The 71277-nt window shown below is 37.5% G+C and overlaps 4 protein-coding genes and 1 pseudogene across 11 annotated transcripts; 3 read left to right on the top strand and 2 right to left on the bottom strand.

The window, feature by feature from the left end:
* Positions 1–1743: 1743 nt before the first annotated feature.
* QUL2 (QUASIMODO2 LIKE 2) lies at positions 1744–7788 on the top strand. 3 transcript variants are annotated; one of them, XM_068612401.1, is made up of 9 exons: positions 1744–2778; positions 3092–3227; positions 3450–3690; positions 4504–4726; positions 4905–5064; positions 5179–5480; positions 6455–6587; positions 7052–7259; positions 7468–7788. In XM_068612401.1, the coding sequence occupies exons 1-8, from the start codon at positions 2264–2266 to the stop codon at positions 7199–7201; spliced, it is 1860 nt and encodes a 619-aa protein (XP_068468502.1). In that variant the 5' UTR covers positions 1744–2263; the 3' UTR covers positions 7202–7259; positions 7468–7788. The 3 variants fall into 3 exon arrangements, with proteins under 3 accessions (XP_068468502.1, XP_068468503.1, XP_090154483.1); XM_068612402.1 differs by having other exon boundaries at positions 7386–7788; XM_090298357.1 differs by having other exon boundaries at positions 4874–5064.
* Positions 7789–14564: 6776 nt separating this feature from the next.
* On the top strand, positions 14565–18854 carry LOC137809647 (14-3-3-like protein GF14 iota). 2 transcript variants are annotated; one of them, XM_068610747.2, is made up of 7 exons: positions 14565–14719; positions 14914–15220; positions 16207–16294; positions 16378–16487; positions 16723–16871; positions 17901–17944; positions 18625–18854. In XM_068610747.2, the coding sequence occupies exons 1-7, from the start codon at positions 14647–14649 to the stop codon at positions 18625–18627; spliced, it is 774 nt and encodes a 257-aa protein (XP_068466848.1). In that variant the 5' UTR covers positions 14565–14646; the 3' UTR covers positions 18628–18854. The 2 variants fall into 2 exon arrangements, with proteins under 2 accessions (XP_068466848.1, XP_068466847.1); XM_068610746.2 differs by having other exon boundaries at positions 18622–18854.
* A 9587-nt stretch (positions 18855–28441) lies between these two features.
* LOC137810906 (Carbohydrate-binding X8 domain superfamily protein) lies at positions 28442–30682 on the top strand. The gene is made up of 4 exons (XM_068612400.1): positions 28442–28806; positions 29162–29401; positions 29500–29536; positions 30184–30682. The coding sequence occupies exons 1-4, from the start codon at positions 28755–28757 to the stop codon at positions 30401–30403; spliced, it is 549 nt and encodes a 182-aa protein (XP_068468501.1). The 5' UTR covers positions 28442–28754; the 3' UTR covers positions 30404–30682.
* Positions 30683–36064: 5382 nt separating this feature from the next.
* Positions 36065–61424, bottom strand: LOC137810905 (alpha/beta hydrolase domain-containing protein VTE7). 4 transcript variants are annotated; one of them, XM_068612398.2, is made up of 10 exons: positions 61048–61424; positions 59992–60086; positions 59807–59904; positions 59668–59717; positions 59308–59403; positions 59086–59175; positions 58283–58375; positions 57744–57839; positions 36601–36666; positions 36065–36505 (listed from the first exon to the last, which is right to left on the bottom strand). In XM_068612398.2, exons 1-10 carry the CDS (start codon positions 61228–61230, stop codon positions 36350–36352), a joined length of 1023 nt encoding a protein of 340 aa, XP_068468499.1. In that variant the 5' UTR covers positions 61231–61424; the 3' UTR covers positions 36065–36349. The 4 variants fall into 4 exon arrangements, with proteins under 4 accessions (XP_068468499.1, XP_090154482.1, XP_090154480.1 ...); XM_090298356.1 differs by having other exon boundaries at positions 61303–61422; XM_090298354.1 differs by having other exon boundaries at positions 59807–60086; positions 61048–61388.
* LOC137810904 (putative alpha,alpha-trehalose-phosphate synthase [UDP-forming] 8 pseudogene) lies at positions 54818–56294 on the bottom strand (annotated as a pseudogene). The gene has a single exon (XR_016518511.1). The product of XR_016518511.1 is annotated as a putative alpha,alpha-trehalose-phosphate synthase [UDP-forming] 8 pseudogene (transcript).
* Positions 61425–71277: the final 9853 nt, after the last annotated feature.

Below are 71277 nucleotides of genomic sequence, written 5' to 3'. Positions count from 1 at the left end.
AAATCGAGATGGAATACTGACTTTTAAAATAGACAATATCTCGAATGTGATGATTGTTTGACTTCCAAATTTGTGTATAATATATTTTAGACTAATATTTTTTTTTATAAAATTTTAATACATAAATCATATTTATTGTATTAAATTTAAATCTGAATGATATAAGAAATTTTTCGTTAACATAAGTGGGTTAAATCTAAGATCTCTTATCTTAAATAAAACCCAGCTTTTAATACTAAAATATTTATTTTTAATTTTAAGATATTATAATAAATTATTTTTTAAATTAATAAAATTAAAGTATAAATAAAAAACCATAAAAATATAAATTTTGCAAAAACTCTTACATTAGAGCAAATAAGAAGATATTTAAACTTAATAAGACATAATAATAAGACTTAGTTTAAGTAAAATAATAAATTACGTTAACACTAGGTTTCAACTGAAAATTACCATTAATAAAAAGAAATGATATTTATGTCATGTCACACGTGCATACTGCGTGGGGAATTTTGAAAGCTTTTTAATTAACTATCTTGGAAGCTATTAGTAACTGTAAGTCTAGAATGATTTTCATAATTAGTTAAAGGACAAAACTGTCTAACACACAAATACAGTATCTTCTGTATTATTAGTACTGGTAAAGGAGAAAATTTCTAAAAAAGAGTTTTCATTTTTCATTTAATTTTGTGAAATTAAAATTCTTTTTAGAAGAATGTCTTTTAATTAAATTTATATTTTAAATATTTTTTTAAAAATCCACAAGTATCTGTGAATATAAAAAAATTGCCTACACATGCCTGCTGCAGTAGTAGCTGGAAATGTATCCCATAATTACGATTTTGTCCTATACACAAGTACAGCTATAAATGTGAAATACCTGGAACATATCATATACTCCTAAACGGAAATGCATGATCTTTAATTTTAGATTACTTAATCCCACATCAAAATATTAGGGAAAATATTAAAAATTGGTCGTAAAAATAAATAAAAATAATTTATTTCCAAAAATTTTAAAAATAATAATCATGGAATCATTAATAATTTAAGTTAATAAAATAAAATCCTTAAAATATTAAGCATATGTAATTTAAAAAAGTTATTTAATATTTTTTTAAAATAGAACTGAGTCAAAAAAAAATTATTTGTAAGTATGAATTGTGTGTTTACAAAATCAATCTTCAAATAGAAAATAAGTTTACACTTAAAATAAGAACTTGGATTCATATTCTTGTCTTCAACATTTGTCCAAAAAAACTTGCATGATTGGCGACTACCAGATCTGCCTCCATACGGTAGCCGTTGGATTATTCCTTGTCAAGTTGTCACCATTGCTTTGGTCGTTTTCCCGTTGGTTTTATTTCTTGAAAATTAGTTAATGAGAATGCTAATCAGTATCTTAGTTAAGAAATTAAAAAAAATTAAAGAATGTTAATTGATTAAAAATGAAAAGCAAAAAAATTGAAAGCATTATTATACTAATATATATTAAAAAAATAAAAACTTATGTGTTAGCAATTATTTTAATTTTAATAATTATAACAAAAATGTGGAGACGGAGACACAGTAGAAATTGTTAACACAATAATTATGAACAAAATTTATATATTTATTGTTTCTTTAATGAATGCTAGATTAGGAAGACATCAATTTTATATATAGGAAAGTAATTTAATTTAATTTAATTTAATTCCAAAAGTAGCTAAATGTATAAAAGGTCATTAATTAATTAAGATGAATGATTATGTTGTTGTTTTGAATGTGATTAATAATGGATGCTTGGGAGGCATATAAAGTAAGAAAGAGATAATATGTTAGTTTTGAGAGGAAGGAAAGGTAGCAATCTAAAATAATCTGGACCCAACGTAAACAATGCTCTTTTTCTCACCATTTCAGAATCAATCGATCTCTAAATCAATCTCAAACTCTTCTTCTTCTTCATCTTCTCACAAACCCTAGTTCCCCTATTCGAAGCCAGGCGCAATCGGATCCGCGTTGCGTTTTCAAATTCCAATTTCAACGGCGATCCGATTGATCTTTCGCATGCTCCTTATATCCTCCGATTGGCATTGCTCCATCGTCTCCCAAAACTTTGGCAATTTCGCGTTCTAATCTGCGGTTCTGTTTCAATTGCGCGAGTTGTCGCTTCAGTGGTCGCAGCGACAGTGAGGATTTGCGGTGTCATGGTTGGAAGACTAGGGCTAAAGGAGTTTATAATTTAGCGTCGTTTTGAATCTGTGTGTGATTCACGACTTTGGACATGAGAAGCTCTTGGTTGAAGAAACAGTCCTTCATAATTGGCCTTAAGCCGCCACTAAACTGGTTAATCCTGTTCCTGGTAAGTATCCTCGCACTGATTGCAGTGTTGAGTTCATCTTCTTCTTCGGATACCGATGGTTCAGCGTCTCGCGCTGCGGAATCGCTAATCTACACGAGCTACAGAAGGATAAAGGAGCAGGCCGCGGTGGATTACTTGGAGTTAAGGAGTGTGTCGAGTGGTGGCGCGAGGCTGAAGGAGGTGGGGCTTTGCGGCAAGGAAAGGGAGAATTTCGTGCCGTGTCACAATGTGTCTGCGAATTTGATTTCGGGGTTTAAAGAGGGAGAGGAGTTTGATCGGCATTGCCAGGTGTATAAGGTATCGGAGAGGTGTTTGGTTCGGCCTCCCAAGGAATACAAGACTCCGTTACGGTGGCCGAATGGGAGGGATGTTATATGGAGCGCGAATGTAAAGATCACCAAAGATCAGTTTCTTTCCTCTGGAAGTATGACCAAAAGGTGCTTACTGTAATTAATTACTAGGCTGTGAAGTTGATCCTCTTTGGATAAAAATAAAACCATGGTTTAAAATTGGGGTTGTAGTTGCATTGCAATTTTTAAAATAGCAGAAAAGTATGAGTAAATGCGGTCGAAATGTGATTGCAGAAGCCTCTTACCAATTTAAGAACCTTATAACTGCGTGATCTTTTTTGGGGGAGGGGTAAGAGTAAAAGACTGCTTGAATGGCTTTTGTCTGTTCTGATTCATTATGATTGATTGCTTTTTAATCTTTCTTATTTTCATTTTCTTAAATTTATGGTGATTTGACTAGGTTGATGCTATTAGAAGAGAATCAAATCGCCTTTCACTCGGAGGATGGGTTCATCTTCAACGGTGTCAAAGATTATGCTCGCCAACTTGCAGAGATGATAGGGTTAGGAAGTGACATTGAGCTTCCTCAAGCTGGTGTAAGTCTTCTTTCCACCATTGTCTACTAACTTTTATTATTTTGGGAACTATTATGCTTTACACGGACTGGGTTTGTGCAAAATAGTTCCGTGTATAGTAACAGTAATGAAAGATTATGTTATTTAAGTGATTATGTACTCTTTAAGATTCTCATTAAGGATTATGTTGTTTTTGTTCCATTATATGTGTATGACTGATCTTCATTAATCACTTTATAACAGATTCGAAATATACTAGATATTAATTGTGGATTTGGTAGCTTTGGAGCTCATTTATTGTCATTGAAAATAATGGTGGTTTGTATTGCGGCGTATGAAGCTACTGGCAGTCAAGTTCAATTGTCTCTTGAGAGAGGTCTTCCAGCTATCATTGGCAACTTTATCTCCAGACAGCTTCCATATCCGTCATTATCATATGACATGGTTCACTGTGCTCAGTGTGGTATTATGTGGGATGAAAAAGGTAAATATACAGTTTAGGGGTATTCATCACTATTTCATTCTTAGCAGAGTGGATCTCCATGTTGACATTGTACTTAAAAATTCTATCTGTGTTTTGCCGTATTGTTAACTTACATGTTGATTAACAGAAAATTATATCCGTGTATGGCCGTATTGTTAACTTACATGTTGATTAACAGATTCATATTTTTGTGGATTTCTGAGTTTAAATTCTACGTATTTGTTCAAAAGTTGTATTTGATGACAAATGAGAGAAAAAGAAGACTGAGTATTGTGCACAATATTTGGTTCTGTAGATTTTGTGGCCAAATAGGTATGTTTAGGCTAGCTGTCAAATGTCAAATTAGTGAATCATCAACTCTTGAAATGACAGAGTGCAGTGCAGTAACCTTGTGTTGAAGATATAAAAAGCATTCTTGGCCTTCACCTAAAAAGCATTCTTTGGCAATTGATTCTTGAGATATAATGATCGATGTATCAAATGTTTAGATGTCAGATTATTGTTACATCTATTCTTTATGATTTAAATGAATTTCATCGCTAGTAAAAGTGGTCCTACATTCAGTCATAAAAGTTGCTTACTATTTCAATTTTGAGTAATTTGTTTGTCATCAATTGAATTGATGGCTGAAATAGTTGTCTGAAATGTTTGTACGAGAATGTGGCCATTTTTTTATCCTTCTCTCTCTCTCCATATCATTACCATTTCCTTGTACTCTTTCCATTATTCCATTGACTATTCCATAAATGAATATCATTTAGCTTCTGTATGAACTGCTGTTCCTTGCCTTCTAACATTGATTTCTTCCCACAGATGGATTGTTACTTCTAGAAGTTGATCGTGTTCTTAAACCTGGAGGATATTTTGTTTTAACCTCACCTACAAAGAGACCACAGGGTTCATCACGGGAGAAAAAGGGAATAATGTCCAACGCAATAGAAGGGCTAACCCAACAACTCTGCTGGACTCTTTTAGCTCAGCAAGATGAAACTTTTGTGTGGCAGAAGACTGCTGATGTTCATTGTTATGCATCTCGGTAAGATAACTCTATTAACATGGGTGATGTAAATGATAAATAATTACTTTAGCAACTAGATTGTTTATTTATATGAGATGACTACCATCAACTATCACTAGTTTTGCTACTGGGTCTTCATTGAACATTTTTCCCTTATAACTATAGGTTTTCAGCGACATTTGTTTCTTAATTGTAGTAAGCAGCGTACTATACAGCTATGTGAAGGAGAGGATACTCAGTCATACTATAGGCCTCTTGTGCCATGTATAAGTGGGACGTCTAGCAACCGCTGGATTGCAATACAGAACAGATCTTCTGAATCTGAATTGAGCTCAGCTGAACTTAAAATTCATGGAAAGTATTAACAGCTTTCTTCTGCATGCTTTTCTCCTTGTTTCTTCCCCACCAAATTTTGTTTCCTTTCTATAATGTGTTTCTTTTTTCATTAATTTTTCTTTATTATTTCAGGAGTTCATCCTGAAGAATTTTATGAAGATTTGCAACATTGGAGATCAGCTGTTAACAATTATTGGTCGTTACTTACACCACTAATTTTCTCTGACCATCCAAAGAGACTTGGAGATGAAGATCCATTCCCTCCATATAACATGGTCCGGAATGTTATGGACATGAGTTCTAATTATGGAGGGTTGAATGCTGCCCTTCTCGAGGAGAAAAAGTCAGTGTGGGTCATGAATGTGGTTTCTTCCAGAGCTTCTAATGCACTTCCTCTTATACTAGATAGAGGCTTTGTTGGTGTCATGCATGACTGGTAAGTTGCTTACTTGTTATACTGTTCATGATCTAGAAAAGTTGTTGTTTGTGAAACCATAATCTTAAAAAGGTTTCCATATACATGAAAAATTGATTCACGGTGTGAGGATAAGACTGTTGAGCTTGAGGATGATAAACTGATAATATCACTAAGCCTGATAAAGCTATTTCACTTACCTTATTATTGGCTCGTTCTTATAACAAATGACATAAGAATGGTGTATGCTAGTTGAGGAAGTAACAATAATTTTATTAGATAATTTACTTCAAGAAGCATGTTGTTTTTATTGCTTAATTTGAAAATATCAGCATTGAAAATGATTTAGTGATGTATCTACAAAAGTAGTTCTTTAGCAACTTCTTATTTTGTAAATTATTAAATGCCATCAGATAAGCTAATGTAGACCTATTAATTTAGAGTCCATTTATTTCAGCTATTTTTTCCATGAAAGATCTCTTATTTTGAAAATAGTATTAGCGTTTTTAAAAAAATTGTTTATTTAAAATCAGATTTCTGAAAAATAATAGATTTCTTATTTGTCATCAATTAAATTATTGTCTCTAAGTTTTCATAAAATCTTTAAAAAGTAAATAATTTTATATACATTCTTAAAATTAATTTTTTTTAAAACTTAGACTACATGCATAATATACCAATAATTTTATATCTAACATTCAATGTTGAGATTTCAATACTTCATATTCAATGTTCTTTATTTTGCTTTTCTTTTTGAGATTGAATATGAAGATGAAGGTAAGATACATACATGCACCTAATCTATTGGATTGGATGTAGACGTAGTTTTATTTTGAAACCCAATTCTAAAGAACATCATGCGCCTGTTCGGAGTTCACTTTGAAGTCTCTCTTCTTTGGATTTCATTGACACACCTCTTCGTAAAAGAGTGTTATTGCTTATGAACTTCCGAGTAACTCATTTTTGTATCTGACTACTGATACATTAATCTTCAGGTGTGAACCTTTCCCCACCTATCCCCGGACATATGATTTGCTTCATGCAGATGGACTTCTTTCACATCTCTCCTCAGAGAGGTGCAGCATGATAGACTTGTTCTTGGAGATGGATAGAATATTACGTCCAGAGGTATGTTGTGATGGTGGTCATATGAAATATTCCCTCTAATAATTTTTATAGGATTTTCTTCGAAAGTTTTCCATAGTTCTTATCATAAGACCCCTTTCAAATTGTGTCTAATTGTTTTTTATGGAACCCAAATCCTCTCATGAGGATAGACGAAGATTACTCACTAGTCAGAACTATCCCTTTCATTCACTTTATCTTTTCCTATAGAAAGAAAAATGTCATTACTTAAGTAGAAATACCTTTTAATTAATTGGGTGGAAAGAGATTTAAAAATGATATCCCAATAATTTTAAGGATAGTTCTGAAAAATTATAAAAAATGTTGACTAATTTTACACCACTAATTAAATTCACTAAATTCCCTATATATGAGACCAAAGGTAGTAATTTATTGGATTTGTCCTGTCCATCTGATTACAAGTAGTATAACCTTGTTTTTTTTATGACGTTTCATTGTTTTTGTAGGGATGGGTCATTCTGTCTGATACTATGGGAGCTATTGAGATGTCTCGCATGGTTGCAACACAAGTACGTTGGGAAGCAAGGGTAATTGATCTTCAGAATGGAAGTGACCAACGGCTACTTGTTTGCCAGAAACCTTTTGTGAAAAAATAATTGCTGATGGAGCACTAGTATATCTCACCATCATAAATGAACACAATTTTTTGCTCCGGTAATTCCTCTAAGCCTTCTTTCTTAACCGGGTAACATCTTACTTTGGGAAAAGTGGGTAGCATTTAATTTAGTATAAAATAAAACATTTTAGATACATTAACAAAACTTGTGTCTGTCATTCCAGTTTCTGGGCATTGACAAAGCAGTTTGTGAATAGGATTCCCCTGTAGCATGCAACTGAAATAATCTACGTTGTGCAATTTCAGAGAATGGATTGTTTAGTTGGCACATGTTTGTATATACAAAGCTCAGAGCCTTGACGTTTTCAATCGTGTCCACAACCTGGTTAGAGGATTGAGGAAGCTGTAGATTGTGAAGGTTCTTGTTGAATTTAGCTACACTTTTATTTTTTTGTCAAAGTTTGTAGTAATTCATTTTTCCAATATCTTGTTAGCATTCTTTATTTTTTTTACTTTAATATTTCTTTATCAATCATTGGACTTCTATCACTTCTGTTGAACAATCGCTAATTTTTTAGAAAGGATGTGAATGGCCATGAAATTGAAGAATGTGGAATAGTTACATAATCTTCCCCTCGTTTGTGTTCCACTCACATGTGGAATAGACGTTTCAATTTAGTTTTGATTGATCTGCTGCTGCAAGCATTTGAAAGAGTAGTATGTTCTTATAAACATTCTTTAAAAGCAAGAGTTTTTTTTTATAGTCAAGCACATAATAGATCTAAAATTATCACTAATAAATTAAAGAAACATTTAATTTATTTAAAAATAAAAATATATGTTTTGTATAAAAAACTGTTCTCATAATTATCTATATTAATATGTTAAGGGATTCTCACTTTTGGTATACACATTTTATATTCTTATTTTATCCTTAATTATATTTTTAAATTAGAAAAAAAAATTGATAACAAGGTATAAATACATATTTAATATTTTTATTTTTAGTTAGATTTTAAAATTCAAAATATGAAATAAACTATGTAAATATTAAAAGTGACTGCCATGTAATTACTTATTATTTTTTTAGTATATTTAAGTAGAAGATGTTTTAAAACTTTATATCAATATATTTGGTGGATCATGGTCTTTTATTTTAATTATTAAAATTTCCCTTCTAATTTAAGAACATTGAATTATAAAACTTTTTTGTGAAAACAATTTTTGTTTTGGAAATTTCTAGACTTAGGCTATGTTTGGATTAGGGAGGGGATGTGTGAGGATTTGAGGGAGTGGATGTGTGAGGATATGTGAGGAAAGTGTGAAGAAAGTGAGGGTATTTGGATTGGTGGATGTGTGAGGAAAGTTTATGGAAGTTTGTGAGTGATGTGATGGTTATGAGGAAATTTTAATTTTTTTTAAAGGTGTGAAATGTTACTTTACAGATTAACCCTTGCGTATTAAAAAAATTAATAATAGAATGAGTTGTTTTGTTTAAAAATGAAAAACTTTCACACATTTCGTAGATTTAAAAATTATAATTAAAAAAATATATGTTAAATGTAAATATGTATAATATAAAAACTATAATTAGAAAAAAAATATGTATTCAACAAATTAAATAAAAACAGAACTTCAAGTAATAAAATTAAAAAATAAATCAAATCTTATATAAATAAAAGATATTATTTTTTAATATTAAAAACCCTCTAGAAATGAAAAATAAAAAATACCACAACAACAAAAATATAACGTAATTAACAATAGAAAAAAATTTCATAAAAAATTATAATAAAATAAATTATAACTCATAAAAATAATAACTATATATAGAAATATATTAATATAAACATAACAAAAATAAAAACATAATTTCAAATAATTTCTTTAAATATTAAACATATACTATAAAATTAAAAAATAAATCACATCTTATATAAATAAAAAATTACTATTTTTTAATATTAAAAAACCTCACAATAAAGCAATCTAAAAAATACAATAGTAACAAAAATATAACTTAATTAACCATAGAAAAGGATTCCATAAAAAATTATAATAAAATATAAGGATAAAAACGTATTAGTAGTATAATCCGATATAGTTCAATAATTAATTTTTTTTTTATTAAATATTTGTCTTAGTTAAATTTATTTAATAACTAATATTTATAATATAGTGTAGTTTTTATTAATAAATTATGTAAAAATACATGAAAATATATTAATTATATTTTCAGTTTCTAATGAATAATTTATGTTAGAATAAAATTATTTTAAGTGATGGATTGTTTTTAGGGATTTTTTTGTATTAAATAAATTAAATATTTAGTATAAAAAATGAAAAATGTTTAGTATAATCTTTTGGTGATGATCATGATCCAACCTAGGTAATATTTTCAATTTTAATTAGATATAATATATTCTTTTCTTAAAAAAAACTAAATCCAACCACATTTAATAAAATATCTGATTAGAACTTGAAAAATAGGTATCACCTGATCTACTCTAATAACTAATATATAAATGGAAGATTTTATTTAACTATATTTTTTTTACACTGATTTATAATATTTTATAAAATAATAAACAAACTTAAAACTTCTTTAAAATTTATTATGATTTGTTTCTTCATTTTAAATATTATACATATATATATATATTAAACATTCTACAATAAATTTTTTAAAATACTAATACATTCAAATGAAGCATTGTGATACATTCAAATGAGGGTAAATTTGGAAATAAGGGATGCTGACATGGCTTTCCCTTTACATCTCTTCATTTTGAGGGGAGAGGATATTTACTGTTCACCGGTATATCCTCTCCTTCACTTCCCTGCACATCCCTTGATCCAAACCATGGATATCCACTCACATCCTTCCTCTTGAACAGTACATTCATGGAGGCAAACAGGGGTTAATGTTAGAGTGCAATTTGTCCTACACCACCTCATGTACTTCCATATTTTTTTTTTTTAATTTCAATAATACAGTTTTTAGTATGTTGGGGGTATATTGCCTTCCTCTTCATTTTCAAGTGCTCGTGGTGAAAGTTGATTGTTGAAGTAAGTTTTATGTTATTTTTCTAGTAGTGGTTGTGTTTTTTTTTTGCTTATTTTTTTTTCATATTTTGGAAACTACAAAATCTACAAAAATATATGAGCAAGGTGCAAAAATAAGTATAAAACTAAAAAAAATTATCTTCATATTGAGAAATGTGGAATATAATGAATCTTTTTGTCAATTTTATAACACTCAAATAATGTAGTTAGTGTCAAACGTGCGACTAGAAAGAATGAAAGTGATGTGGCTGAAAGGGAAGTATAAAGTGAGTACAACTGAGATTATTTAAAAATATGAGATTATATTTCATTTAAAATTATTTAAAAAAAATTAAAAGTTAAAACTATTTTTTACCATTAATATGGAGGGAGAAGGGAGGAGAAACTAGGGAGGGGGAAGGAGAATTTGCTTTCTCATATCAAACATGTCATTTAAGGATTAAACTCTCTATAAGCAAAGTCATTTTATAGGTAGATACAACAAATGCAATTCATAGATATTTAGGTTTCTTAAACATGTATATAAATACTTCTTTTAAAAGAAGACAAGGTTTATTTTAATGTTTTTTACACTTCAAAAGAAATTAGTCTTTTACTGTCAGTTAAAAAATATCCCCAGTGTGTAAAAAAATAACTAAATTGATATTTAAGTAGTTACATAACTAAGAGTGAAATTTAACTTGAGTTGATTCCTCAGGAAAAACTCTTCCACATCTACTACACTTTGTTTAAACACAATAGAGTTCCTATGCTCCCAAATACACCTCACTATAGTTACTCATATTCCTTTCCACGGGAGATTTTGTTTACTGCTCACTTGTGACAAGCAAAAGTTTTCAAAGTGCATCGATAAAACATTGTCTTGAACAAACAATATACCTATCCATTTAAAGCACAACGTCCACACACTCTGAGCAAAAGGACATTCTATGAAAATATGTTGACATGATTCCTCCTTCGTTTGGCATAAGATTGAGTTTAGCATCACCCCTCTCCTCCTAGTTGGGATTCTGCCTAGGAGGACCCTTCAAGTTGTGGTTATGAGATTGGGGAATACTTTGATTTTCCACAGGGACTTAAACACTTCCTGTTGTGGACTACTGACCTTCTTAGTTAAGAATTCATATGTTGCATTGACAGAGAAGGTCTTTGAATCTTCACACCCCCACGTTTGAACATCTTTCTGTTCCCTTGACAAACTTACCCAGGCTATGTGTTGGATAAAATTGGCTTCCAACAGAGTTTCCCACTCAAATCTATCCCTTATCCACCTTAGATTCCACCTCCATACTGCATCTACCCACTCCCCAATCTCACACACCTTTAGACCCTGGTTTAAGGACAGTGAGAACAACCTCGGGTAAAGAGTTTTGAGATTACTATTATCAATCCACACATCCTCCCAGAATTTCACTTTGTCTCCACTTCCTAACCTCCATGCTAGTTGTTGTTGGAACCAACCTACTCCTTCTCTCTCTTGTACATACTTTCTACAGATCTCTCCACCACCATGAATGTATTTTCACTGGAATTTGCGGACAGTCCAAATCCATTCCATACTTTGAGACCAACATTATTAATTATGTTCTCGCCGGTTGACTCACTTGCGTCGGTTGACTCGAACGGTAGTCCCTGACCCTCCTATCTCCGCCTGAGAATCGAACTTCCTTGATCGAAAAATCTCTCACCTACAAAGACAAAGGGCGCCTTGACGGCCGTTTGCACTCCGACGCTCAAGTCAGTATTAGGGCAAAGAAACACCAAGTGTATAAAGTAGTTCAATCTTAGAAACTATGTACCTTGTTAGGGCTCTTAGCACCCTTTATATAGGTTGAAACTAGGGTTTACCTTATGTGAGTTGGATTGACACAAGACAAGATACAACACATTAAGGAGGCTTAAGGACAATTCAATGGAGGACAATGCCATCCAAATGAAGAGCCAAACTCATAAGAATCATGAGTGTCATGTCCTTACACACAAATATAGGGTGGAATTGGGAAGGAAAGTAAGAACAACACATGAACACAAGTAAAAGCACAATTAAAGCATAAAATTAGCTAAAACCGAACAAAATTGAACAAGGAATGAGTTCTACCGAATGAAATCATCAATGGCACAAATTGGACCGATTAGAATAGAAGAACAAAGCATAGGAATAAGACTACTGATTGCAAATTCCTTAAACATGGAAAATGGAGATGAAAGGAGAATGACTTAATTGGATGAAGATCGGATGAGATGAAGTTGGAGAGGAACACACCACTTGGTGGTGAAAGTTCCGAGATGAGTGTGTGATTGCCGCCACTTATAGCCCTCCAAAAGCACACAAGATAAGACTAGGAAGGAGATCAAATCTCACAAAGCTCTCTCAATTTGAGTAGAGTTTCTTTTCATCAATTACCAAATCTAAATTTACAAGATCCTAGCCTCTCTATTTATAGTAGAAGAGGGTTGAAATGAAAAGCTAAACAAATTCAGAATTCCCCTCCAAATGCAATTCAAATTCGGCGCCTAGCTAGACATGAGGAAAGTGTGACTAATTTCCTATTTTCGGCACCTCCTAAAGTACTTTTACGCCATCCCCTAAGTCACATGGACAATGTGACTTTATTTTGTATATTCACACTCTTTATTTAATATTCACACCTCTTAAACTATACAAGAGAAATTACAATAAGAGTCATCAAATGATGCTCTCCACCCAATGCTCTAGCCATGCTCCTAGTGATCCTTTGGGTTTGGGTCCCCTCTTGGGCTTGGGCTACTTGGACTTGGGCTTGAGACGCCTCCTCTACTTGGTTTCCATTATTACATCTGTTTTGTTACCCGTGTCTAGGGTTCCTTGGAGAATGTCCCTGCGCCGCTATTACACAATCTTAGCATAATCTGACACATAAAACTTCCCTTAACTGGAGTGCAACGACTAACAGAATGGTCGTCTGGGTACCAACTTGTGCACCAAATCTCTAGGGCCATTTGTTCTGTGGGAGCCCTAAGTATTCACGTGACATGCATGCAACTTCCCTTTGAAACCCTAACCCTAACGGGCCTTAGCGCCTCCAAGGACTATTTACTCGTGTCGCGCCTGAATGCGCTATACACACCACCTGCATGGATCCTTCGTCTCTTAGGACTTCCTCCCATATCTGATGTTTTAACTGGTAACTAGTGTAATTTTGGGACCCACCTTACGTGGCCCACTACACCTGTTCAGATCACGAATGTCTGATCTCTCTTCTATTGACGAGGTTCAATGTTGATCCCTAACACCGATGTCTAATGTCGATGACCGAGTACTGATTGGTACAATTGATATATATGTCATATCATAATGCCATCATGATATAATATGACTAAAAACATGTTTAATAAAAAAAAAATAATAGAAAGACTAATAAAAGTAAAAATAAAACAGAGACCAAAATAAAACCAAAACCTGAGAACTAGAAAAATAATTAAGAAAAAAACTAAATTCCCAAGATTTTCTTAATTAATAAACTAAACTTACTACACTTTTCAAAGCATAATTAACGAAATTTTCCTAGAGAGAATTAAATTAATATTCTTTGATTAAAAGTTATTATTTTTTTGTGTTTATTTCATATTTTTTTTTATCTATTTATTTTTAAGTTTAATTTAACATATTTTTTTATTGTCTTTATGTTTACTTAATTTTTAAATACTATATGTAAAAAAATGCTTTATGTGCTTTTGAAAAAAATATCTATAGTTCCTATTAGCAATAAAAATATTTTTTATAAAATTAAAAAATTTATCCGCATTTTTTATGTGTATAAGACATTTAAGGTGGACAATAAAATATCACCAAGAAGAGCATGGGTTTAATTTAAAAAAAAAAACCTCATTTATAATAACATTTGTGTATGCAAATACCTAAGAGATGATATGGTATATTAATATTTTATTCTTCTAAACATAACATGCATATAATTTTTGTATTTCATCACAACTCAATTTGCTTAGATCTAGCAATTTTATTAGAACGTGAAAGAAGTGTGACAAAAATATAGTAATTAAATGCAATAATTGGGAATTTTAAAATGAAAAAAAAAATTGTATATAGAACATTGAAATGATATTAAGGAAGTCCTAGAAGTTAGGGTTGGGTGATTGGTTTTGATCTAAGAATAAGAAAGAGTGAAACTAGAATTACAGCTAAGCACGATCACAGTCCTATGGAATTGCGCCTTTCTTTCATCTTTCAAAATCGCTCATCCTAGGGCACAGATTCAGTCTTACCCTCTCTCCACAAGACTTGTTCCTTCTATATATACACTCCACCCTTCCTTCCCCTTCTCCCTCGCATTCCTCCTCCTCCTTTTCTTCTTCTTCTTCTTCTTCTTCTCCACAACCACTTACATTCTCAAACCCTTTTTCCTCTGATACAACACAACAATGTCCGCGGAGAAGGAGAGAGAGACCCAAGTTTACATCGCCAAGCTTTCTGAGCAAGCTGAGAGATATGAAGGTCGATCATCACTTTTTCTATGTTTTTATGCCACCTTGTTAATTATACGTGTTAATCCAGATTGTTTCTAACTGTTCACGTACCAAAATTAAAAAGATCCAAGATATATGAATTGAGTTAAGTGAGTTGATTGGATTGATTTTGTTTGATTATAATGATTGTTGGAAATGGTATTAACTTGGAAAATTCATCAGAAATGGTTGAATGCATGAAGGCAATTGCAAAACTTGATCTAGAACTGACCGTGGAAGAGAGGAACCTGCTCTCTGTGGGATATAAAAATGTGATTGGTGCACGAAGAGCTTCTTGGCGCATTATGTCTTCTATTGAACAGAAGGAAGAGTCTAAAGGAAATGAGAACAACGCAAAAATGATCAAGAATTATCGTCAAAAGGTGGAAGAGGAACTCTCCAAAATTTGCAGCGATATTCTCTCAATTATTGACAAGCATCTCGTTCCTTCTTCCACCTCAGGAGAAGCCACCGTTTTCTACTATAAGATGTGAGTCATCTTCATTATTATTTACTTTTCTACTCTTTTTCTTATTAAATGTTTACTTCTGTTCTCAAATCAAAATTTTCGTAATATTAGCTATTAAATATTATTAAAGTCAAACTTTTATTCTCATTCTCAGTACAAAACAACCTTAACAACACTCCGTATTAATAGCATCTAAATTTTGATTTTTTTACTTAGAAATTAAAACTGCTATATCATTCAAAATAAAAAATACAAATTTAAAAAGTTTTTACGATAAAAAATTTGGTTAATTTAATTGATAGCATTAAATATATCTTAAATTTACACATTTTGCACATAGTTATACTTAAGATTAATGAAACACTAATATATAATTTTTTTTTTCAGAAAAATATATATTTAAAATAAATATATTTTATTGAGAAATATAATTTTAATTAATGAGTATTTTCTTTTTAATTGAATTTATCACTTTATAAAGTCTGAAAAATATATACCTTAAAAGAAAGGATGAATTCGTATGAGTGAAATTAATTTACTTTGCGATAATATATGAGGGTTCAAATTTATTTTGGGAGAAGAAGGTTCAAATTCTTTACATTTGCTTAACTATTGATTTTATCTTGAATTTTAATACACGAATAACTTGTTTGAAAATTTTGGAATCTAAATGATTAACACATTAGGGATTTAATTTTTAGTTAAAATTTCTGTATTAGATAGAAATGAAAAAAAATTAATAATATATATAAAAAATACACATATTTATCTCTTGATTTTGTATGAGTTTATTCATGAATAATTATATAGTGAGTAATGAAGTGAATCCCTTTTATCTTAATTCATTGAAACTTCAAACTTTTTTAGTGTCTTTTTCTTATTGTAATATCTTCTAACAAGAAAGAAGAGTGTGTGTGTCATTATATATTTCTGTTGTTATAGAGCTTTAGCAGGGTTAGGTTGTGTGTTCCATTTTGTTGAGCTTAATCAATTGTTTTTTGATCCAGGAAAGGTGACTATTATCGATATCTAGCTGAGTTCAAGACCGACCAAGAAAGAAAGGAGGCAGCTGAACAATCACTTAAGGGATATGAGGTTTTCTCTCATCTCACCAATCAACTCCTTCATCTATACTTTTTTTCTGGTTATCTGTTTGATGTTGAAACTTCTACTGTTAGGCTGCTTTAGCAACTGCAAACACTGATCTTCCATCAACACATCCAATCCGTCTTGGCCTGGCACTCAACTTCTCAGTCTTCTATTATGAGATAATGAACTCTCCTGAAAGGTAACTTTCTTTCTTCTTCTTTTGTTGCAGCATAGTTGCTGAGATCAGAAAACAAAAACTTCAATTATTTTAATTCTCTGTTGCCATCTGTAGCAGCAAGTATTGGGTTTGGTGTGAATTAAAATCCATTGGACATGTTCATAAATGATCAGTCTTTCTGTAAAATCTGGGAGTTTTTCACTTATTACACATCCTTGTGCTTCCCAACACTCCTTGTTATTGATAAAACTTACAGGGCATGCCATTTGGCTAAGCAAGCTTTTGATGAAGCAATTGCTGAGTTAGACACCTTGAGTGAAGAGTCATACAAGGACAGCACTTTGATTATGCAGCTGTTGAGAGACAATCTCACTCTCTGGACCTCTGATTTACCCGAGGATGGAGGTATCATCATCATTCAAATTTTCTATATAAGATTAATGATATGGGTTCTTCCACCACTACTTACTCTTTAACGTCCCTACTCTTACTTACTAAGTTTTTCATAAGCTTTAAGAAAAAAGTTGAAAAAAGTGTGTTATTATATACTGGTTAAAACGAATCAACCTTACACATCTTCATCTATTTATAAATGAGTTTATTTGATTCAACTTTAAAATATAATTTGAATAGTTTGATCTTACTCACTACATGCATCGAGTTAAGCGACTTATTTAAATAACTAAAAATATTACATTATAATACTCTTCAATTATTGTTAACTTCCAAGTTTTCTTTTTACTATAATATACTAGTGTTATTTATCAATTTAAATTTTTTCTATATACTATATAATATATAAATAATAAAATAACTAAAATTTCAATTTAATATCATCTTTAGACTTAGAATTATTATTTTTAAAGATAGATTCATGGAAGAACCCAATTCACCACCAATTTAACGGAGTGAATAGAATAATAACTGGGTTAAATTAATATATATTTTTAACCCATTATGAATAGGATTTATTTCCAACTATAAACCATATTAATCCATAAATTTAAACCTGTTTTCACTAATTATTATAGTATGTCTTGTGGAAATGATTATGTCTAAGACATAGAAAGAGATTATAGTGTCACTATAACACTATCCTCCTACCTACTCACCCTTTCTCCAAACGTTTGAAGGAAAATCACATTTGAGTAAAGAGAAAGGAATCAGTTGCTTGTTTTTTAATTTCACACTTTTTCATATCTACTTGTTATTAGTAAAATCTTACTTCTTTTTCTTCTTTATATCTTGTTCATAAAATAAACTGCACTCAATTTATTTGGCTGTATCAAACGTGATTCATATATAGTTACAACTAAATTAGGTTTTTAATTAATGTGTCACATAAATATTATGAATAATTTGTTTCTCGATAATGAGGCTTTATAAGAGTAATACTACATGGTCACTCTGAACACTTCATTAACACTGATGCAGGTGATGAAATCAAACCAGAAGAAGTCAAACCTGCTGCCCCTGAGGTTTGAGTATAAATTTGTTTTCGCCTGTGTTCTGCATTATAATTTTTTTAATCAATAAAAAAGAATGAAAATATTTAAAGAATATTCTAATTCTTATATAAAAAAAGTTACTGAAACTAGTCCATCAAAACATCTGCTCTAAATGTATATATTCTACGTGTGAATCCACATTATTTAAATAAACATTAACCCAAAAAATTAAACAGTTGAAAAAAAGGCTATCATAAACATCAAACTATTATTAAAAAAAAAGTAATTGACTTATTTATTTTTACTCGTAAATTCTCATGTATCTTCCATTATCTTAAAATTTAAGAAATACATTTTCCATCATACTCTGACCTCAAAGTGTATTTGATATAACCTAAACCCTAAAGTCACTTCATAGTTTGTCCTGTTTAAAATGAACAAGGTTGTCACCTAGTGTAGGATGTTAATTCAATGTTGTAATCAGTGCCTAGTAATTTTGTTTTGGTCAAAACGCCATCATGATTTTGTCGCTCAACAATTAACTCAGCTTAAGAGATGCTTGCATTGGAATGGTAATTTAGTCAATGCTTCAATTAATATCAATTAATTTTCACTTTTGGTCATCATGGTTTACTATAGCTCAACAATTTTGATGCACTATTGGTATCTATAATTTCCGTTGACATTTGTTTTTATTTGTTTTACAGCAGTGATGATAAGATACGTCTGCGCCAGGAGCATTGCAGTTCATTTGGACCAGACAATGCAGATTATAGCTACTTCATAGTTATTGTGCTTTCGTTACATACAAACAATGCTAGAAAACTTCAACTTGCGGCTTTTATTTTTAGTTAACATTTTTTTTCTCTACACTCTTTATATCCTAAACTTCTCAATTGTAGTAATGGATAATTTACATATTTTCCTCAAATATTTTTTTTATGAGACTTAAATTGGTTTTACTGAATATCATACTCGGATAATACCAGAATGATTCAACTTTCGATTCACGATATCAACAATTTTTGGTTATCGAAATGCTTGTTTATTATGCACTCCTTCACCGACAAAACAAAAACGTTTAGCAGGGATGCTTATACTTCTAATCAGCTCTAATTTATAATTAATGATCACACCACAATAACATCATTAAATTAAATAAAAAATAATTAGTATTAATAAAAAATAATTAGTATTATATTAACTAAGTTAAACACTATTTTATAAACTAAAAAAATTATTGATATCTAAAATTATTTTTTATTATTAATAAAAATTTATAAATTAATTTATAAATTGATATTTACCAAAGTTTTAGCTACTTATTTTAAATTCTAAATTTATCACTAATTTATACTTAAAGACTAATTTAAAATCTAAAATAATTAGCAGTTAAAATTTTAGTAATCAATATTAAATACCAATTTAGAAACTATTTTATAAACTTTTATTAATAATAGAAACTATTTTAAATATTAAATATTCTTTAGTTTATAAAATAATATATTTAACTAAGTCAATATAATTATTAATTATTTTTAGTCTCTAAATTAGTTACTAATTATTTTTTTTTACTGAACATAATTCTTTCACAATAAAAGATGTAACAAAACTTGCAAGGTGTTAATCCTAAAGAAGAAGCTTTTAACTGTTGAAAGATAAATGATCATCAAGTAGGAGAAAAACAAAATTTCTCCCTGCACCTTCATAACTTCCTCCTATATTTCCATACTTTTTTTTTAATTTCAACAATACATTTCTGAGTATGGTAGAGAGTGTGATGTCTTCTTCTTCATTTTAAAATTATTTTTCTCTTTTCCTTTGGAAATTCTAAAGGAATAAAACAAAATTAATTCTTTGTGTAATTTTATATTATTTATGAACTAAATTTTGGATCAAATAATACACATGTTTGAATTATGATTATGTTATTTAATTTCGAGATATCTCATAATGTTAATAATTTCTTCCACAATAGTGCTTTAACATTCCCAAGAGATTTAACCTTCTGGCGAGAGGTATGAGACGACGGAGATGGTACAACCACAATAGCAGAGACCTCCACATGATGACCATCAATAAGAGTCTTAATTGGTGTTTTAAAATCTGCAGGTGATTTAGCCCTTCGATGAGAGGTAGGACGCAACGAAGATGGTACAGCCACAGGAGCAGAGACCTCCACATGATGATCATCAATAGGAGTCGTAACTGAATGTGACTATGAGCCCTTGGCTTGCATAACAACAGCTGAATTCCTTAGCATCCCCGGTTCTGGGAAATTCGAAGTGGGAGTGGAACCCCTGCCTGGATGGGGACCTATCATGATTCGAGGCATCCTCAAGAGGAGGCATATCTACAAAATCATCCTCCACTCCACCTGTTTTATCATAAGCAAGGTGATTCATGAATGACCCTTCCCGCTAGGAGCATCAATGTTCAATTTATCAGTGGGATCTTCCACGAGCTTTGGCTGCGGATCTTTCTTCCGATACTTTTTACATTGTTTAGGAATCACGGTCCTCCCTTGTTCCTGTTCATCAGAAGTTGCCCTCCCCAGGAACACAACCCTAATCATGAATCCCCCGACACTGAGCAAGCTTATGCCCAATCATCTTACCATGAGAGAAAAATAGAGGGAATCATTCATATTCCACATTAACTACAAAAGCAAAGTTCGGACGTTCGACCAAGAGGTGATCGGGGAGAGGGGACAACAAATCAATATCCACCAACACTCTTGCAAACATACCCCTATTCTTTCTCATAGTATGTTCATTCAAAGACAAATGAGTACCAAGACCTCTGATGATGGAAAATATCGTCCTTGGTTTCCAATACTCCAAAGGCAATTTGTAGATTCTAACCTAGGCCTAAGTTTTGGTACTTTTCATGGTAGCTGGAAAAAGTATTCTGTCCAGCCAAACAATCTCAAGAAACTAGGAGATAACTTCAAGGAACCCATCCCGAGAGCCATATCACATATCTTCTAAAGAGATGAGCATATATTTATTCACACTTAATAGCTTTAATCATAGATTATTGACTATAATAATAAATAAATCTGTTATTTTTAATTAATATTCATATAATTGGGTTTATTTGGGCTTTAACTATTATTTTTGGTAATTTTGTGTTTTTAGGGTAAATGATCTGAAGTTGTCTAACTTTGTGAATGAGCCAAATATGCAAAAGTTCAAGTTGCTTCTTTGAATCGAAACAGAAAAAAAATTCTGAGCAGAAGAAAGAGAAAATCAAAGCTACAAGATCCCAGAAACAAAATTGGAAGCAAATCTTATGCAAAATAAAAAGAATTATGGAAAGGTGGAAACTGTTTACAAAATCTAAACTACAATATTTTCCCAAATATCCTTGAAGCAGAAAAGCCTATAAAAAGACATAAGCCTCGAGGAAAAAAGGAGAGAGCTTCATAGGATTTTCTTAGTTTCTTTTCTTCTTTGTAATTCTTTTGTTTTACCTCCGCATGGAAGGCTAAACCTTGTTGGTTGATTCCTTTGTAATTTCCCATTGAGCTCTGAGGTTTCAGTCAATAAAAGTTTTTATTTTTAATTCTCTATAGCAGGTGTTTTAATAGTTTAATCTCATGGAAAACTGGTTTTTGTGAGAGGTTGTACTTGAACGCATGATTGAGAGTCTTCCTTATCTTAAACTTTGGTTTCTTAGTTAGCTCGCATCATTCTAAATAAATTTTTGGGCGAATGATTCAAGAGAGAGGAGATAAGCATTCCCATGGAGTATACGCATGGAACAAAGTGGGTATTGATTACACCAGTAGCACGCATGCTTTACTAGTGAGTTTCAGTTAAATCAGATCGGCGCATGTTCAATTTGGTTTAGCTCTATTGGAGGATTGAGAAAAAGATTAAGCTTTAGAAAACTTATGAAGAATTCAATGGTGGAAGAACTTGGGGATGAACATCTTTTTATTTTTTATTTTAATCTCTTTTATATTTTCTACACAACTATCTAAAACCCCTTTTTATCTTTATTGTTATTGCTAACTTTTATTGCTTGCAGATAGATTCTAAACACTGATCTACTGATTTTACTATTGGATTTATTGGGAGATGACTTAGGGTCATCTTACCACAATTATACTATCATCTCTCTAGTGTTAGACAAGTCTACGTTAGAATCATATTAATTTGACAGCAAAACGACAACTATCAGTGAACTCAAACTCATAGAAACCTTTCCCAAGAGGAATGACTTTTCACGGTCCAAGAGCTTTCCACACTGACTGCAAATTTTTAGTTAAATCTAGGTGTGTGAGAGATTTATCCCCCTTAGATAGAATAACCTGACCATGAAGATGGGTCTTACAATCCTCAAGACCAGCCAAGTAATCTTCCTCATCAATCCGGACAGCAATCATGTCTCCCTTAATACAAGGAGTAGGTAGCTGGGACAAAGTGTTGATCAAGAGTGATCAAGAGCTTTGAAGAATCCAAATCCAAGGTTTTTGATGAAAGGCTGGTGTTGTTGTTGTGTGTGGGTGGGATCTCGGTAGATTAAAGTGTGATCCACTCTTTTGTTGAATCTAAAACTGATGTGAATTAAAACCTTTTTGAAGTTAAATGATTTTCCAACTAAGTGAAAAATAACCTATTGTTTTGTTGAATCAACTAGTTGCTTTGTTCTTAGATGTTTTAAAAAAGGTTGAAAGTTGTTTGACTTGGTTGACTTAACTGTCAAACCAAATCAATCGGTTGTTTCGTGGTTTCAACCGATTGTTTCTTTGAAAATCCTAAAAGAATTTTGTTTTGAATGGTGAATCTGTCTTAAATGATTTCTAACTGAATACGCTCTTTCATTAAATTTTTTGACCAATCTTTGGAAAATATAAATAGTTTGTTATATATTTCTAAAGTGTAAGAAACATTTTTGAGAAATTCAGTTTGACATATTTGATCTCAAATTTTCAAGATTCACATCAAGCTTTGGATTTTCAAGTGAAAGTGGAATATGATTGCAATTGTATTTTTTTCATATTGTACTTTGATCAGGTGTAATCCTTTCTCAATCTTCTGTATTTTTGTTGTTGTATTGCCAAGGAGTGTTCTGTGTTCTTGAGGTGTTCAAGATCAATACTTTTGGTGTGGTTTGCCAAAGCTAGTGTGTTTCTTGGGGGTTCAAGGTCACTACTTTGGTGTGTGGTGTTTGTAATCTGGTTTGATTGCTTAGTGGATTACCCAGTGGTTTCTGGGAACTAGATGTAGCTCTTGTTGTAAGAGTGAACCAGTATAAATTGTTTGTGTGCATTTCTCTTTCTCTAAACTCCTTTAAATTCTGTTTTTAAGTTGTTAAGTTTGAACTGGTATAAACAACCGATTGTTTTTCTGTGTTTTGCTTTGAAACAATTTGTGTTATTGGCTAACTTGATTCCTCTTCTGGATTTCTTCACAGAGTTTCATTAAACCTTCAAAAGTTTTCGAAAATCTCTTGTAAACAATTCACCCCCTATTGTTTAAGGCCATATATTCTAACACAAAGGAATGTCACATGTATTTCTCAAAGCCTGAGCAAATGTCTTCCTTTGACTAGGCATAACATATACGTTCTTATCAGAAGATATTTCTCGATCCATCAAACAATTCCATGGGATAAGGAAACCCTTAGAACCCTCCGTCATTCCCAACGGCTAACAAGTTGTCGACCAGGCCACGCCAACCGCCACCGTTCCACTAGCCTCACAACCTAAAAATCTTGGCTTTACCATAAATGTTGATAAAAATTGTGACTTTACCACAAATTTCGATAAAAATCATGACTTTACCACAAATTAGAATTTGCTACATGAAAAAGGTGGTAACTTTGGTTGTGTGCAATTGAATTTCCAAGAAGAAATTTAAATAAATAACACACCTTAGATGCAGACGTAAAGAGTCACCACGCTACCAGGTCACCCACACAAACCCTAGCCACACCAAAACTCTTCGGAGGCAAAATTAGAAAAGGTATGTGAATAAGTTATTTATTAATTTATTTAATAGTTTGTTTAATACAAATTTATTTTTAAAATATTTTATTTTAGGAATTTTTACTTTTTAATATAGAAGCTACTTTAGTTAATTTATAACTTGGAGTTATTTAAATTTTTATATTTTTTAATATATTGTTTTTAATTTCATTTTATCTTTTATTACATGACAAACAATTACTACATTATTTTTATTTTTACTATTTGTTGGATTACTTTTTAACTTTTTTTATATAGTTTAAAGTACAAAAGATTTAACAACACCTAATCATTTTTATTACATGATAAAATATGAAAATTACACAATAATATAAATTGATAAATAAAAAAATTTAATTTCTGAAAATAAATAAAAAAATTATTTATTACTACTTATTAGATGAAATAGTTTAAATAAAATGAATTATTCAAATATCAAAATAACCTATATAATTTTTTAAAAAATAAATAGAAACATTAATTTTTTTAATAAGAATTTAACTATTTATAAAAATTCTAAAATTATAATCTTTAACAATATATAAAACCATTCATGCATTTAGTATACACATTTCATATTCTTATTTTACCTTTATATTTTAATGTAATTGCATATACATATCATCAACACAATACATTATAACTCACTCACATCATTCAACACTACAATATACTACAAGCCACCCATTATTCTCTTTCATGTAATCATCATTATTAATTTTTAATTTTTTTAAAACTAGAAGCACAAATTATCCCCTTTTCTACTAATTACATAATGATATTAATTTTTTATTTATTTATGAGTATATCTCTGCCTAAAAGTAAAAAAAAAATTATTTAAAACTTATATAATGATGTGCGTTTATGTCATTATATATTAATTATTAATTAGTTTATCAATTATTTTTATTAAATATTTTTTAGTTAACAAGCTAACTTATAAACTAATTAATTAAGTGAAACTTATAACCTAGTTAAATACTTTTAAGCTAATAAGCTAACTTATAAATTAATTAATTAATTAACTCGAAAATTAAAAATTAACAATTAACTTATAAATTTAATATTTATAAACTAACAACTAGCTTATTATTTAAAACGCATCTTATCATACCAATTAAAACATCAATTAGTTTTCACAAATACAATGATTATTTAGCTATACAATTTTTTTATGTATTATTTTTTCAAGTGTTATATGTTAGTCAACATACTAATTTGTTTCTTACTCTAAATTTTTATTTAAAAGAATGGTGGTCATTAAGATGATTATATGTTATGATTACTCGAAATCTCAAATTTGAAGGTCAACAACAGTCTATCATTCAAGTTTCTATGCCATATCATTAATAATGTGAAGTATTTAATTTTTTATTGACTAGAATTAATTTCATTATAATATTTTATTAGATTCAACTGCCATCCTAATATTTAAATTTTGATAAATGGATATGACATATTTAAGTTTTCTTTGTAAATATCTAACGGTTATCCGTTTAGTATACTGCCCAACATCATATATATATATATATATATATATAATTTTATTTTATTTTATTTATTTTAATTTTCAATATAATCCTAGGTTAAAAGATCTGAATGTGGTATTGACGTGGTGAACACTCTCAAATCTACTTGAAGGATCGTTTATTTTTAGTAAAGTAATGCATGTGTTATTGAATGGATTTTGTTTAAGATTGTAAAGGTTTGAATGAGAGTATGAATGATTTGAGTTGTATTATGATGCATTTGAAGTGGAAGATTGATAGGTATTGAAATTGATTTAGAAATTCATGAATGATAGAGTATAGGTTGACATAGGAACTCAATGAAAGTACCTGCACAATTCCGAATAAATTGAATTGTTAGTGTGATAATAATAGGGTTTATAAAGTACAAGTTAGAATGTAAAAATTATAGTGGATCATGCATATATCAGTTTGGAGTAGTTTTTCTCTACATTTTTTGCTCAAACAAGATATTTTTGATTAAGTCTTCTCAGGTCCATTTTTGCTCAAGTAAGAGGGGTGCTCAAGAAAAAATGGCATGAATTTGTGGGTGTTCTCAGATAAATTTTCGCTTAAGCGAGACTCATTTTTGCTCAAAAGATTTTTCTCAAGCTAAAAAAAACTAAAAAAATAGACTTAAATTTTAATATTTGTTTTTGTGTCTCTGTTTTGTTATTGTTTATTATTTTTAATTAAACTTTCTGTCAATTTTAATTATATATTTAATTGAAAATATTTTAGTTCATGCATTTTTATGTGATTTTTTTAGATAAACTTTGTTTTGATTAAATTTTTGAGTTATGGTGTGATTTTGTATAATATGAAATGTGAAATACGAAGTTGTAATCTCAACATGGTATTTTTAGAAAAGGAAATACAGTGTTGAGATTTTTAGGATGTGTATTGGTTAGTGATTCGTTTAGAAGGAGGTATCTTGAGTTTACTGATATAATATAGATGAAGTTATTCAAGTGGTGAGAGTCAAATGAGGTTCATATGAATAAGTTAATTGTTTTAAAAATAACTAAACTGTTATATGAATTAACCTTATCATATGAGGTGATTCGATATTAAGAGTATTATGCACATAGTTGTGTGAATTCACAGTGAGACAGTATGATAGGTGCAGATCTCTGAGTCTAAGTTAATGCATAAGTCCTCCGAAAATAGAGTCAAGTGTCTTTGTGTTTGTGGATCAGTAGAAGTCTGACATGAGAAAGATGAATTATAAATTTTTATACACTCTTGATTTCTTTGTGGGAATGTATGATGATTGATGAATTTATGCTTGTTAATTAAAGTTACAATTTTATTACAAGTTTTTAAAATAGTTAGTTTACTTAGTTGTTTGTGTTGTGTTTTGTTTTATTTGTCTGTGATGATCGTGCATTTACCTGTAAGCAGATGATGTTGTACATGTATTCCACAATGAACAAATGAAATGAAAAATTTGTTTGATATGTGTAAATATATAAAATTATCTATGAAGAGTCATGCATTTTGAATTATATCTATTTATTTTGATATTTCATGCATATTATAATTTTCAGATATGATAAAATAAGATGTTATTGTATTGGTCAGGAGTGCTCGGGACCTCAGTCCAAGCGTTTAGGCCAGTTTAGTTTTTGGGCCACTATAGGCCCAAAGGGTGGGCCATGAGATTATGTTATAATTATGTGTTTTCTGTTGAGATTGTATTCTCCCTGATGAAATATTGTTTTGTTGAGATTGGAGAAAACCGTTGAATGAATATCTATAAAAGGGGCTTGAGACCCTAGTAAAATGATGTTTTTTTTTTCTGAATACTTAAGACTGAAACTGAATATATACTTTGTATGCTCTCACTGACTTGATCGTCGGAGTGTGATCAACAGGTAGAGCCTCATTTGTCCCACTGGAGCACCAAGTACCTCGAAGCACTAATTGGAGACAAATTAAAAGAGGAGTTTGTCCATTCAATCCGTCTGAGTTCAATCGCCATAACAATTACATTTTATCTAAAAACAAGACATCTTTTTTATAGTAAAACTTATATAATTATGTGCTTTTATGTCATTTTATATTTATTAATTATTTTTATTAAATACAACAAGCTAACTTATAAACTAATTAATTAACTTAAAACTGATAAGCTAGTTAAATACTTTTAAGCTAACAAGCTAACTTATAAATTAATTAATTAACACGAAATTTATAAATTAAAAATTAACTTATAAATTTGATATTTATGAACTAACAACTAGCTTATTATTTAAAAATACCTTATCATACCAATTAAAATATCAATTAGTTTTCACAAATACAGTGATTATTTAGCTATACAATTTTTTTTATGTATTATTTTTTCAATTATTATATGTTAGTCAACATACTTATTTTTTTTCTCACTCTAAATTTTTATTTAAAAGAATGGTGGTCATTAAGCTGATTATATCTTATTGATTACACGAAATCTCAAATTTGAAGGTCAACAACCAGCTATAGTTCAAGTTCTATACTATATCATTAATAATGTAGAGTATTTAATATATTATTGACTAGAATTAATTTCATTATAATATTTTATTAGATTCAACAGTCATTTTAATATTTAATTTTTGATAAATGGAAATGACATATTTAAGTTTTCTTTGGAAATATCCAACGGTTATCCGTTTAGCATACTTCCCCACATATTATTTATTTATATATATACATATATGTATATATATATAATTAACGTTTGAAATTATGAAATAACTATATATATATATATATATATATATATATATAATTAACGTTTCACCAAATGATGAGTTGGTCGGTGGTTCTAACTTTGTCAGAAAAAAAGAAGAAGGATACTTTTATTTAAAATAAATAAATTTCAATTTTAAATAATTTTTATAAACATATATTTTTAATTATATAATAATATGTATTTTTAAACTATGGGAAAATTTGGATTAAATTAATGTTTTATGTTGTGAGAAGTCTCACATGGCACTGTTCAGTAACCATTGGCAACGTAAAGAAACGTGGAGTTTAACTTTCAAACCACACGTGTATGGCAGTGGTCAAAATATATGACAAAAAACAAAGCAGCCGTTGAACTTAGAACTCGAAAAAGCTTATGTGTATTGTGTGGTATGTGCACAATTTCCCATAACACACATTCTTCATGTCTAGATAATTTAATAATGTAAAACACAAGCAAGTTAAATAGTCTCTCTCTCACAGAGACTAGTCCTTTCTTGTCCTACAAAATACGCATTATTCTTCTAAGGCTTATTATTCCTTTTCTTCCACCAGCCTCTGACACAAATAGCTCCATCAGCCTCCTTCAATTGTCTCAAATAAATATTGTTCTCAAGTTATGGCACTTTTTCTGTATCTTGTGCTTTTCCTAGCCCTGACTCGTCATTCAAGTAAGTACCTGTACTCATTTGTGTGTGTTTCTTCTAAAGATTCAACATTTGATTTTAGAAGTTCTTTTAAACGCCCTTTAATTTTCTGGGGTGGTTCATATGATTAATTGCAGTCCTGGACTTTTTCCTTGCTTTAGTTTTGGGGTTTTTCTATAAAGGGTATTCTCTACTGTTCTGCGGAAAGATGAAAGCTTTTATATTTTAAGGGCTAAAGGAGATTCCGAATAATATTTTTTCTGTAATTTTGACCTTTTTTTATATAAAATATGTTTCCCATGTTGTTACATTGATAAGATAGGATTACGGTGTGAACTAACTTTTTTGTTTTGTTTCTGATCTATTTGATTTGCAATAGGTGCTCTTTACTGTTTATGCAAAGATGGTGTTGGTGATCAAGCCCTTCAGAAAGCCATAGATTATGCTTGTGGAGCTGGGGCAGACTGTACCCCTATTCTCCAAAATGGAGCTTGTTACAACCCCAACACTGTGAAGGATCACTGTAATTATGCAGTTAATAGCTATTACCAGAGAAAGGGAAATGCTCAAGGAACATGTGATTTTGCAGGTACTGCCGCAACCAGTTCAAATCCACCTGGTAAGTGTACTTCCAAGGGCATCTATATTTGGTCACATGTTTTAGAATTTCACTTTTATTAATGCTCTTCTCTTTCTCGTGTATTTTTTTTTCTATAGCTGCTTCATCTGGATGTGTCTACCCCTCAAGTCCTAGGTATGTTTCTTGATTATTATGGGTCTTATTTGATTTCTTATTGTTTTATCTGTCATGCATCCATTTAATCGGATAAGTTCTTTGAAAATTCATGGAATTTTGAGCCAATCGACTGAGGAAAAATCCTTTCTACTAGGCATTTTATGGTTGACTGTTAGGCTCCTCAATCTTCTAATAAATCGTTTTTCTTGTACATAGATGTAAATGTGATCCTTTAACCCAGTTTTTGTATTCCTGTTAAGTTTTTTCTAGTTTCCATTTTTTGTGTTTGAGGTGATTGGTGGCACTGAATAATTTTAGCAATATACCCTATTCACTTGGCATCCAAAAGGCATTTTGGAAAACTGGGATTCATTTGTTTTAATTTCAAAACTGGCAATATGATTCTGAAACTAGTTTGTTTTATACATAAGCTAAAATCCCCTTTTTTGGGTTCATGTACTCACCTCCATGAAGCAGAAATTTTGAATGACTAGCAAATAACAAAGTCACCCTTGCTTATTCTGTTGAACTATGAGCTGGCATAATTTGAATGTTTCACAAACATTTCCTAGGACTGAACTTATGTATACTATTTAATTAATGACCTTATTTTATGATAAAATGAAATGGGTTTTGATGCTCCTTTTACTTTTGATCTCTTGCAGCAATGCAGGAACAACACCATCAACTGGATCACCACCTGGTACAACCCCATCAGCAGGTACACCTCCAGGCACAAGCTTAACTCCTGGTTCTCCTAACACATTTGGAATAAGTCCAACATCTACAACTGGCTCTAGTGGCAATGGGGCTATTTTGGGAGCCACCAACTCTGAGTTGCTATTGCTCTTTGTGCTAACCATGTGGTTAGCAATCAGGGTGTAGACTATACAGTGCCATTACTGGAAAAGCTTGTGAGGTTTTCATGTAATTTTACTTCTTGGAATCGTACACAAGCAATTCAAGCAAACCCGTTTTTGTTTTTTTCCTTGCTAGAGATAAAAGAGTAGGAATTTGATTCCTTTGTTTAGTGGTGATATATCTTGATTATGATTACTGTTGAGGGGTTGGAAGTAGCACTTGGCTTTTCTTCATTTGTACATCTAAGACTATGACAGACACTATTTTTTAACTTAAAGGAATCCGGCTACCCCATTTTCATAATCTATTCTGTTCATCATTCAATTTCATGATAGCCGGCTACTCTAAGTCTGTCACACACATTTTAACCTTTTTCAATTGTTTATTGCTTGATTTGCATTTAAAGCCATGGTTCAATTCATTTTAGCTATGTATGATTTTTAATGATTTTCAGTTCTTATTCTGCATTAGAATTTTTTCTCTGTTTTACAAGTATCACCTTAACTTTAGAATTTGACATTAATCGGTGTAAAATTAGGAGCCCTGGTATGGTACTTTTTCTACTTTATTATGAGGCTAAAGGGGTTTTGAAAATTCCAAGTTCCCAACAGACCAACCAGTGCATGTATATTATTGAAAGAACAAAAGCAAAGGTGGTTCAAATGTCTCTGCATCAATGATACGATGTCACTTGTGAATTTTCTATCCCTTTCTCTCTCCGTTGTGGCGTTTCATTCGTGTCGTGGAACAATTTTTCCCTCGGACGTAATTGCTTCTAAAAGTCAATAACAACAACTGAGAATAAATTTGTTTCACATCATGCCATGCATAGCCGACAAATCTGAAATAAAATATAGCACATGCTTTCCAACGCCATTTTTGTCTTCTGTTAATTACAACTGAAATAATAATTGTTATTTAAAATTATTTTTTGACTCAAATGATTAATACATGTGTGTTAAAAATCTTTTAATACTGAGTTCATATACTATTTTCTAAAAAATATTATTCAAAGAGTTACATGCTTTTTTTTCTTTCCAGTGCATAATTCCACCTATATATAAAAGTTGATACTAATTTATATATAAGTTAAATATATTTTTGGTTCTAAAATTAATTTTTTTACTAGTTTAAACTTCAATTTTTGTTAGTATTATCAGATTCTTATCATCTCATAATATTTTAGATTTTCAGCTGTAACTATATTTTCAAATGTTAGATGTTTTATCAATCATAACTGTTCCATTAGTATTAGTTATTTTTATTTTATTTCTTTTATCTTTTATATTTTTATGTGCTATATAAATATAACACTCAATAATGTAAGTGAAAGCAATTCTTAATTAATAAAATCTATCATTTTTTTTCTTTTTTTCTTCTTTTTCTATATGAGATATACAAAACTAATATGGTATCATAGCACTGATTTCTTTGAATGTCGCTCGTGCACTGATTTTTCAGTCTCACTTACCTCTTTTTTTCGGTCATATGCTGTCAAGAACTCTGTTCATTTAATTAATAAAACTCCTACTCTTCTTTTACATGATAAATCGACATACCAGATTTATACCATATAACAACTCTTGGTTGTTTGGCTTTCGTTACTAACAAAGCTTAGCTCTAGAGCCAGCAAATGTGTTTTTATCGATTACAAAGATGGGGTAAAAGGTTGTACTCTTTTTATATGAATCAGAAAAATATTTTTGTGACATGAGATGTTATTTTTTATGAAAATCATTTTCCTTTTTTAAAAGGACAACATAGATACCAATTTGGATACACATGATATGTTTAAGCATTTGCTTCCTTCTATTTCTTATAATGATATTCTTGTGCCTACATCAGTTAGTGATATTGTTCCTTCAGTTTCTGAAACTGTATTACCATCCAGTCTTCCTGCTACTGATTCTTCTACACTATTACATTTAATTGATATTGATGCCTTGCAACACCAACATTATGATCCACAACTCCACAACCTTCATCTGTTCGAGTTTCTACTCGTCTCAAAAAAGCACATGGATACTTGAAGAACTATCCACTAGTGCAAAAAGAAGAAAAGGATACTCTTTAATTAGTGCGGATTTTGCGCTACCCGCTTTCGTAAAAAATGCGGTGGCATTTTTGAAATTATTTTGATTTACAAATGCGGCTATTTGTATAGCCGCACTTGTAAATCAAAGAGTTTTGATTTACGAATGCGGCTATTTATATAGCTGCACTTGTAAATCAAAGCGCTTGATTTACGAATGCGGCTATTTATATAGTCGCACTTGTAAATCAAAGCGCTTGATTTAATAGCCGCACTTGTAAATCAAAACACTTGATTTACGAATGCGGTTATTTGTATAGCCGCACTTGTAAATCAAAGCATTTTGATTTACGAATGCTGTTTTACCTTTAGCTGCATTCGTAAATCCTTTTTTACCCTAAATTTTGAAGCGCGCCACACACATTTTCATACTTTCTTTCTCGTCTTTGCCTTCGTTTCGCGTTCGCACTGAGTTTGTCTCCTTCTGCTGCATCTGCATTCCATTTGTGTCAATGTAAGTTTCTTGAGCTCTCTTTCTTCCTCTTCATCTTCACAAATATATGCAAAAATGTTTTCGTTTTTCTTATATATTTTTTTTTCCTTGCATTGGTGGTCTCGAAGCACTGTTTCGTTGGCTGACATTCGTTTTCCTTACATTGTTTGGTTTCTTGCATTGCTCAGTACTCTTTCATTGTCTTCGTGGGTTCTTGTGGGTTTTTTGGTTTGCTCTGTCGCTGCTTCCCTATTTCTGATGCCGTCGCCGTTGTTGACGCTCCCGTGCCATAACGTTGCCTTCACACAAGATTGACGATGTTTTAAAATTTTTAAATTTTTTTTAATGATTTGGCATATACAAGTGCGGCTAAAACAAATAGCCGCACTTATAAATGATATTTATAAATGCGGCTATATAGCCGCATTTGTATTTCTTGATTTACAAGTGCGTGTTGATCAAATGCGGCTATAAAGCCGCATTTATAAATTCAAAATAGCCGCACTTGTTTTATGTTTCTGCACCAGTGATCACACTACTTTCTTCTCTTCAAAAGATGTTACCAATCATTCTTCAGGTACTAAATATCCTATTCAAAAGTATCTCTCTTATCATAATTGTTTTCCTACATATTCTTCCCTTTGTCATAATATTTCTTCTATCCAAGAACCTAAATCATTTAAAGAGGCAATACAACATGATTGTTGGAAAGAGGCTATGCAACGTGAACTTAATGCTCTTGATTATAATGAAACATGGTCTTTGATGGATTTGCCTCCTGGAAAGCGTCCTATTGGGTGCAAATGAGTTTTCAAAGCCAATCATAAACTAGACGACAACATAGATTGGTACAGGGCTCCTTTGGTTGCCAAAGGATATACTCAGACCGAAGGTATTGAGTATTTTGAGACTTTCTCTCTAGTAGTTAAAATTACTGCTAGTTGATTTATTTTGTCTTTAGCAAGTGTTAAGGGATGAATTTTTCATTAACTAGATGTGAATAATGTTTTTCTTCATGCCAATAATGAAGAAATTTACACGACTCATACTATAGGCCTTACTCTTTCTCATCCAATGCAAGTTTGATAACTTAGAAAATCTTTATATGGACTAAAGCAGGATATAGGTTGATGACATTATGTTGGTTGACAATAATCTTCTGGAAATCCAGCGTGTTAAAACTCATCTTCATAACTCATTTAGTATCAAAGACCTTGGTACTCTTTGCTATTTCTTGGGATTTGAGATAAGTCGTTCACCTTCTGGTATTGTTCTCAATCAACGAAAATATTGTTTAGATCTTCTTTCTGATAGTGGTTTATTGGCTTGCAAACCCGCCTCTTCTCCCATGGAACCATCTTGTCCTCTCTCTAAAAGTGAAGGTTCATTACTTTTGAATCCAGGTGAATATAGAAAATTGATTGGGCATTTATTATACCTTACTCACACTAGGCTTGATATCAGTTTTGTGGTTCATAAACTCAATCAGTTTATTTCAAATCCACGAGAACCTCATATGGCAACAACTTTTCGTGTATTGCGATATTTGAAAGGATGTCTTGGTCTTGGTCTTGGTCTATTCTTTTCTAGTAATAATCAAATTGTTATGAAAGCCTTTTCTGATTCGAATTGAGGAACTTGCATTGATTCTAGAAGGTCTACTGGTTATTGTTTGTTTTTGGAAAACTCTTTAATTTCATGGAAGTCTAAAAAGCAGTCTACAGTGTCCAGATCTTCTTTAGAATCAGAATATAGAGCACTAGCTTCACTTGTTTGTGAACTTTAGTGGTTACAATATTTGTGTCATGATTTGCATACTAATATTTCTGAATTCTTTGTTGTAATTTCTCGAACTAAACTTCAAGAAGGTCTTATTCATTTAATTCCATTTTCTTCCTTTAATCAAGTGATTGATATGTTGACCAAACCTTTGGATCCCTCGGTTATTTCGTGACAACTTATCCAATCTGAACATGAAGATATACATGCTTCAACTTGTGGAGTGCTATTAGATGATAAAAAGGATCTCATAATATTTTAGATTTTTAGTTGTAACTACATTTTCCGTTGTAATTGTTTGATCAGTTATAACTGCTCTGTCAGTTATAACTGCTCTGTTAGTTATAACTAACTGCTAACTGCTCTGTCAGTTATTTTTATTTTATTTTTCTATCTTTTATATTTTTATGTGCTATAATGTAAGTGGCAACAATTCTTGATTAATAAAATCTGTCATTTTTTTTTCTATATGTGATATACAAAACTAATAGTATTTAAAATAAGAAAACTATTGAAATAAGTCCTTAATTCTCTTTTCTTACTATAAATATTAAAGAAATCTAAAGTTTGAACTAACAATGAAAAAATAGTTTCACTTAAAAGGATGGAGACAAAAAAACATATTTAAACCTTTAATGTAGAATGATTCTTTGGAATTTCCAACCTCTTTAAGGCTATGTAACTTCTTTGCGTAACACCCTAGCAAGAAAATTATTGTAGAGAAGAAGAGCATGAGTCACAGCAATCACTACAAGAAAATCATGAAATAGAAACCAATTTTTAGAAACCAAAATAATTAGTTGCAATAGTAACTAAATTAGAGACCATTTTAAAAACTAACAAAAAAATTGGTTTCTAAATTAGTTTCTATTATTTTCTATTATTGTTAAATAGTTTCTAAATTGGTATCTAATTAGCAACCAAAGTTTTAGAGACTAAGTTTAGAAACTAAATAATTGGTATCTAAAACCTTAGTTGCTAATTAGATACCAATTTAGAAACTATTTAACAATAATAGAAAATAATAGAAACTAATTTAGAAACTATTTTTTTTTTTAGTTTCTAAAATGGTCTCTATTTTAGTTTCTATTGTAACTAATTATTTTGGTCTCTAAAAATTGGTTTCTATTTCATGATTTTCTTGTAGTGAATTTGTGTATTTTTCTATCTCATCAATCAATGATCATGTTACCAGTTGCCACCGTCACAAACATTTTCAATGATCTATTGCTTTCAAGAGTTCGTTTGGTCCAAATTAATGACATAAAAAATGGGAATGTCATTTTCATCACGAAAACGCAAACAAATTTGAATTAGCATTAGAAGTTGATAATCTTAAATACGGCACAGTTTGGTGCTTTGGGTCAACGAGTAAAACTGATTTAACATTCAAGAGAATTTCACTGCAACATAATACAAATGGCTGTAATAACACAATGAATACAATTGGTACAATATTAAGATAATCAGAAATCTTAAAGCAAGAGAGAATTGATGTTTTAAAAGTGAGCATAAACCATTGAAGACATAACAAAGTGCTATGGTATATCTATTTTTTTGTTTCTACTTTGTATTGGAGTAGAGTTGAGAAAAATAAAAAAAAATGCAACAAGAAATATTTGAAGTGTCCAACCCAAGTATATCATGTACACAGCATGCTTCCCTGTCACAAAGGTGAAACACATTCATTTGCTGTCTTGGTCTTGTTCTGAACAAATCCGACAATCAATTTGACAACAGAATCTGGTCTTTCAACATGAGGAAGGTGACCACAATCGGGTATTTGGCGTATAATGGCATCAGGTAATTCACAATGCAGTCGCTGAAAGAGTAAAAGTTCGCAAGTTAACTGCAATCTTTGGTAGGAAATATAATCTCCTAGAATAGAAAACTGGAATGTGCTGTGTACCAACTTACCACACCAAGCTTACTGCTGATTATGCGGTCATTCTCCCCCCAAATGATTAGAGTTTTCTGCTTTACCTGTTAAACAAATTCAGCATCAAAGTATATTGGTTTAGAGAAGAAAACTACTTCTCTTGTAATTTTAAATTTGTAGAAATTCAAGTGTAGAAATTTGACATCAGTTTCCTCCACTTAACATAAAAAAGGCTATTATTTTACTATAAATATAATATTTATTTTAAAAAATGATTGTTGAATAATTGTTTTTTAATATTAGAGTGTAAAAAAAATTTATTTTTCTACTTAGAACCCTACTTTCATCTCCAAGGCCTAAGATTAACTTGAATTCAAACCAAGATAGTAAAAAAATTAAAACAAAGTGTAGAGAATATGAGAGAGAGAGAAAAAGAAATACTTGAGACATCTTCACCAACCCAAAAGAAATTTAATAAAACATTCAACTCAACCTTAAAGCATTCAATTTGTGTTTGTCAAGTGTATCTTAGTCAACTTGTTCTTTCTTTACCCGTATCTTAGTCAACTTGTTCTTTCTTTACCCGGTGTGAGATTTCATATTCTTAGTTAGACCCCAGTACAAAGGAATAAAAGTTAAGAGTTCAAATTGCATCAATCATGATTAACAGATAATGAAAAAGCTGACAAGTGCCAACAACCTTGCAAGAGATCTAGTTTATGTGACACTTCAATCGAGGAACTGGAAAAAATGGAGGCAAAAGACAGGTTGCTTACGAATGACTTAGGGGCGAACAAGGTGAATTATGATAGTAGGAACTCTGAACATTCGTGGGTTAGGGGGAAGTGGAAAATGGAGCAATATACAGGCGTTGATAAGGAAGGAGGGGTTGGAAATGTTGTGTTTACAAGAAACTAAAGCAACCACCATTTCGGAAGCTATGTAATTGGGGAAGGCTACGTATTGGTTCTTGGCCAACATGTGAAGACTAGCACAAGGGTAGCCATTTGTAATGTTTATTCCTCATGCATATGGGAGGAGAAAAACAGCTATGGAACAATCTTTCATTTATAAGGCAAACACAAGTGGGTTGTACTTGGTGTTTTATTGGCGATTTTAATGTGGTAAGGTCTTCGGTAAGGTCCTTAATGAGAGGAAAGACATTAATACCTTTGTAAGGCAGAAAAGAGTGATAGATGGATTTAATGAGTTTATCGAAAAGAATTCAATCCTAAATGTTCCTGTTGTTGGAATAAAATTCACATGGTTCATGTCAAATGAAAAGACAGAGTAGATTGGACAAAGTTTTGGTGTCACAAGAATAGTTAGACTCTTGGTCAGCCTGCAAACAATATGTTTTTACAAGACAAGTTTCGGATCACTGTGTTATCATAGTTAAGTCTAACTAGTTAGATTGGGATCCAAGGCCTTTTAGAACCTTGGATACATGGTTTGCAGTAAAGGGTTTGTTGATATGGTTAAAACTAAGTGGAATTCTCATATTATAGGCGATGAAGGTATGTCTAAGTGCAAGGAGAAATTTAAAATGTTAAAACATGACCTGAAAAGTTGGAACACACAAGTCTTTCGGAATATCTATACAACGAAGATAGATGTAATAGCACAGATTGGAAAGTTGGACATTAAGGATGCATATCAACGGTTGAGTGAGGAGGTAGAAGGAAAAGAGTTTGATTCCTTAGTGATCTCAAGGAAATTAACTGCAAAATTGAATCTCTCTTAAGGCAAAAATCTAGGATAAATTGGATCAAGTTGGGAGACTCTAATACAAAATTCTACCATTCGATCATTTCTTGAAGGAGAATGTCGAACCAAATTAAAGGTGTGGAAGTGGATGGTGTGTGGAATGAGGACCCTGTTGTTAGATTCGTGGCTAGAAGTCTGTTCGAAAACACTTTTCTCAACCTACCAATTACAAGAATAGGCTTGGGAACGCTGACTTTATTGAACTTACTCAGGAGGAAAATATTAAGTTGACAACAAAGATAATGTAGGAAGAGATAAGGGAGGCAGTTTGGCAATGTGAAGGCTCAAAAAGCCTTGGGCCGAATGACTTCAACTTCAATTTCATTAAAGGAAGTTGGGAAACCCTCAAGCAAGACATCTTTCAAGCGGTCCAAAGATTTGAGAACACAGGAAGAATCCCAAAAGGATGCAATTGTTCCTTTATAGCCCTTGTACCAAAGATAAAAGACCCTACGAAACTGGATGAGTATAGGCCAATATCTCTTGTTGGAGCAATTTATAAGATTAATCTAAAGTTTTAGCTAATAAAATGAAAATTGCTTTACCAAGAGTTATTGACAAATTTCAATATGTTTTTTTTTAGAGATAAGGGAATGTTAGAAAGTATTGTTGTGGCTAATGAAGTTGTGGAGGATCTCATGAAGGAGAAGAAGTCAAGTTTAATTATAAAGGTTGACTATGAAAAGGCATACGACTCAGTATGTTGGGAATTCCTGTATTATATGCTAAAAAGACTTGGTTTTAGTGAGAAATGGATAAGATGGATAAAAGGCTGTTAGAATCTTCATCTTTATCGGTTTTGATTAATGGAAGTTCTATTCGGGAATTTACACCCACAAGGGGACTAAGGCAAGGCGATCCAATCACCCCTTTCCTATTTTTGGTAGAAGTGGAAGGTCTAGCAAGATTGATAAGGAAAGCATTGAGCCAAAATAAGTTGAAAAGGGTGAAAGTAGGTGTTGGTCAACTTAAGGTCTCAATGCTTCAGTTTGCAGACAACACTCTAGTGGTGTGCCAAGCGACAAATCAAAACGTTATAACGATAAAAACAATTCTAAGATTCTTTGAACTTGCGGACGGGTTAAGAATGAATTTCCACAAGATAAGGATTGGAGCCATAGGAGTGCAAAGTCAGCAGCTCTAGGTATATGCTCACATGCTAAAATGCACTCAAATGTTGGTCCCGTTCAAATATCTAGGTATAAAAGTTGGAGGTAATCCGAGGAAAAGGGAGTTTTGGAAGGAGGTTGTCGACAAAGTGAAGAAGGACAAACGGGGAGCTGATTTTATAATATGTTATCGTGGAAAGTTGGAGTAGGGAAAGAAATTTTGTATGGGAAGATAAGTGGCTAGGTAACTTAACCCTGAAACAAAAATATCCTAAGTTATATCTTATCTCAAAAGACAGTGAAAAGTATCCAGCAAGTTGGTTTGTGGAATGAATCTAGATGGGTATGGAACCTGGGTTTGAGAAGGATCTTGCTAGAATGGGAAAAGAGAACAACTCATACAGTTGGTACTAGTAACATTCAACAAGACTCTCAGGACAGGATAGTTTGGGCAGCTGAAGAAGGTGGTGTCTTCTCTGTAAAATCTGCATATCGAGCCCTGCAAATGTTTACACTCTCTGATAGTAGCCAAGCAATGGAAATCTTATGGGATATTAAAGTTGTGCCTAATGCCCTAATGCTAGCTTGGAGGGTCCTCGAAGGAAAAGTCCCAACTAGAACTAATCTCCATAGAAGAGGTGTTTCATTGTTGTACAGGCTAGACCTCGGTCATCGGTGCCAGAGAAAGACATCGGACATCAGTCATCGGTGGTCTAATAGAAATTGTGGGCCACGTAAGCTGGGTCCTACAAACAGTATGAGTTAGCATGAAGTTAACACCCAGATACCAAAAAAGACCTAAGTCACGAGAGGATCATGCATGGGGTGTATATGGTACATTTGGGTACGACACAAGCAAGTGTTCCCTTGAGGCGCTAAGGCCCGTTAGGATTAAGGTTTCTAGGAAAAGACTGTAGGAGGCGCCCCTTTTTCTTTACAGGTGAAGCATTCTTCTACCCAAGGGAGTTTGACTATAGGAGGAGATAGGCGGGCCTGAAGCTACCGTTAGAGTCAACCGACAACCAAGTCAACCGGTGAGAACATTTGATGCCCACCGTGGGGCTCGATAAAACTAGCTCCGATTCACAATCGTCTTGAGAAGCACGAGGCAAGGATCCGCTGCGCCCTCAGGAGGGGACAATGTCACCATGCAACAACTCATGGAGATCATACGCGCCCTTCAGGAGGCGGTAGCAGCGTCCAGAGTTGACCAGGATCGCTTCCAAGTTGATCTGGCCACATTGCAAGCGAACAATAAAGAGTTGTGCAGAACCAATGAGGAACTGGGCAGGAATTTGCAGTAAGTGGGAGAACGCACTGTGGATGAGCGAGCCCCGCCGCTGCCAGTTAGGGCTCGCCTCATGCCATTCTCTCAGGTGATCATGGACACTGTGATACCAGCCACGTCCATGGGCCCGAATGTCACCTTCACAGGTGTAGAGGACTCAAAGGTGCATATCACAGTGTTCTACACCCAGATGATGCTTTTGGAAGGCTTCAACGTTGTGTACTGTAAGCTATTCATGAGCACGCTGGTAGGCGTAGCGTTGGACTGGCTCGTCAGTCTCCCTGACGGACACATTACTTCATTCGACCAATTCTCAACGTTTTTCAGAGAACAATACATTGTCAACCGGACTCCCCCTCCAGTCTCTTACGATCTCTTTGATGTAAGGCAATCCTAGTGAGAGTCATTGAAAGAGTTCTCGAACAGGTTTGGAGTACAAGTGGTGAAACTACACACCAAGGACGAAGCCATGACGGTGCATGCCTTCACCAAAAGGGTGTTGCCAGGACTCATCAGCGACTCACTGATAAGATGTTGCCTAAAGACGTTTTGTGAGATCAGGCGTCGGGTTGTGGCACACATCGTCGCAGAGGATCGGGTCACAGAAAAACGCAGTAGTGTTGGCCCTGTCCGACCTCGGGGAACAGGTTGTCCTCAGCCCATGAGGGTACATGAGGCAACGACGAAAAAGAAGGCCCCAGGAGCACAACCGCCGTACGAAGCGAGGAAGCCCTAGACCAGGGCACACACGAGAGAGAACACACCACCCAGACACAATTTTCAGGTGGACCTTAAGGAGCTGATCGCCATCCCTGATGTGGCCAGCAGACTAAAGCCCCGACCGAAGACTGATAATAGGCTGAGGCCCAGTAAAAGCACTTGGTGCGAGTTCCACCAAGCCATTGGCCATAACCTACGCAGTTGTCTGACATTGGGATTCCAGTTGGATGAACTAGTAAGAGGCGGTTTCTTGAAAGACTACCTGCAAGAGCCGCAGGGGGCTCTGACGACCTGCGGCTCTGACGACAGCGGCCCCAACAAGAGATCAAGGGCACGAGGTGCCCATCCATGGAGAAATCAACACTATCACTGAAGGATTCTCTAGAGGAGGGTGTACTGCTTCCCAGTGTAAGAAATACACCAGAAGAGTGATGACAGTGGAAGGGCAGAGGTCAGACCAGACACCCGAGCCCGACCTCGTCTTCACCAGAACAGACTTGTAGGATGTGGTCCCACATGACAATGATCCCGTGGTGATCTCAGTGGTGACAGCAGGCAGAAAGGTGCACCGCGTCCTAGTAGATCAAGGAAGCTCGACCGACATGATGTTTTGGTCGACCTTCAACAAGCTGCAATTGTCTCCTGACCAATTGATGCCTTACGTTGGCTACCTGTACAATTTCGCAGGAGACCAGGTGAAAGTGCGGGGCCACATAGAGTTAAGGACGACCTTCACAGACGGTGCAACGTCCCGCACCGCCAACATCAGGTATCTTGTCGTTAACGCTCCTTCAGCCTATAACATTCTTTTGGGCAAACCTGCTTTGAACAAGATTGGAGTAGTGGCCTCGTCGAGGCATATGAATATGAAGTTGCCTTCCCTTGAAGGAGTCGTGATCACCATGAAATCTAATCAGAAGGAGGACAAGAGGTGCTATGAGAATAGCCTTAAGACAAAGAAAGGAGTGTGCTTAGTCACCACCCAACCTCCAAGGGAAGAAGGGGTCACCCGTCTCGAGATCGCTCGGGAGAGATGACCCGAGCTTGCAGAGGAAGTGCTGGAGAGGGAGATCGGGAGTAAGAAGTTCAAGCTTGGCAGATCTTTGGGCCAAGAAGCACAAGACCAGATTGCCAAGGTCATAGCACGACACATGGATGCTTTCGCATGGTCAGCCTCAGACATGCCAGACATTGACCCCGATTTCCTGTGCCATCGCCTCACCATGGACCCAAAGGTCCGACCTGTCTGCCAGAGACGAAGAAAGTTCAATGACGATGGTGACAAGTCATCAAAGAAGAGACCCAGAAGCTGCTGAGCGCTGGCCACATCAGGGACATACAATACCTAGAGTGGTTGGCGAACGTAATGTTGGTCAAGAAGGCCAGTGGGAAGTGGAGGATGTGTGTGGACTTCACAGATCTTAATAAAGCCTGTCAAAATGACTCCTACCCGCTGCCCAACATCGACACCCTGGTAGATAGTGCCTCAGGGTGTAGACTACTTAGCTTCCTGGATGCTTTCTCGGGGTACAACCAGATCTGCATGCATCCTAGGGATGAATGCAAGACGACATTCATGACGGAGCTCTTCTGCTAATGCAGGGGCGACCTACCAACGGCTGATGGACAGAGTATTTGCGCCCATGATAGGGCAAAACGTCCAAGCGTATGTGGACGACATGGTGGTCACCTCCCAGGTGAAAGACCAACATGTCGCTGATTTGGAAGAGCTATTTACTACAATAGCAAAATACAAGTTGAAGTTGAACCTTGAAAAGTGTGTTTGGGGTGGAGGCATGCAAGTTCTTAGGGTTCCTACTCACTGAGTGTGGGATAGAAGCGAACCCAGAGAAGTACGCTGCAATCATAACTATGCGTAGCCCGATCTCGGTAAAGGAAGTACAGCAGTTGACGGGGCGGATGGTCGCGCTGTCCAGATTCGTGTCAGCAGAGGGAGATAAGGGGCATCCCTATTTCCAGTGCCTCAAGAGAAATAACAGGTTCATTTGGACCAAGGAGTGTGAGGAGTCGTTCCTCAAGTTAAAGGAATACTTGGCCACCCCCCAGTATTGTGCAAGCCATAGCCAGGCACCCCGCTTCGATTGTCACAGATCGGGCGATCAGTTCGGTCCTGGTCCAGAAGCAGGACCAGGTACAAAAACCAATATACTTTGTGAGTAAAGTGTTGCAAGGGCCTGGGGTAAGGTACCAGGCCATAGAGAAGGCAACTTTGGCAGTAGTGTTTTCAGCGCGAAGACTTCGATACTACTTCCAGAGCTTCACAGTGATCGAAATGACAAACCTGCTCATTCGCAAGGTCTTATAGAAGCCTGATGTGGCAGGACGGATGGTGCGCTGGGTAGTGGAACTATCAGAGTTTGATGTGCAGTACGAACCTAGAGGCCCTATCAAAGGCCAGGTTTATGCTGACTTCGTGTCCTCAGCATCCACGCACCAAGAAGGAGCAAATTTCAGATGGGTCCTCTAACCAACAGAGGAGTGGGGTTGGTGTCATCTTGAAAGGACCAAATGGGTTGTTGATCGAGCAGGCTTTGTGGTTTGCTTTCAAGGCCAGCAATAACCAAGCGAAATATGAAGCCCTCATAGCTGGAATGCTGCTAGCTAAGGAAATGGGGGCGAATAATTTGATAACGAAGAGTAACTCCCTGTTAGTAACAGGGCAAGTTACAAGAGAGTACTAGGCCAAGGACCCCAGATGGTCGCATACCTACAGTACGTTCAGATTTTGAAGGAGACTTGCACAATGTTCGAGTTAGTACATGTTCCTCGAGAACAAAATGCCCAAGCTGACTTGCTAGCAAAGCTCGCTAGTTCAAGCAAGGGGGGCAGACAGAGGATAGTCATTCATGAGACCCTGAGAACACCTCGAACCACCACAGACGATACGGCGGAAGTCCAACAGATAAGCACCTCAGAAGGTGTTAAGAGAAGTCATCGGTCGTTGGCTCAAGAAACCCTGAAAACGCCCAGAATAAGCACATACGCGTTACCAGGGGAAAAGTCAATGCAAGTTTGCCTAGTTGAAGGGGGAGAGACTTGGATGACCCCCTATCAACGCTACTTGGCTGATGGGATACTTCCGCTGGAACCCATAGAGGTCAGAGTGGTCAAGAAAAATTCGAGCAGATACACCCTAATCGACGGGAATTTGTTCAAACATGGTTTCACTCACCCCACCCTGATATGCGTAAGTGGTGAGCAGTGCACGCATATTATGGCAGAGCTTCACAAAGGGATATATGGGAGTCACATCGGTGGCCGAGCTCTCTCATCGAAGGCAGTTCACACAGGATATTATTGGCCAACCATGAGGGAAGACTGCACCAGGTACGCATACCGCTGCAAGCAGTGCCAACAACATGCTGACTGGCACAAGGTGCCCCCAGAAGAGTTGAGGTCGATCTATAGCCCATGGTCGTTCCATACCTGAGGGATTGACATTCTAGGGCCCTTTCCTTTAGCGGTGCGACAAATGAAGTATCTCGTGGTTGCCATTGAGTACTTCACAAAGTGGATAAAGGCTGAGCCAGTGGTGCAAATCACAGCCTACAAGGTCCAACACTTTGTGTGAAAGAGTATAGTACGCCACTTTGGAGTCTTAAAACGGTTGAATTCCGGTAATGACACCCAGTTTGCTAGCCAACAGTTGGGAAAGCTGTGCATAAAGCAGGCATTCACATGAGTCGAACACCCCCAGACAAACGGGCAGGTCGAGTCTGCCAACAGAGTCCTGCTCAGAGGTCTGAAGAGAAGGCTGGAAAAAACTAAGGGGACCTGGGCAGAAGAAGTTCCTAGAATTGTGTGGGCTTACCACACCACTCCCCAGTCCACTACCAAAGAGTCGCCCTTTAGCTTGATGTATGGTTCGGACACGATGATTCCTGTAGAAATCCAGGAGAGCTCACCACGTTTTCAGAACTTCGTGGCTGAAGAATCCAACGAAGAAAGAAATGTGAACCTGGATTTACTGGATGAAGTTAGGGAGGAAGCGAGGATCAAGGAGGAAGCCTTGAAGGGAAAGGTGGAGTACAGGTACAACTCCAAGCTGAGACCTCGACTGTTCCAGGTCGCCAACCTAGTGATGCGGAAAGCCCACCCATATCGGTTAGAAAACAAGTTGTCTCCCAAGTGGACTGGTCCCTTCCGTGTGACAAAGGCCCTTGGGAATGGAGCATACATGCTCGAGACTTTAGAAGGTGGAGCAATCCCTCACACGTGGAACGCGACCAACCTTAAGTTTTATTTCAGTTAAGTTATTGCATTGTACACAGTTTTAGGGAACACTCTTTTTCCCTTATAAGGGTTTTTTAATGAGGTCACCCAATAAAATTCCAGTTATTCAGTTAAAAACAAATATTTTGTACAGTGCAGTTAATGCACCTCTCCCTAGGGTTAGAAACTCAAGATTGGGAATAGTATGGTTCTTCGTGAGCCTCCCTCTTGAGTAAGAACACCAAGGTCGAGAACAGTATGGTTCAACAGTTAAAATCCTCCCCTACCTGCACAGTTAGGGCGAGGTCAGTAAAACGAACCTCTTCTTTGCTTTGATACGCCAAGATTAGGAATAATATGGTTCTTTGTGAGCCTCCCTCTTGTGTGAGTTCACCAAAGCTGAGAACAATATGGTTTAAAAGTTAAAATCCTCCCCTAAATTTGTACAGTTAGGGCGAGGTCAGCAAAACGAACCTCTCCATTGTTTTGATACGCCAAGATTGGGAGTAGTATGGTTCACCAAAAAAACCCTCCCTTGCCTCTATGCGACAAGGACGAGGTTAGGAAAACAAGCATCTCCCTTGGGTTAGAAACACCAAGACTAGGAATAGCATGGTTCTTAGTGAGTCTCCCTCTTTGTAGGAACGCCAAGGTCGAGAACAAAAATAGTTGTCAGTTAAAATCCTCCCCTGCCTCTATACGGCTAGGGCGTGGACAGAAAAAAGGACCTCTTCCTTGTATTGTAAGGCAAGGTTAGTATGAGCTTCAGGTATACGTCTCCCTTATCCCTGTGTGGAAAGGTTGAGTCTAGCTAAGTAAACCTTTCCCTCGTCTTGTGAGACAAGGCCGAGAGTAGTATGGTTCCCAGCCAGAGGTCTCCCTTGTTTTATAAGACAGGGTTGAGAGCGGCGTAGTACCTAGTTAAGGATCCCCCTTGACCGTATGAGTCAAGGTTGGGGGCAGCATCTCCCTTACCTTTGTTTGGCAAAGGATAGGGCGAAATGAGAGCTTGGGCAAGCATTATCTCTACTCTGAGACGACAAAGAAAGACTAAAGTCAACAGGCGATAGAGTCAACAAGCAATATGTGCAACCAAGGGAGGTCTCGGATCACTGCGCTATAGTGGTCAAGTCTTGGGTTAAAGACTGGGGCCCCAAGCCGTTTAAAACAATAGACGCTTGGCTTGTGGAACCTGGGTTCAAGGAATTGGTGAAGGAGAAGTGGAACAGTTATGAGGTGTATGGGAATGGTATCTCTAATTTCAAAGACAAATTGAAATTGTTGAAGCGTGACCTAAAAGAATGGAATAGGAGTGTTTTCGGGAATCTAGAAGATAATAGGCGAAAGATCATGAAGGAGATTGAGAAGCTAGACATCAAGGATGCAAACTGTGATCTCTCGGAGGGAGAGAATATGAGAAGGCTGGAGCTTCTTAGCCAACAAAAGCTTGTAGAGAAAAAACAGGAATCTTTAAGTAGGCAAAAAACTAGATCTATAAGGTTTAAATATGGGGATGCTAATACCAAATTCTATCACTCTCTTACAAGGTGGAGAAGACTCAGGAATGAAATTAAAGGAGTAGAAGTGGATAATCAGTGGTGTGAAGAACCAGAAACTGTACGAAGGGAAGCTAAACGAGTGTTCGAACAAAGGTTCATGGCTACCTCTGACTTGGGTGTTAAGCTAAGCTCTGTGGATTCCATGTCTATCTCTGAGGAGGCTAGTCGAGAATGGTAGAGGGGTTTGCTGAGGAAGAAGTAAAGGCTGCAATGTGGATGTGTGAAGGATCGAAGAGCCCGGACCCAGATGGCTTTAATTTTAATTTCTTTAAAAGCAATTGGGAGTCTTTAAAGAAGGATATCATGGATGTTGTGTACGTGTTCCAGGAACATGGAAGCTTCCCAAAGGGGTGCAATGCATCCTTCATTGCTCTTATTCCTAAAGTGAAAGACCCAGTTATGATTGATAATTTCAGGCCTATATCTCTAGTGGGGGGTTTATATAAGATCATAACGAAGGTGTTGTTAGAGCGCATAAAGGAAGTCATGCCTATGGTTATAGATGATGTTCAGTCAGCTTTCTTTAAAGATAGGGGAATGTTGGAAAGTGTCATGATGGCCAATGAAGTGATCGATGAGGTACGAAGGAGTAGGAGGAGTGGGGTGTGTTTGAAGATAGACTTTGAGAAGGCATATGATTCAGTTAGGTGGAGTTTTTTGTTGGATATGTTACATAGAATGGGGTTTCACAGTAAATGGGTAAAGTGGGTGAATGGCTGTTTGGAGACGGCTACGGTATCGGTTTTGGTGAATGGTAGCCCGACGGAGGAGTTTAATCTCTCGCGGGGATTGAGGCAAGGTGACCCTCTGGCCCCTTTCCTCTTCCTTATAGTAGCAGAAGGCTTGGCTGGGCTAGTTCGGAAAGCTCTAAAGGATAAATTTTTAAGTGGTATCAAGGTGAGAATAGATCAGGTAGAATGTTGTCTGTTGCAGTTTGCTGATGACACCTTGTTCATGTGCGAAGATTCTTTCTCCAATATTTTCACAATCAAGGCGATTCTCAGGGTCTTTGAGTTAGCGTCTGGGCTTAAAGTTAACTTCCATAAATCAAAGTTGGCCGGTATAAAGGTTGCCAGAAGTATACTTGAGTCATATGCAAGAACACTTAACTGTGGAGTAATGCAGATCCCTTTTATTTATTTGGGGTTACAAGTAGGTGGCAATCCAAGGAGAGTGCAGTTTTGGGAACCGGTAGTTGAAAAAGTTAAAGCTAGACTCAGTGCTTGGAAGGGGAAATATTTATCGTTTGCAGGAAGAGTTTGTTTGATCAAGTCGGTGTTAACGGCTATACCTTTGTTCTACCTCTCATTCTATAAAGCTCCGATATCAGTTTGTAAGAAAATTACTAGCATTCAGAGAAGGTTCCTCTAGGCAGGAGAGAAAGATCAAAGATATATATCTTGGGTTCGGTGGGAAAGAATGTGCAAAGTAAGAGAGGAAGAGGGTTTGGGAATTAAGGATGTTGGGTTGTTTAATCAAGCCCTGCTAGTAAAATGGAAGTGGAGATCGATGAGTGAGGAAAAAGGGTTATGGAAAGAGGTTTTGGCGTCCAAGTATTATAGTGGAGATACCAGAAATCAAGACTATGGCAACCGCCAATCCTGGTGGTGGAGGGATCTTTCCAAGGCTTGCGGAGAGGAAGAGGGTGAGGGTTGGTTTCACAATCAAGTTGCATGGAAAGTTGGTTCAGGGGAGCAAATCAGTTTTTGGGACGATGCCTGGGTGGACAATAAAAAGCTTAAACAGCTGTTTCCCAGGTTGCACACCATATCTTTAGATCAAGGAAAGAAGGTGAGAGAGGTAGGCTTTTGGGAGGATACGGAGTGGTCATGGAGGTTAAGGTGGAGAAGGTCTAGATTTGAGTGGGAAAGTACTATGGAGGTAGATTTGATGAATCTTATTATAGAGAAGAGTCCGACAAAGGAAACCGAGGATGTAATGGTGTGGAACGGGGATCCAAATGGAGTTTTTGCAGTGAAATTTGCATACCAGACTTTATGTCACTCTATCACTGGTATATCGCATAATGGGTTTTCACTCCTATGGCAAGCTAAAGCGCTACCTAAGGCGTTGTACACTGCATGGAGGGTTGTGATTGGGAGACTTCCAACATATGACAATCTCACTAGGAGAGGTATGGTCGTCAATTCCACGCTTTGTGTGCTATGTAAGGCAGCGGAAGAATCAAGTCATCATCTCTTTCTATCTTGTTGTTTTGCACAAAAAGTACGGTCTCTTTGTCTCAGGTGGATAGGTATCTTGTCTGCTCAACATAAGGACCTTATGAGCCACTTTGAGAGATTTCACTTAGTTCATTTAACTCACAAACAAAATCAGGTATGGAAGGGAGTATGGGTTGCGGTTATCAGGAGTATATGGGAACAAAGAAACTTGGTTGTGTTTAAACAAGGGGTAGTTAATGCTGAAGAAATATTTCACTTAGCACAACTATTTGTGTGGTTAAGGTTGAAACATGGGACTTATGCTTTTAATTATTCTTTTTCTGATTGGGTTATCAATCCCATTCTGTGCCTACAAGGTTACTGAACTGAAGTGAAGGTCGTTGTTACATGAATTAGAAGAGAGGGGATAACTAGAATGAAAGGAAAATCAAGATATGTTGGATTGGAATTCTGGTTCTGGACTGTTATTAAAACTGGGAGGCTCTGATGGATTGTGCCTTGCAGAGATCCAGATTCGGTACAGGGACATAGTGGGCAACAAGTTTTCTGATGTTAGGCACAGGGTTGAATGAAGCGGGATTGTGGGATTAACATGCATTCAAGGAGGCTAAAATATGTAAGCAAAGGAGCGTCAGCATTTGTAGGGGTAGGGAAGCAGAGTGGAAGGAAGATAAGCGCTGGTGTGTGTTTAGCAGTATAATAAGGAAGAAGGAGGTTCTGATGAAGTCAAAGGAACATACGTAGTTACTCTTTATTTATGGTTCTAGGACTAAGTCAGTATGCGGTGTTGTGTTGGCTATTTAATGAGGGGACAAGTGGTGGCACTGCTGAGACTTGTGTTCTATTGTTATGCTTTTCTTAGCGGTGAAATTCAGGTACGTAAGGTCATGTTCTGGATTCTCCTTTTGGAGTAGAGAATTATGGTCAGTTAAGTTACAACAAGGAGGGAGTTACTCCGGGGTGTTGACCAGCTGCCCATCAACGACTTTCTTTGTCAACCCTGTTTGAGATAGATCCACCTCAGGATGCGCACAGGCAACCTGGGCCATGACATCCTCAAACCCAGCACCATAAGCCTCAACAATGTCGCTGGTAAGCTCCTCCTTAATCTGATTGAAGAGTTCGTCCTTGCGGACTAGCTCTCCCTCCCGCTGGCCAAGCCGCACCTCTTGCTGAGTGGCCCTTTCCTCTAGCCTGACCATCTTCGTCTGCGACTCCTCATCCTTCTCCTGCAAGTCGATGACCTCATTCCAGAGACAAGACCTTTGAATGAGCACTCAGGGTCTCCTGGGACTTCTCAAACAGAAGCCTCTTGGTCTCCTTGTCGGTTTGGCGAAGGTCTGACAACTTCAGATACAGCACAGTTTCACGTTGTGTAAGCTTCTTGATCTGGAGTGCGTCTCGACTTCCTGCCTCCCTTAACTCCTGCACATCAATCTGCAAATCTTGCACCTTTTTCATGGCAAGACTGGATGCGACGGAAAATTCCCCAAGGCCTTTGGCTGCATGCCCTTGCAGGGGGTCTTCGCTCAGGCTCTCCATCATCTCCCGGTCTTGGAAGGATTGAAGGGCCTCCTGGAGAAAGGCGGGCAGCTCAACAGCGGGAGGCGCGCTGTGATCACCTCCAGGGGCGCTCTCTCCCCCGCCCTCGTGTACAACGATATCACAAGGGGAAGATGCACTTGGGGGATTCTCTTTGAAGGAGGAGGCGCAACCATCTGAGGCTGATTGGGCTGGGACTGCGACATCAGCAACCCTTTTTCTCTTGAAGACGAGGCTAGAGCAGGTGTCCTCATCCTCGGAGGCAGTGGCCTCAACTACCCCTTTCTGCCTAAGATCCACCGGGGTTGGAGCATAAGGGCTTGGGGGCAGTGATAGCCGTAGCGGGGGCATCAGTAGGGGTCACAACATCGACATCAGATGGGCCAGCACCAGCTTTGCGTTTGGAGGCTGCCTCAGCTAGCATCCTCCTCTTTTCCTCATTGAGCACCATGTCTGCATGAGAAAACAACAAGGCATAAGAAAGTGAACCAACACAGTGTGCAAGTAAGTAAAAGCAGAAACAGGAAAGGATACCAATATAGCCTTTGATAGCCTTGGGGTTGTACTCAAGCTTGATCAGTTCAACAATGATAAACACCACTCCCAAACTTGAAAGGAGCTGGCACACCTCGCAATCGGGCAGGGTCAAGTCCTCGAGACTCCTAGGCTTCTTGAGCCTTGTTTTCTCCACCCAGTAGAGTGGGAACCCATCCAGCAAGGTAGGATCATGCTTGTTGCAACATATCTTAAAGAACTTCCCTTTGAAGCCCTTGTAAGACTGTTGGAAGAGGGTTAGAAGGACTCTCCCTACCACTCCGTTGATGCTCATCCACAACTTCTTTCCAGGACTCTTTGCCTCGAAGAAGTAGAGGAAAACATCCACAAATGGCGTATGGCCAAGGTGGTTGCAGAGAATGGCAAAGGCCCGTACAAAGGCCTAGCTGTTGGGGTGCAGCTGGGCAAGGGCCACATTGATTTCAGTCAGAAGAGCGCTCAAACCCTGTGAATGGGAGGCGAAGCTTGAGTCGCTTGAAGACGGTTGCGTGCATGAAGAAGAAAGGTTCCTTGGGGTTTGCGCGGTCATTAATACACACGGGCTCACCCTCCTTACAAGGCAGAACCTTCACGTATACGTCGTGCTCCCTCCCAAACACATGGAACTTCTCATCAACCTCGCCCTCCTTGTACGCTCTTATATCCTCGAAGGAGGTGATTTTGGAGGTCTCGGCTAAGAGGCTGTCAGGAGCCCAACGGTACAAGGGTTGGTAGTCAATGGAAGGAGGTGAGTTCGGGGTGGTTTTCGTTCGAGCCATCTTAAGAGATGAAGCTAGAGAAGAAAAAGAGAAAAAGAAAAGGAGAAAAAACGAAGGTTTAGAGGAGGAAGATGGTATGCCTCAGAAACCCAGAAAATAGAGAGTGCGCGAAAGCGAAAAAGAAGAACGTAAAGTGCGAAAAACATAAACAGTCCCAGAACAGTTATAGCATGTTATGAGCATTGGAATCATGAAACAAAAATCATACCTTTAGACAGTTAGGGTTTTGAAGCTTGAAGTGCTCGAAGGAGAAGAGAGAGCGTTCGAGAGCAGGAAATGCTTGAGAAATGCTTGAGTGAAGTAATGAAACAATGAAAAATGCAAGGTTTTGAAAAGGTTTAACGTATACGAAGAAGCGCAAACGACAACGAGTCCTAGCCGTTGATCCTGCCACGTGTACGCTGATTAAAAAAGTATGGTGAGACGTCGTTTCGGTGTACTATTCACATCCCGTCACTCCAGTGCCACGTAGGTCAACGTGGACGATCACTTAGTCTCTTCACTGAAACAAGTTATAGCTCGAGACTGGGGGCTTGTGTACAGGACAGACCTCAATCATCGGCGTTAGTGAAAGACATCGGACATCGGTCATCGGTGGTCTAATAGAAATGGTGGGCCATGTAAGTTGGGTCCCACAAACAGTATGAGTTAACACCCAGATACCAAAAAAGACCTAAGTCACGAGAGGATCATGCATGGGGTGTGTATGGTACATATGGGTACAGCACAAGCAAGTGTTCCTTGGAGGCGCTAAGGTCCGTTAGGGTTAGGGTTTCCAGGGAAAGACTGCATACATGGCACGTGAATACTTAGGGCACCAAAAGAACAGATGATGTCGCAATGCTGGTACATGAGTAGGTACTCTGGCGGCTACGCTGTTAGGTCTATGCACTCCAGAAAAGGGAAGTCCTATGCGCCAGATTACGCTAAGATTGTGTAATAGTGGCGCAAGGACATTCTCCCAGGAACTCTAAGCCCACCAAGAGATGTGGGAACAACATAGAAGTAACCCTAGATACAACCTATAAAGAGGGTGGTAAGAACCCTAGCAAGGTATGTCATTTCTAAGACTGAAACTGCTTTACACACATTAGTGTTTCTTTAGCCCTTATTGACTTGAGCGTCGAAGTGCAAATGGCTATAAGGGCTTCCCTTTGTTTTTACAGGTGGAGCGTTCTTCTATCTAAGGGAGTTCGACTCCAGGAGGAGACAGGCGGGCCTGAAGCTATCGTTAGAGTCAACCGGCAACCAAGTCAACCGGCGAGAACAATTGTCAACCCTAATGTGCCCTTTATGTAATCTGGTAGAGGAAACGATCAGCCACCTATTTGTAAAATGTAAGATAGCTTTTCAGATATGGTCGATGGTTTCAAAGTGGGAGGGGCTACACATAATTTATCACAATGATATGAAACACCATTTGATCCAGTTCGGTTTGTTTCAGTTTAATGTGAAAAGGAGCCGTGCTTGGAAAGGGAATTGGGTAGCGATGATTTGGAGTATTTGAAATCAAAGGAATGGTGTGGTTTTTAAAAAAAGGGAAAGTGGATGCAAAAAATATCTTTAGTCTGGTACATTACAAGTTTGGTCTTGGATGAGAAGGAAAATAAAAAATTTTAATTTCTCTTCCTCTGATTGGGTGCTCTTTCCTTTAAATTGTTTCCATTCCTTAAGTTAAAATAGACTCTGGTTATGCGTTTTTTTGTTGTCTTGACCGGTCCGTATACAGATGTTGAAAGTTTTGTTGTGATGCAGATGTGGTATTTATAGGTGATTGAGTGGTGGTCACAAAGGATTTGTAATGCAGGGGAGACAGATGCTATAGGATGGAGGAAGATCGGGGTGAAGGGATATGTTAGGTGGAAGAAGCTCCATGAGAACAGTGGTGAACATTTGTGTACTAAATTATCAATAGTTGTAGTTTTGGGTTATCATTCTGATTATGCAGTTAGTGTGGTGTTTAACAAGGTTATCTGGAAAAGTTTTGACATACTTCTTAGCCAAGGAAGGGAAAAGATCTTGTTTATTTTGTTACAGGAAAAGAAAGTAGAATTTGGCAGTCAAGGTCATGGAGGAGGCAAAGGGTTTGTTGTTCTCATTTCTGGTTTTTTCAGCACCAATGACTCTCCTTTGGGGCTGTAGAGTAGGTATATGTTGGCATAAGTAAAGATTAGTGTACTTATGATGAAGACTTTTTGTAATAAAGAACTTGTTAGTATAGTATTATGAAGTGGACTTTAAGCCTAACTCAACCCCATAAAACCAGCTCATAGGGTTGAGGTTTGCACCCACTTATATACTATGAAAGGCTCTAATCTCTAGTCAATGTGGGATCTCCAACACACCCCCCTCACGCCGAGACTGCCAACTCGTGCGTGAGACTATATATTATGGGTGGTCCGATAACGGCCCGATAGCGGGTGACACGATAGGCCCAACACAAACACTCGCTAGGATAGGCTCGAAATGACTTTGATACCATATTACGAAGTGGACTTTAAGTCTAACTCAACCTCATAAAACCGGCTCATGAGGTTTTTTTTTTCTCCGAAACAAAAAATATTAGATTCTGAATGACATTAATGTATACATAAACCCATCAAATATACAACCAATGAATTCCTGGGAAGAATACCTAGATTTTGTATCTATGAACATATTCAGTATCCTTTCAGTGCTACAGGTACACCCTTTTGTCCCCACCTACCAATAAAAAAAAATCAATCTCTCTAATTCCTTGTGTTCAATTTCTGAGACTTAAAGTTGCTAGCAACATTTTCTATAATCAAAAGTCAGATTCAAAGTTTTTTCCCTTAAACCATGCTTTTGTACATCATACCAAAAACAACCAATCAAAACTGTTTCTTTCTCCTGTGCGGATGCCTACACAGCTAAAATGTACCTTTACTTTATAGGATATTCTCAAAACATACTTCTCCTTTCTCCAAAGGGGTTTCTGTAGAATATCTTGATTTAGGCACTGAAGCAGCACCAAGACCCTCAAGTAATGACATCACATCCTTGGTGTCATCAAGGTAGTATCTAGCCTTGCTTGGTTTTTGTCCAACAGTGCATGCAAAGATTTCGGGTGCTGAGAAGGAGGTAGCACTGTAAGGTTTGGTTAAAATGCTCTCAAACATATCCTCATCAGACCTATCATCACCAATGCACAGTACAAAATCTGGCAATTTACCCTTCTTGGTTAGGGTAGAAAGAACTTCTTGTGCAACTAACCCTTTTGTAATTCCCTGAGGCTTGACTTCGATAATATGTTGTCCTTTTTTCACAACGACAGGCTCATTCGCAAGTACATTTTCAAGGTGATCCAGCAGCTCCATGGCTTGCCAAGATCCAAAATCAGGATTTGCATCACAGTAATGCCATACCAAGGCACTCTCTTTGCTCTCTATAGAGGAGCCGTCTGTGGCCTCCATATAAGATCTCATCACAGGTTCAGCAATCCTTTTCCAAGCAAAATCCGTATCTGGATGACTCATTTCCCAACTAGCATGCTTACCCCACCTTATAAAATAACCATGCTCAGCTGCTATACCAAGATTCTCACACTGATCAAACCATTCACTCAATGAACTTTTTCCCCTACCACTAATAATAAACACAGTGTTGTTAACATCACTGCAAAGATTATTTAGCACAGATATGACTTCAGGACTGGGGGCTTTCACAATGGATGCTTGAGGTACAACTGTACCATCATAATCCAAAAAGATTGCTCTGCAACTGCTCCTTTTATATGCAGGGACAATGTGTTCTATGGATAGCCTCCTGAAACTAGGAGACAGAGACAAAATTCTGAAGTTCAAACCAAAGCCAATGCCCCAACAACAGTTTCTGTGGTGATCCTTGCACGAAAACACTAGATCTTGCTCAAAGCTTCTAGCCCAGTAGGCCACATCATGAGAACTAACATATCTGTAGTGCTTCTCATGTCGAAGCTGCTTCTCTCCATCAGACATTGTGATTGCCAAATTTAGTGCTTCGGCTACTGCATCAATATCCCATGGGTTCACCCTTATTGCCCCCACTAAGAGATGGTGTGCAGCCTATAAACTCAGAAACAACAAGTGCACTTACACAGGGGGAGTCAGAAGCAATTTCTAAGGCTTCATCCATTTTAGCACTTCCCTGCCTACAAACAGTGTACTTGTATGGCCACATCGACTAGAGATTAAAGCCTTTCATAGTATATAAGTGGGTGCAAACCTCACCCCATTGAGCCGGTTTTATGAGGTTGAGTTAGGCTTAAAGCCCACTTCTTAACATGGTATCAGAGCCATTTCGAGTCTATCCTAGCGAGTATTTGTTGGGTTTAGCAGGCCACCCGCTATCAGGCCGTTATCAGACCACCCATAACATATATCTCCATGCACGAGTTGGTAGCCTCGGCGTGAGGGGTGTGTGTTGGAGATCCCACATCGACTAGAGATTAAAGTCTTTCATAGTATATAAGTGGGTGCAAACCTCACCTCATTGAGCCGGTTTTATGAGGTTGAGTTAGGCTTAAAGCCTACTTCTTAACATATAGATTTATTATATTATGCACTTGCTGCATAATTCTGTTTTGCAAGTAGGAGGGGTGGTGCTAAGATGCCTAGGTTCATGGTTTCTTCTCCTATAATGTTGTTATGTTCTTTTAAGGTAGGTGGTGAGAGTTTTGGATCTTTATATAACTTCGAAGTATCTCGTTTTATATTATTTATGTTTTGTTGATTAATCCACATTCTCAAAAAGAACATGAATTTTTAATAGAAATTACTGAAAAAGAAATGAAAAAAATATTGTGAATGGAAAAATTTACGATAAGCCTGTTCCTAATAACACAAAGACCTGTAAATGAAAAATTGAAAGTATAGCCATCTACACCTAGAAAGGATAAGCCCTTTGAAACTTGGGAAGAACAAAAATGTAAAGATGGTAAATTGATTCAATCTGGGGCAGAAGATTTAATGTGGAACTAAATATTGATGAAGCTTTAGACATAAAAATGCCATTTATCACATATTATTCTTCATCTGGAGCAAAGATGGCTAGGGATTGATAAGAATACAGATCAGAAAATATGTCAAAGGAATTATCAAAATGTGTATGCTTCATAGGCAGCGAAAATACATATACGCTGTCATGGTTGGATGTTAACTTTCTATTCATGATATTTTATTTAAGTAAATTATAATTTAATGTTATTTTTATTTTGATAATTAATTATTTTTGGAAACGCATTTTCTTTATTCCTTTGTTCTTGCTCAACATTCATGGAGTGGTGTTGCTAATTTTCCTTCCATCATCAATGGTGGCACTATGTCACAACATAGAATAAATAGTCTTTCTCTAATTGCCATTAAAATAACTTTTTAAAAATCTTGATTAAGAAAGAATTATTGATGATTTTATAAGAAATATTGGTAATGATACAAAAAAACTGATAATAGACCCTGGCTGAAAATACCTTTTTTATCTGGGAGACAACATTATAACCACCACTAGTCATAAAATCAACTGTAGCATCCTCCCACCATGGCAATAAACAATGCAAGCGACCCACCTGTTTAAGATTACACCAACATGTTATCCAACTTCATTCTGCAACATCTAAAGATCACAGTGAATGAGTGCCACTCAGCGTGTGTGATAGTATATGGCTATTATATCTTAAATAAACCATACATAAATCTCCTAACAACTATCCTATGAACTATAACATGCTTAAGCTTGTGATGTTGAGTGTTAAGTGGTATTATGAACACATTTTTATACACATTTTTAGTTTAGCAATTCATATTGTTCACCATATTATAAATTAGAATGATGATCAATGCTCCGACGAATTAGGTTTAATCCTTAGAAACTACATGTTTTTCTAGATATAAATATGTTTGATACATTTATGCGACTAAGTGTTGAGCATGGTGCATTATGAAATTGAAAATAAATGCAAACATATGTACACAAAGAAAGTGATAATATTGTTAAGATCTAGCAACTCACATTGGTCCAATCGAGGCTGGTACTGAAAGACAAGTTTGTGAAGCTCAAATAGTTAGCATATAAGCGTAACGGAATGCTCTTCAATACATATGCCTGATTCAAAATAGTATCAATGGTGACCACAACTTGCACCATTTAAGAATTAACAATCTCATGCTATCATTCATATATCTTCCCCCAAAAGAAGTAAAAGAATCGAGAGAAAAGACTAAACAAGCATTACTTAGGAAACAGGACTAACAATTCAAATCTGATTTAAGCTATAGAGGGGTTTGGCTGTTTAAACCAGGGAGGGTAGAATCTTTCAATTTAAATCTGATTGTTCATTTTCTTGCTTATTTTTCATTCGTTCTGCTCCTTTTCTTTTGGAGTAAAAGTTAATCTCCACAAGGAGTGTTCCTCCTTGAGTTTTATTATAATTTCAGTGAAATTCAATGGGAAATTAAGTCATCTGCTCTTTATTTTGGATCAAAATAAGTAATGGGTAGTTCCAAGAGGCCATGAGCCATCCAAGCTCAATTCATTATATTATATTGAGTAACAAGATGGAAGAAAAAGAGTAACTGATACCTAACAAAAAGATATGCCATTTCCTAAAATAAAATGCAATATTAAGAAATGATAAAGTTAATGGAATTTCATTTTAGCAGGGTAAGATCAATTTTAAAAAAAAAAATATTCTGTAGACAGGATATGAAACAATATTCTAGATGATTGAATAAACAGATGTTTTTGTCCAGCTGATATAGATTTAGACATGATTTTCTAGATAATAGCTTGTGGTAAGTTGGAGATATACTCACCCCAGCATAGGCTGCTGCTCTAGGTAAGGTTGCTAGGTTTCCTGTTCCTTCGGCATACACACTAGCATCAATCAAAACAAGCTTTTCCACCTGAAAAAAATGAACTTCAAGAAAATTACTAGATCATAACAGAATGAATCACTTGATAAAATTGCCTTTTAATAAAAAAAAACCTCAAAATTTGTCAAATATTCAGAAGTTAAATTATTGGATACCACATACAGCTTCTGGATAATTGACCGCAAAATCAATGGCAACTGCAGAGCCAAGGCTTGGACCAACCAATATCATTGCCTTTCTGATGTGAGACTTCCAAAACTGGTAGATAAATCCAATTCACCCACAGCACAATGAAACAATAGGAAGTAAAACAACAGAGGTGCAAAGAAATTTGTCAAAGCCTACACTATAAACGATTTCTTACTTCAATTCATAGTCTGAACATAAAAGGGTAACAATTTAATAGATGTACTTTTTAGAGTTATGTATAACTATAATGGCCACACTGCCAACAAAGCTGTAAACAAATATCATTACAAAGCCAAGGATCCAAGAGATGCGCATTAGTTATCACCTAACTACCTGATAAAAGTGATCACGCTTTGATACCACATCACATGAAGGAAGTTTTTCTGATGGATATAAGAAGAAAAAGAGAAAACCCAATCATTAAAATGAAAGAAAGGAATGAACATAACATGGGGAAAGTAAAAAAGCAAACCTAGATCAGAGAAACCCCAACCAAGAATGTCAACAGCCCATGTCTCATAACCAGCTTCCTCAAGCAATGGATATGTGTATCTCCATTCTAAACATGAGCTGAACAATGAGAAGGAGTGAAATGAAATCCAAATGTAACTTGAGCAGAAAAAGGTACAAATTCTGTCACTTGCTTGTTTTGAGCACCTGTCAAAGCCATGAAGTAGGACAACTGGATTTTCCTTGTTCTGCATCATCGGCTTCACACTACTACTCATGATAGGATCTTCCGAGAACCTAACCTGATTGTGCCAAAGTAATGAGCAATAGTATATATTGAGCAATTTTCTCAAGAGAACAAGCTCAAAAACTTCCTAAACAGTCTACACATTTGGAAAGTTGGAAGATAAACTATATTTTGAAGGAAGAGAGAATGAAAGAGTCTATTATGTTTGAAGAGCCCATAAAAAGGAATTATTTAGAAAAAATCATTGCTTCTATTCAGTTTAAGAGTAGCTTGAGTAAATAAACACACCACCACCACCAACAGTCTAAACTCTAAAGGACCATAATACAATGGTAGTCTTCAAGGAAATGAATCAGTATATAATACAAAATATAAGACCTGAAAATCTTTATTTGAAGATAACAATGCAAGATAAAAGGAAACAAAGTACAATATTCCAGGGCCTTCAAGAGCCTGGTCCTCCTTACTTCCATTCATACTAAAGAATGACTCTTTCTTTCACCCACTTAGATATTTATAATAGACTCCTCTCTCTCATCCTACTTCTTTGCTTATTACAGACTTTATCAACACCTCCACCCACTTCCTTGCTTATTAGAGACCTTTTGGATATCTAATGAAGAGTAAAAAAGAATGGTATGTGAAACAAAATTGGCATACCATTTATTATTGGACATTTTATAATGAAATGCAGGAAAGTTTCCATTGATTGGGAAGTGAACAACGTATGATAAGGAGATTAGTAAACAAAAAAGTTGGTTTCATGGCATAAACTCCAAATAGGAGGAGAAAATAAAGGTACTAGAATGAAAGAGAAAAAAACGTTCCATCCTAAATTCCAAATTATTCCATCAATCCAAACGCACCTGGTTCAATTTCATTATTGGATATCTCAACATGTTAGCATAATGCATTAGACTACAAGCATAATGAATATGAAAAGGACGACAAATACAGAACATAAGATAGTAAGTAAATAAATTGGAAGGTGGAATTGATAAAAATGCAGAATTTACAGAAACGGGAAGTCTCTGAATCCGGTTAGCAAGAGTTCTCGCAAAAGGGTCTTTGATTCTGTGGACTTCTTTAGGAAGAAATGAAGGGAAGACATCAGTTTCAGACACAAGCTTGAGTTTGGGTGTGGAGGGAAAAGGCAAGCGCGATTGAGAAGCGAACTGAGGTGGTAATAGTAATAGCATTTCAAAAAACTGAAATTGAAAAACCCAGAGACAGAGGCTAAGGTGAAGGAACGTGGCATATGTATGTCAGACCTGTCCTGTCCTATGTTTTGACAAATAACTGCCACTTCATCCTCACTCTCAACTCTGATTTCACGCCATTAACACACTTCCTCCTTGCTTTCTAATGTTAAGGATAATGTGAATAAGAATACATTATATTGGTTTTAAAATATAAATTTATACAATATTTCGGTTTCATTTTCAAGTGTGATTTAAAGTTATGCTCAAATAAAAAAAATATACAAATTTTTTTCATAAATAATTTGGATTTTTTTTATATTTTTATTTCTACTTCAAAATAAATATACACTAGTTATTAAAGTGTAAATTAATTCAAAAAGCTAGGTGTCATAAAATAAAATTGACAAAAGATGTCATCATGAACTTTATACTAATATGTGAAAAAAATAATTATTATAGATTTTTTTTAGTTAAAATAGAAAACATATATACAAATTAATATTTCATATTAGAAATAAATGTAAATAATTTATTTAAATAAGTAAAAAAAAATTAAGAATAATTGTTTTAAAAGAGGATTGGATATTAATAATTATGCAGATATTTGTAGTTTTTTTAAAGTTTCATATATATCATTGAAGTTTTCTTTATAGTATAATTTCTTCCTTAAACTATTTATCATCCTTTTCTTAATAATGCCCATAAAATCGAATAACTGTTAAATTATTGAATTTACACTAAGTGTTAAATGTCGTTATAGAATTCTTAGGTAGTCTTTTCCTATAAAAAAAAAGTAGTTGTTATCTTGAAATGTGTTTTCATGCAATTATATCTAGATTCATGTTCCGTCCGGTTGACCGGGACGTCTTCGTGCGCGACCTCAACCGTCAGCTAAGGACTCCTTCCCACTGATTGCCTGTGAATTCCTACAAAAAAGAGGACAAAGAGGCGCCCTAGCGGCCGTTTGCACTCCGACGCTCAAGTCAGCCAGCAAGAAACACCAAAAAACTGTCCACCCACGTATCTGAGCACCGCGTGTGGCACTCTGAAGGTGGTGAAAGAACTGTGTATCTGTGTGTGTATTGTCTCCTTTAGGCAAAAATATTCTCCAGTCACTTGTACGTAACCTTAAAGCACGGCCAAGCAACCAAAGAGTTTCTCGTAAGTTTGCCAAAGGTTCCAACCCTCTTTCCGACATTCTCAGCGCTATTTAAACTGCCCCAGCATTTAAAGCGCCTTAAAGCGCTTTTAATCTCTAACGTAACGTATTCTTTAAAGCACTTAATTACGAAACGTAGCGCATTTAAGACGTTGAAACGCTCGGGAGCCCTAATAGTACCTGAATGCTTGAAAGGGAAACTGTATTGAATATCTTAATTACCTGGCACCTGACTAGAGAGTGTTTCTATTCTGGCATGGCTGTCGTACACGTGGAGGGCCTCACGACGCCATGACCCCATCTGGGGGCGTTTCTGCGTGTGGGTCCTCCTACCTGGGAGTGCTACTGCGCTAGGGGTGGCTTTTTGGGTGCCAACTCATGCCCCCAAGTATCTAGCCACTTACTCTGAGAGCGTATCTGCCTTCCTCTCGCACCCTGCACCCGGTTATCCTGGGCGTGACCTTCCTCTTGGGTCGTATCTGTCCCGAAGGCGTCTCTGGGGCGGCAAGGGTACTTCACGAGTCAGGCTGCCCTTCACTGGTACTATCACTATGGCCTTGAAGCCACCTTTTCCTTCTCTTTATCACTTTCCCGAGATATCGGGTCCTGAGGCTTCCCACGGCGTCGCTCCCTCCATGGTATTTCCTACCCATGGGTATCGGGGAACCATACTGTGATTGCCTTACCTTTACACTATTTGATCTGGCCACGCCCTGGCTAGGCGACGCCTTCACCCAGGCGACGCCTGGTCCTATCTTGGTGACGCTTCCTCCTGGCGTCTCTACACCTGGGCGACACCTTAAGTTGACTTTGACTTTCCAGTCGTTGACTTTGACTTAGTCAACGCCCTGATACGGGACGGTACACAAGCCCCCCAGTCTTAAGTCGAAGACTTGTCTTCAGCGCAAAGACTAAAGCCTTGCCTCCACCATCTGCGTGCCTTCCTGATGACGTGTCATTCTCTACTGACTCAGCAAATTTTCGAATTACTGACGCGACATTTTCTGAACCACAGGGGTATTCTTAATGAGCGATTGGACATTCCCTGAAATGGGGATGATTACACCTTTTGGGCTGCCCTTGATCGCGCGCCACGTGGCCCATCGCGTGGCCCTCCTTTAGAGACCCTTGCGCTTCCCCTGGGCAATCAACCCTCTGACGCGTGGCCCGATCCTACGGCCCTTAGTTAGCGCTTCTTGAGTCGCGAAATGTAACGTTTAAGTTACTCCAAACCCCGCGCTCACCCTACTGTTACATTCATTCACTCTGCTACTTTGCCCTGTTCATCGCCTTCAAAACCTCTCCTCTCTGCAATTGCGATTCTCCCCTTCCTGCGCTCTCATACCGCCTCCACTTCAACAGCAAAGGTATGGTTTCAAGCACTCTCAACTCTTCACTGTTGTCGCATTATAGGAAACTGCCTGGGACTGTTGTTATTCTCGTATTTCTCTGGATATTGTTTGTATGCTTCGTTGTTCCTTTCGCTTCCCTTCGTTCTCTTGTGGGTAGGGCGCTCCTAGGGTTCTTCCATTTTCCCCTTTTCTTCTCTCCAAACCCCTTTTCTCTGAACCCTTTCTTTCTCTTTTGATCTTCAGCATTGGCGTTGATGGCAAAAACCAAGACCACCGCGCCTCCCCCGCTCCCCAAGTCTCATTATAAGGGCGAATATGACTGGGCCCCCGACGAACTTCTGGACGAATGTTCCCTCCTGAACTCCGTTGAGGACGTGGAGGCCCACAGGGGGGACCCTGCTCTCTATAACTTCAATGCTTTCCACAAAAGTCATGACTCCCAAGTCCTGGTAAGCCGAGTGCGACCTGGGATGCCCGTTTGCGCGGACTCACGGGATACTGGGGGATGCGCTTTCTTCTTCCTCTATCAGATGGTGCTCAAAAGGGTGGGCCTGCGTCTACCTCACTCCATTCGAAAAAGAGCTACTGACAGAGATAAACACTGCTCCCGCCCAACTCCATCCCAACAGTTGGGCTTTCGTGAGGGGGTTCCAAATTCTCTGCGGCTATCTAGGTGTTCCCTCCTCTGTGGACGTTTTTCTCCACTTCTTCGAGGTAAAGAAGCAAGGGAAAAGCCTCTGGATGAGCTTTTCTGGGATCGCCGGGCGCATCATCCTTACGCTCTTCCAGAATTCGTTCAAAGGCTGGAAGGGGAAATTTTTCAAGGTACGCGCGACCAAGCGCGATCCTACCATTCTAGAGGGCTTTCCCCTGTACTGGACAGACAAACCCATAACTATGAACCCTTGGCTTTGGACGAACTTGCCCCGCCTGACCGGGATATATGCAAAGCCTTGGCGGGACTGGGAATAGTCTTCGATACCGCCAAGCTCATCGCGAACGAATTCAATGCCCATGGGCTTTCTACATACTTCGGTATCTGCTCTTGGCGATTTATGATGCATTAGTTGTTATGGTTATCTGCATTACCATTTTTCACTGTACAATGTTACTTGCATTTCGCATCTCTTCCTGTATTGTGAATCCACATAACTGCTCTAGTACTAATCCTTGTTGTTTGGCCTGTCTTGATGTAGGATCGGTGATGGGCGCTTCCAAAAGAATAATGTTGGCGAAAGCACTGAAGGAGGCTCGTGCCGCCAAGGCAGGCGTCTCCTCTAGCCCTGTTGCCAATCCGATTCTCCCACCGGCTCCGACACCGCCGCCTCCAGTCACTGTTGAAGCTGCTTCTAGCCCATCTCCGACGTCTCCACCTGGCTCCGACTTGCTTCCAACCCCCAACTCTCCTTCGCCTATCGCCGCTGTTCCCCTAGCTGCGGCCTCGTCACCGGCTCCACCGCCCCTTGACAAAGGGAAAAGGGTTTTGGAGATTCTGTCAGACGATGAGGAATTGGAGGGTGTGGCTCCCTTCAGAAGGAGAAAATCCGCGCGGGTTCCTCTTCCGGTAGAGACGTCACCACAGGGAGGGAACCCCTTTATGGACAACCCTCCAAGCGCAACCTCACTCCCTCCTATGATTCTCCAAGAGGAAAGGGGCGAAGGTGCTGAATCTGCGCCGCCTCTGCCACCGCCAGAAACCACTGCTTCCCCGACTCCCGACGCTGCTGCCCCCGACTTCATCGCCATCCCTCCTCCAATCATGCATCTGATGAGGGGTTTCAGTGGCGGGACTATGCCAGAAGGTACCGACAGGAGGGAAGGTATGCCTTTCTATTTGGGGGCCTTCTTGGCGGTGGCTCTTGAATGGCGCTCCCAGGCCAGAAACGCTGTCATGCAAGCTCAAACTCTCCAGGGCTTGGAGACGAAGGCATCTACCCTAGAGGAGGAGATGAGGATCCTGGGACGTCAGAACGAGGCTTATTGTTCCTCCCTGAAGCAAGCACAAGAGTCCAGGGCAGAAACTGAGAGGAAACTGGCAGAGGCCTTGGAGCTCCAGGCTGACTTCTACGCTCGTGAAGTTTCTCTCCAAGTACAGGTGGCGGGTCTTCAGGAAGTGGTCAAAGCGGATGCAGAAACTCACAAAGACCTGAAGGACCGTTGCTGTGAACAGGCTGCCAAGGTGGAGCGGATGGAGGAGGAAATGGCCACGCAGGCCAAAGCTATGGACCTTCTCCGAGTTGACTACGACAAACTGCAGGTCGAGGTTAGCCGGCTTCGCGTGGAGAAAGAGGCTCTGGAGAAGCAGGTGGCCTCTGGAGACGCCGCCATTGAGGAACTGGAGAAGGAGAAAAAGTCCCTTATCCAGGAGATGGCAGGCACCTTCGAGGAGGGGTTCCAAGAGGCCCTGTCCCAGGCGTCCTGTGAGAACCCTGGCATCAACCTTTCGAACTGCGACCCCACACACCACATAGTCGACGGGAAGGTCGTGCCCATGGATTTGAACGACTGAACTGCTGCCCCTCATCCGCCACCTTCCTCTTCAAGCTTAACTCTTCATTCTTTACCTTCGCTTTTTGATTTTATTTGCCAAAACTTGTAATTCTTTGAACTATCCGCACTCTTGTTACTGATTTAGGACGTTCGCATGGTTGTCTTTATTTCTTTGTCACATACGATTCTGCCTATGCGATCTCGCTCTCATCTTTTCCCTTCATACGCTTCAATTATTTTATCTGTGTTCTGCCCGTTTCTCACACTTCGTTGGGCGGTTTGGTATGATTGGGTAAGGTCGCCCGCCAACCCTTACGCCCATGGAGAGGCTCACTAAGTGGCGCCGTATCGTCCACGGGACGTCTCTGATACCGAAAGGCTCTTTCTTTGATCTTTTAACACTCGGCGCCCACGCCTAAGGAGAGGCCTGCTAAAGCAGCACCGTATCGTCCCCGGGTGTCTAAAACGCTGAGTGCTGTGGGGTTTTGGTTCCCTCCATGGTCTTTCCTGCCCATAGGTATCGGGGAACACCCTGCCAGTGACTCGCTGGCGTTTGACGGTCTCGTCTCCCTCCACAGTCTTTCCTACCTGTGGGTATCAGGGAGGCGACGCCTGCAACTAACTTTGCCTTTCTCTGATTTCTTCTCCCTCCTCAGTCTTTCCTACCTGGGGGTATCGGGGAGGTAACGCCAGTCGGTATTTGGGTTGGCGACGCCCGTGACTTCTCGTCTGTCGTCGCCCTTTACGTCCTTCCTGGCAATGCCTCGGGCGTTACCTTTACTTCGTCATTGACCTTAATTCTTGCCTTGGTCAACGCCTAATAACAGCGAAGAGCCCAAGGCTTTGCCTGTGCCATCCACGTGGCGCTCCTTGTATAGCTGATGGGACCTTCTGTCATTCGACTTGATCCACGTGGCGCTGCTTGTATGGTTGATGGGGTGTCTAGTCATTCCATTTTCTAACTCCTGCTGTACCCCTGGCTCACTTTCGACGGCGGATCGTACCATTGGATATTCTGTTGACGGGACATTTTCTGATTTAAACCAGAGGTGCCAGCATCATCCTTTCATCTTCCACCACGTGTATCAATCGTGCGGTGCATCCATTCACGTCGTTTGGCGCTCTAACCGCTTTATTTAATTCTTCAAGCTCTGGAACTATCTTCATCGTTTTCTCACTTCTCATAACCTACTTGCGTTCTTTCTTCTTGCACCCTTTCTTCTTGCACCCTTTCTTCTCTGTCGAAGGGCTATTCTAACCTTCGCTCCCCTCGCTCAACCCTTGCATTTCTAGCCATCCTGATCTTGCTAAAGAATGTCTTCTCACGATGCTTCCCCCAGGGTCCGTCCCAAAGACTTGTACCCTTGGGCCTCGAGCGAACTTCTTGATGAGTGTTCATGCTTGCTCTCCACCAGGGCCGTACGGGAACACAAAGGGGAGTTGTGTTCTTACGACCACCGGGCCTTCGCGAGGAGGCATGATGACGACATCGCTGTGCTCCCTTGCACTCTGGGGGAGCCAGTGTGTGGAGACGATCGGGCCAACAACGGGGTCCCTTTCTTTTACTTTTACCAGGTGGTGTTCAAGACCATCGGGGTGCGCTTACCCTTCTCCTGGTTCGAGAAGGAACTGCTGACGGAGATCAACGTGGCTTCAGCCCAGCTATACCCCAACAGCTGGGCCTTTGTCAAGGCCTTCGATGTCCTCTTTGGGTTTCTGGGTTGTGCACCCTCGGTTGACCTCTTTCTTCACTTTTTTGAGGTGAAGAGACAGAGACACAACCTCTGGGTAACTCTCAGCAATGTACCCGGAAGAGTTCTCTTCACGCCCTTCCAAAGCTCGTTCACGGGGTGGAAAGGCCGGTTCTTCAAGATCTGCTGTACTGATCTTGTTCCCGACGCCCTCGATGGGTTTCCGTTGTACTGGGTGAGAGAGGAAAAGGTCCTCAAAGCCAAACCCCTCAAGAATCTGGCTCCAAGTGATCAAATAGCTTGCCGGATTCTTGTTGAGGCGGGAGGTTTTGACTCTGCTACGGTGATCAGCTTGGAGTTCAACGCTAGGACTCTTGAGAAGTACATAAGTAAGAACCACTGCCTTAGGCAACTTCGGCCTTCGTTACTTTCTAACTGTGCCTGTCTTTCTTCACTGTGTCTCTAATACATCTGTTCCCTTTGTGCAGGTTCGAAAATAAGCCAAGAAAAGAGGACACGACTTACTCGAGCGCTGCGGGCTGGGAAAGGGGCTTCGCCTTCCTCCAGTGATGACTCTGATGAGCGTTGAGAAGTGGCTTGTTTGTGTTTTTGCATTTTGTACTGAACATTGCTTGTAACAACAACTTTTCAATATCATAATTCTTTACAACGCCACTTTACTTTGCATATGCTTCATATACCGCGCGACTTCCTTTCGTCTCGTTCTGCCAACGATGCATGCTTTTACTTGGGCGACGCCTTCTTTCTGGGCGACGCCTTCTTCCTTGGCGACACCATGGCCTAGGCGGCGCATCACATTACTTCTAACAAGGAAAAATAAAGGCTGAAAACCAAGGCACTTCTTTTTCTCAACTGGTTTTTCCATTTATTAGGGTGACCTCATTAAAAAACCCCCGAAAGGGAAAAAGAGCGCCCCCTTCAACTAAATTGTTACATGCTGCTTACATAGGTCCACTGAAATAAAATTTTAAAAGTTGGTTGCATTCCAACTGCGCGGGATAGGGCCCCCATCTAAAGTCTCCAGGTTGTACGAACCGTTGCCCTTAGCCTCAGTAACTCTGAAGGGCCCGGTCCACTTGGGAGACAGCTTATTCTCCAACTCGTAAGGGTGAGCTTTCCTCATCACTAGGTCGCCCACCTGAAACTGCCGTGGCTTTACTTTAGAGCTATATTGCCGCTCCACTCTTCTCTTCATCGCTTCAGCTTTTATCCTAGCTTCTTCCCTGGCCTCTTCTAGCAGATCCAGGTTTACCCGTCTCTCCTCATTAGATTCCTCCACCACAAAGTTTTGAAAACGCGGTGAGCTTTCATGTATTTCTACTGGAATCATCGCGTCCGACCCGTACACCAAATTGAACGGCGTCTCCATAGTAGAGGATTGGGGCGTGGTGTGGTATGCCCATACAATCCTTGGCACCACTTCCGCCCACGCCCCTTTGGCCTTTTCTAACCTTCTTTTTAACCCCCTCAGCAGAACTCTGTTTGCTGACTCTACTTGTCCATTGGTCTGGAGGTGTTCGACCGACGCGAACACTTGCTTGATTCCCACTTCAGCGCACAGATTTCTCAATTGCTGACTGGCGAACTGGGTCTCGTTGTCAGATATCAGGCGCCTGGGTACGCCAAAGCGACACACGATGTTTCTCCACACAAAATGCTGTACCTTATGCGCAGTGATTTGTGCCACGGGCTCTGCCTCTATCCACTTAGTGAAGTATTCTATGGCGACGATCAGATATTTCATCTGCCTGATTGCCAGTGGGAAAGGGCCCAAGATGTCAATTCCCCATGTGTGGAAAGGCCACGGGCTGTATATGGACCGCAACTCTTCTGGCGGCGCCTTGTGCCAGTCGGCGTGCTTTTGGCATTGCTTACACCGCTGGGCGTGCCGTGCGCAATCCTCTTTCACTGTTGGCCAGAAGAAACCTGCGCGTATTACCTTGGAGGCTAGGGACCTTCCTCCTACATGGCTTCCGCAGATGCCTTCATGTAGCTCCGCCATTATCCTGGTGCACTCATCGCCACTGACGCATGTTAGGATAGGGTGAGTGAAACCGTGTCTGAACAGCACCCCATCCACCAAGGTATATCTTGCGGCGTTCCTTTTGATTTTCTTACCCTCTTCAGGGTCCACTGGAAGGGCCCCATCCGCCAGGTATCGTTTATAGGGCGTCATCCAGGTGTCTCCCGTGGACAGGACACAAACCTGCATCTGCTCTTCCTCAGACGCACCCGCGTATATACTGATGCGGGGCGCCCTCTGCGTATCTTGGGTTAATGAGGAATGACTCCTCGGCCTTCCCCTTGATGCATAAATTTGGAGGACATCCACCCTGTTGTCTTCCACGAATCGACGCGGAGCTTTGAGGGTTTCCTGGATCACTGTCCTCTGTCTACCCCCCTTGCCTGAGCTGGCCAGCTTTGCGAGCAGGTCGGCTCTGGCATTCTGCTCCCTCGGGACGTGTATTAACTCAAGAGCGTTGAACGCCCCTTTCAGCAACTGGACGTATTTTAGATATGCCGCCATCTGGGGGTCCTTCGCCTGGAACTCACCCGACACCTGCCCCGTAATCAACTGGGAGTCGCTCTTCACTAGGAGGTTCTGTGCGCCCATCTCCTTGGCCATATTCTGCTTGGTTGTTACTTGCCTTGAAGGCAAAACGCAAGGCCTGCTCGATCAGTATGCCGTCGGGTCCTTCCAGCACTATTCCCGCACCACTCCCTTGCTGGTTTGAGGAGCCATCAACCGAGAGCAGCCACTGTGAACTCGCTTCCACCTCTTGCTCACCTCCGGGCGAAAATTCTGCTACAAAATCCGCGTACACCTGCCCCTTGATGGATCCTCTAGGCTCGTACTGTATATCGACTTCTGACAGTTCCACTGCCCAACGTACCGTTCTTCCTGCCACATCGGGCTTCTGTAGCACCTTCTGTATGGGGAGGTTGGTCATTACCACCACCGTAAAACTGTGAAAGTAATGACGGAGCCTCCTAGCCGAGAACACTACCGCCAGCGCCGCCTTCTCCAGTGCTTGGTACCTTGTCTCAGCTCCCTGTAAAGCCTTGCTTACAAAGTAGATGGGCTTCTGACTCTGGTCCTGCTCTTGGACCAACACAGAACTGATGGCCCTATCTGTTACAGTAAAATACAACCGGAGGGGCACGCCCGTTACCGGTTTGCAGAGAACTGGAGGCGTCGCCAGGTAATCCTTCAGCTTAACGAAAGCCGCTTCGCATTCCTCAGTCCATGCAAAGCGACTGTTTCTCTTGAGGCACTGGAAGTACGGGTGCCCCTTTTCTCCTCCGGCGGAAACAAACCTCGAGAGCGCCG

The sequence above is a fragment of the Phaseolus vulgaris genome, chromosome 2 (genome assembly GCF_051622355.1).
Source record: "Phaseolus vulgaris cultivar YP4 chromosome 2, ASM5162235v1, whole genome shotgun sequence".
NCBI lineage: Eukaryota > Viridiplantae > Streptophyta > Magnoliopsida > Fabales > Fabaceae > Phaseolus > Phaseolus vulgaris.
Note: the sequence above shows the minus strand (reverse complement) of the source record. Positions and strands in the feature narration are given on the sequence as shown.

What these genes read in the sequence shown, in the direction of transcription:
- QUL2 (XM_068612401.1), top strand. Translation starts at nt 2,264, where the DNA reads ATGAGAAGCTCTTGGTTGAAGAAACAGTCCTTCATAATTGGCCTTAAG. An exon ending in GTTCATTGTTATGCATCTCG is followed by an intron (nt 4,727 to 4,904) that starts GTAAGATAACTC and finishes TCTTAATTGTAG; the next exon opens with TAAGCAGCGTACTATACAGC. An exon ending in GTTGGTGTCATGCATGACTG is followed by an intron (nt 5,481 to 6,454) that starts GTAAGTTGCTTA and finishes ATTAATCTTCAG; the next exon opens with GTGTGAACCTTTCCCCACCT.
- LOC137810905 (XM_090298354.1), bottom strand. Translation starts at nt 61,230, where the DNA reads ATGCTATTACTATTACCACCTCAGTTCGCTTCTCAATCGCGCTTGCCT. An exon ending in TTCAGAGACTTCCCGTTTCT is followed by an intron (nt 60,087 to 61,047) that starts GTAAATTCTGCA and finishes TGGCACAATCAG; the next exon opens with GTTAGGTTCTCGGAAGATCC. An exon ending in GAGCAGCAGCCTATGCTGGG is followed by an intron (nt 58,376 to 59,085) that starts GTGAGTATATCT and finishes ATTTTGAATCAG; the next exon opens with GCATATGTATTGAAGAGCAT.
- LOC137809647 (XM_068610746.2), top strand. Translation starts at nt 14,647, where the DNA reads ATGTCCGCGGAGAAGGAGAGAGAGACCCAAGTTTACATCGCCAAGCTT. An exon ending in AATCACTTAAGGGATATGAG is followed by an intron (nt 16,295 to 16,377) that starts GTTTTCTCTCAT and finishes TTCTACTGTTAG; the next exon opens with GCTGCTTTAGCAACTGCAAA. An exon ending in ATAATGAACTCTCCTGAAAG is followed by an intron (nt 16,488 to 16,722) that starts GTAACTTTCTTT and finishes TAAAACTTACAG; the next exon opens with GGCATGCCATTTGGCTAAGC.
- LOC137810906 (XM_068612400.1), top strand. Translation starts at nt 28,755, where the DNA reads ATGGCACTTTTTCTGTATCTTGTGCTTTTCCTAGCCCTGACTCGTCAT. An exon ending in AGCCCTGACTCGTCATTCAA is followed by an intron (nt 28,807 to 29,161) that starts GTAAGTACCTGT and finishes GATTTGCAATAG; the next exon opens with GTGCTCTTTACTGTTTATGC. An exon ending in AACCAGTTCAAATCCACCTG is followed by an intron (nt 29,402 to 29,499) that starts GTAAGTGTACTT and finishes TTTTTTCTATAG; the next exon opens with CTGCTTCATCTGGATGTGTC.